The sequence below is a fragment of the Sphaeramia orbicularis genome, chromosome 24, assembly GCF_902148855.1.
Source record: "Sphaeramia orbicularis chromosome 24, fSphaOr1.1, whole genome shotgun sequence".
NCBI classification, from domain to species: Eukaryota; Metazoa; Chordata; class Actinopteri; order Kurtiformes; family Apogonidae; genus Sphaeramia; species Sphaeramia orbicularis.
In genome coordinates this window covers 43,920,148-43,992,236 of record NC_043979.1, presented here as the reverse complement: position 1 = coordinate 43,992,236, position 72,089 = coordinate 43,920,148, and the positions used below count along the sequence as shown (strand labels likewise).

At 36.4% G+C, this 72,089-nt stretch overlaps 2 protein-coding genes across 4 annotated transcripts; one reads left to right on the top strand and one right to left on the bottom strand.

Moving 5' to 3' along the window:
• Positions 1-13,117: 13,117 nt before the first annotated feature.
• On the bottom strand, positions 13,118-35,525 carry gnpat (glyceronephosphate O-acyltransferase). Of its 2 annotated transcripts, none has more exons than XM_030128359.1 (17): positions 35,353-35,525; positions 33,707-33,898; positions 32,372-32,548; positions 31,800-31,929; positions 30,790-30,917; positions 30,334-30,409; positions 29,420-29,571; positions 28,904-29,034; positions 25,730-25,992; positions 24,280-24,378; positions 24,001-24,174; positions 21,408-21,487; positions 21,174-21,314; positions 18,977-19,076; positions 18,797-18,890; positions 17,783-17,844; positions 13,118-13,780 (listed from the first exon to the last, which is right to left on the bottom strand). In XM_030128359.1, the coding sequence occupies exons 1-17, from the start codon at positions 35,374-35,376 to the stop codon at positions 13,737-13,739; spliced, it is 2,067 nt and encodes a 688-aa protein (XP_029984219.1). In that variant the 5' UTR covers positions 35,377-35,525; the 3' UTR covers positions 13,118-13,736. The 2 variants fall into 2 exon arrangements, with proteins under 2 accessions (XP_029984219.1, XP_029984220.1); XM_030128360.1 differs by having other exon boundaries at positions 24,001-24,171.
• Positions 35,526-35,591: 66 nt separating this feature from the next.
• Positions 35,592-50,019, top strand: fsaf1 (40S small subunit processome assembly factor 1). 2 transcript variants are annotated; one of them, XM_030128362.1, is made up of 9 exons: positions 35,592-35,794; positions 37,427-37,564; positions 37,656-37,756; positions 39,794-39,853; positions 40,330-40,425; positions 46,443-46,529; positions 46,670-46,704; positions 47,686-47,824; positions 49,726-50,019. In XM_030128362.1, the coding sequence occupies exons 1-8, from the start codon at positions 35,710-35,712 to the stop codon at positions 47,822-47,824; spliced, it is 741 nt and encodes a 246-aa protein (XP_029984222.1). In that variant the 5' UTR covers positions 35,592-35,709; the 3' UTR covers positions 49,726-50,019. The 2 variants fall into 2 exon arrangements, with proteins under 2 accessions (XP_029984222.1, XP_029984221.1); XM_030128361.1 differs by having other exon boundaries at positions 39,788-39,853.
• Positions 50,020-72,089: the final 22,070 nt, after the last annotated feature.

Below are 72,089 nucleotides of genomic sequence, written 5' to 3'. Positions count from 1 at the left end.
AAAAACACATTATTATTTATCTGCACTAAACCATGCTACAACATCAGATTCAGATTCAAGTTTATTTGTCATTTCAGCATATAAAAATATACACAGAAACAAAATATTGTACTCAGGTCCCCGACTGTCAGCAGCATTTAGTAAAAATAGTATAAGTTACTGATAAAATAATAAAAATAATAAAATACTGATATAAAAAAATAACAATAACAATAACACCCCCCCCTAAAAATTACTTAGAAATAACTAAGAAGAAAGTATTATTTATAAAGTGCACAGCAGTAAAGTGCTAATTTAAAAGTGCATTCTGGGCTCAAAGTTCAGCAGGAGCTCATCATTCTAACTGCCTCTGGATAAAAACTGTTTTGGAGTCTGGTGGTCCGGGCTTGGATGTGCTGTAGTCTCCTGCCTGATGGGAAAAGGGTAAAAAATCCATGTGTAGGGTGGGTGGTATCATCCATGATGCTTTGGGCTTTTGTCCTGCACCTGCTGGTGTACAGGTCTTGGATGCAGGGCAGACATCGGCGGTGGAGAAGAAGGCAGTGACGCCAAATCCAGAGATGGAACCTCAGCAGGTGAACACAGATCAACCTGGGGACGTCCACTCATGTCGTCACGGTTTGCTTTGAAAAAATACTTTTGCGTGGTGCCTGTCAGGAACCAAATTTTTGGTTCCTGAATGCTCTGGTTTTTGGTGTGAACGCGTCGGCCGGTTTGAGATGAGGTGCAGGAACCAGCTCCAGCACGGTTCTGTCGATCTGAAAACAGCTTAAAGTTACGTATGAGTTTCGTCACCAATTTTTCATCAAATCTATAAAACCCGAGTCATAGCCTAAGTATCATGAATCCGTTTGTCTTTCCGTGAGTACGCACCTGAATCACTTCCCTCACAGTGAACAACTTCAGAGTGTACTCCACCTGAGGACGTCTGTTTTTTTTAGGCCTGGGCAAGTTAACATGTTATTACCGCGTTAACACATTCATTAAATAACGCCGACAATTTTTTTTATCTCTCATTAATGCCGTTCTGCCTTTCAAGCAAGTCTTAGTTCATTTATACATACGGACTCTTATTTTGAAACTCATTTTTTTATTTTGGCGCTCCACACGCACTAGAACCAAATGCCTGAGAGGAGAAAAGTGAGCGAACTTTCCGAGTAATGCTGAATCAAACTGTGTTTAACTCCGGCAGTTCAACGCCTGTATGTACCAATCATTCTGTTGTTTGCTAAATAATTTCACATGCAAACGTGCCGTTAGAAACATGTTTATGACATTATTTTGGATGTGTTTATTACAATGTGTTATTAACATGTTTAAGCTAATTCGTTTATGCTAGCAGTCGCAGATGGGTTGCTAATTCTTTATGCAGGCTCATGTTAAGTTTATGTAAATTCATTGGTTGTGTTTAGGTCTAATATGCCAGCCTTTGAACTAACCTTTACTTATTTACAATGCGATTAGCTCGATGCTAACTTGAATGGGAAAATCCATAGACACGCTAACAATTAGCATTTATAGATTAATTTAAAATTTACATCTTTTTATCCAGCAACAAAGGTTCACATCAAAGATATTTGATACTATTCGTTCTGACAACTGAACATAAAATACTCACAGGCAAACGTTTTTGGGGCCATACAAACAGAGTGAAAGAAACGTGTCTGTTAGTTCCTTCTTATGTCCGAACTGACAACGGGAACACCGAAAGGACAAAACATACATTAGTGACACTTATTCTGACCACTTCAGGACCCCCTTTGCTGGCTTTTAACAACTGAACATCACATATTATTGGGCTTATTAGTATTAGTACTGATTAGTGGGTTTAAGACTCCTGTCAATCACTCACAAGCAGAAATAAACTGGTGGGGACATAAACATGGAGAAAAGTAGCGGTCTGTTCCATGGACATTTTCATTTGAAATGTCTTCAGATGGTGTGGCGGGTGGGGCACAGGAGTTTGGAAGCACTGACATGTGGAATTATTTTTATCACCGGAGTACTTCCAGTCTGAAATATCACTAAAAGGCAATACACGCTGTTGATGCCAGCAACCCCAATATAACTATGCGATTAATCACGATTAATCGCAGAAATCCACACGATTAATTGCGATTAAAAATTTTAATCGCTGCCCAGCACTAGTTTTTTTTTTTTACATTGTTTTCATTAACGATAACCTTGATATGTTATTTATTATTTTTTAACACTGTTTTGTTAAATAATAGTTATTTTCATGGGCCATGTGTTTGACATAGATGGCTACTGTCTGCAGGTTCAGTGGGGTATTAAAAAGTCTTAAAAGCCTTGAATTTACAAATCTGCATTTCATACCTTAAAAAAGTCTTCGGAAGGTTTGAAATTTGATATTGTAGGTCAGGGGTGTCACACTCAGATCCTTGAGGGTCAGTATCCTGCATGTTTTAGATGGTTCTGTCTTCCATCACACCTGGAAGCCATTACATCGTTATCAGGCTTCTGCAGAGCTGGATGATCTTTAATTGAACCAGGTGTGGCTGGAAGAGGGAAACATCTGAAACATGCAGGATAGCGGCCCTGGAGGACTGGAGTTTGACACCTGTGTTGTAGGTCTGAAGTTATGTCGCCACAACCTTCTGAGACCCAGAGAAGTGAAAGTTTTGGCTTTTTTCCATTAACCCTTTCATGCACAGTGGTCCCTCCAGTGGACAGTTCTTCTCCAGCTGTTCTCTTGTATATTCATGGATTTTATTGTTTTAGTTCCATATCAGCCAACACAGTGGACACTTCTGCACCATCCCATACACTGACATTCAGACCATTAGTGGAACTGTGCTGTTCTTGATAAACCTGATCTTCAATAACATGTTTGAGTGTTGAAGGGGTGGGATTAAATAAATTAGACTTCCTCCACTCCTTTTAGAATGTGCAAATGAGGTCAAGTATATGTATAAGTTTGGTTTTTGTTTTTTTGTTTTCTTCCATGACCTCTTACTACCTGTTTTTTTTCCTAAGGACTAAGTAAGATTACTTTGTCTTGTTGCATATTCAAAATAAACTAAAAATAAATAAATAAATAGCTTGTTATTGTTACTAAACTGCAATTAACTGTTTTTTTTGTGTTTTTTTTAACAAAAAAGTTTTTTTTTTTTTTTTTGCATATTATTTCCATGCAGTGAGTAATGACTAGTATTAGAGTATGTTAAAATGTGAGAAAACAGCAGATTAGCAGCATTAAAAAGGTTTTTATTTCATAGTTTTCACCTGATATATCAGTAAATCCATGTTTCTTTGCTTCCAGAATTTAACGCATGGTGTCCAGCTGACATTTGTTTTAACTCCATGAAAAATAGGTTCATAAGAACATTTTCAGTCACATTGTTTTTTTCAGGCCTGAAGAGGAATAAAAACACTCAGGAAATAAATGTTGATTAAGGTTCTCATAATTCATGCATGAAAGGGTTAATGTTCTGAGATGTGCAATGGAAACGGGCTCATTGCAGCCGCTGATGTTGTTAAAATGTTCGTCTTTGTTCCCAAAATGTGTTTGTTGTTCTAAAAACATCGTAGCTTTATTGTCATAGTTGTAAGATAATTGCACATTTCCTATTTTTATTTGGAAAAATATTATCTCAGGGAGCAGTCTTGTTGAGTATATTTGTATTATTCAAGTAAAAATCTTAAAAAAGTTATTTTTGATTTGTACAACAAATTATTCAAGAAAAAGCAAAACGTATTATTATAATATTGATGTTTCTTTCAATAAAAGTTATAATTGCACCACTGGTACAGGGGGGCCCGGAGATTTTTCATCCTCCAAAGGGGGGGGGGGGGGGGGGGGGGGGGGGGCACAGAAAAAAGACTGAGAACCACTGCCTTCTATAAACATGTCTGCTTATGTAAGTCTGAGCGGCGTTTAGGCATGAGGCGTGTTCTGCTGGAATTCCTTTTGACGTTTTTGTCTTGAGACGTCCACCTCGGCGGTGATCCACCCAGGGCGAGGACGTCCAACAACACATTCCACATCCCTGTGTCGTCACCTCAGCTGTTCAGGCCTGTGAAAACACGCAGCCACGTGCACACACAACACACAAACACACAAAACACACAAACACACAAACATGCATTTACTTACATCAGCCACACAAAATGAGTCCAGATTCCCTCCTTACCTTTAAATATCACCGTGAACAAAGTCAGTTTAGTGTGAGTTTGAAGCGGGACCTGTCTCTTAGTCACTTGTGGAAACTCGCTTTACAAGTTTGATTCAAGTATTTAACCCTTTCATGCACAGTGGTCCCTCCAGTGGACAGTTCTTCTCCAGCTGTTCTCTTGTATATTCATGGGTTTGGTTGTTCTTTTTGTTTTGTTTTTTTTTGTTTTTTTACACATCTTTAATAAAGTTTTGAGACACTACATATCTTTTCTGACATGAATTGGTAACATTATGTAGATCTCTCCTGAGCATAAAACCCCAGAATCACAAGCCCTCCCCATAGTTGTCACACAATTTATCAGTAAATAAATAAATAAAACTAATAAATGTTTCTGAGTGTCAGAAATTAAACGTGTGGTGTCCAGCTGAGTGGATATTTTTGCAACTTTGTGAAAAATAGGGTCATAAGAATTTCTTTTTAATTATTATTATTATTATTATTTTTTAATTATTATTATTATTTTATTTATTTTTTAAAATGTATTTTTTTTTTTATTTTATTTGTATGAGAAATTTTTCAATCACATTGCTTTTTTTTTTTTTTCATGCCTAAAGAGGAATAAAAACACTCAGGTAAAAATTTGATTAAGGTTCTCATAATTCGTGCATGAAAGGGTTAAAGGCTAGTTTGTCGATGGAAATGTTTTCTTGATGTAATTTTACTTTTTTTACTCTAAAACATAGTAAAAAGTTTGGAGTTGACTTTTTTTTTTTTTTAAATATATATCATGATGTTATTAATTTACTGGTTTTATTGTGTTAAATGTGGCCCCTGAACTAAAGGGAGTTTGACACTCCTGATAAAGAATTATGGATGTTTTTACCTGATGGAATATTGAGTTTTAGCTCATTTAATTTCTTCCATTTTATTTTATTTTATTTTATTTTATTATTTCTTTGCATGGATGTGTTATTTAGAGGTCACATTGGAGTAAAATTAGATATTTTTCAACAAAAAAAAAAAAGATTTTGAATTCAGTTTGGATCCAAATAGACGCCTGTATTTTTATGACCCTATCTGAGAATGAAAAGTTCAGAATTTTAGAGCAAATAATACATAAACCAACTATAATCTAGTGGTTTTGTTGGCTGTGATCCCCTACACACTGATTTAGCATTAATTTGGTTCAGGTGGTGTCCAATGTGTCATCAGTACAGCACCCCCCCACCCCTCACAATGGTACAGCCCAGAGTCCAATGACGATGGTAAACATAAATAGGTGCTTCTATGAAACTGGGTTTATTTTGGTACCTGATACTTTTCCAGCTTTTTAGACCCAATAATTAAAGAGACGTTTATCCTGCATGTTTTAGATGTTTCCCTCTTCCGTCACACCTGGTTCATTTAATGATCCGCTCATCGTCATGTTCTGCAGAAACCTGAGAACGATGTGATGGTTTCCAGGTGTGATGGAAGAGGGAAACATCTAGAACAGGGGCGTCAAACTCAGATCCTCGAGGGCCGGTATCCTGCATGTTTTAGATGTTTCCCTCTTCCAACACACCTGATTCAAATGATAAGCCTATCGTCAAGTTCTGCAGAAGCCTGATAACGACCGTCAGGTGTGCTGGAAGAGGGAAACAACTAAAACATGCAGGATACCGGCCCTCGAGGATCTGAGTTTGACACCCCTGATCTAGAACATGCAGGATACCAGCCCTTTGAATACCCCTGTTTTACAACGACAGGATATTTAATGTTCAAACTGATCAGCTTTATTGTTTGTTGCACATATTCGCTCATTTTGAACTGGAATGGGGGTTGTACAATCATTCTGGACCAGGTTTAGAACATGTTTACATCATATTTTAGATCAGTACCACAGCATTAACTAGAAAAGCACTCTGAGAGCGCAGACCTCCGCCAAGGCAGATCAGTGCCCCCCCCCCCCCCGATCACCACCAAAATTTAATCATTTGTTCCTTGTGCCAGTATCAATATTTCCTGAAATTTTCATCCAAATCTGTCCATAATTTTTGGAAAGATCCGGATCAGTCTTTGCCATTTGACAGAACACCCCATTGTAAATCCCTGAGTCAAATTGCACGAGATTTGCACAATTCCCCCATATTGTGATTTCCACCATAAATATTAGTCCCATATTTATTTTACCTATATTTTAACATTCCTTGACCATGAAAACATACCATCAGCAACTGGATTCATAATTATATCCTTATTAGTTCAGTAGTTATTCACGAAAATCACATTTCTCGTAATGGCGGTTTTCTTCTGGATCTAGCTCCTTAAGTATTAAAGCTACATGAAATCCGGTGGCATACTCCCGATGCGGAACTGACTGAGCTACACGATGGCGCTTGTCAGAAATTTCTACCTTTAATATTAAAGGCACAGTAGGCCAAAAAGTAAGGGCACCCCCATTTTTTATATAAATTGAGATAAAATCCGCCTTCTGGATCAGATCCGGATCAGCCTTTGAAATGTGATAGAGGACCCCATTGTCAATTCCTGAGTTAAATTTCATGAGTTTTGGTCAATAATTAAGCGAGATATTGGGAAACGAAAATTTTGGCCCCATTTACCACAATGTTAACGAAAATTTCAAAGTGATCCAGAATCCAGGATTTCTTCCGGATCACCCCCAAAAGTTAATCATTTCTTCCTTATCCCATTTCCAACAAACCCTGAAAATTTCATCCAAATCTGTCCCTAACTTTTTGAGTTATGTTGCACACTAACGGACAGACAAACAAACAAACCCTGGCAAAAACATAACCTCCTTGGCGGAGGTAATAAGTTAGCCAGGTGGTGCCTGTCGTGGTCTTTAACCCTTTCATGCACGATGGTCACTACAGTGGACAGCTGTTCTCTTGTATATTCATTATTCATGGATTTTGTTGTTTTAGTTCCATATCAGTGAACACAGTGGACGCTTATGTATCATCCCATGAACTGCAATTCATACCATTACTGTAACTTTGCTGTTCTAGATAAACCTGATCTGCAGTAACATGTTTGAGAGTAAAAACAACTGCTAATTGTTATTAGACTGTAATTAACAGTTTTTTTTTTTGTTTGTTTGTTTTTTTGCATATTATCTCCATGCAGGTATGTTAAAATGTGAGAAAACATCAGATTAGCAGCATTAAAAATGTTTTTATTTCATAGTTTTCACACAGTATATCAGTAAATACATGTTTCTTTGGTTCTAAAACTAAATACATGGTGTCCAGGTGAGAGGACATTTTTGTAACTCCATAAAAATGGGCTAACAAAAATCAACAGAATTATTATTTTTATGTCTAAAGAGGGATAAAAATACTCAGGAAAAAAATTAAGGTTCTCATAATTCACGCATGAAAGGGTAAAATCTGCAAAAAAAAAAAAAAAAAAAAAAGATTCTGGTCTATTATTATTATTATTATTATTATTATTATTATTATTATTATTATTATTATTATGAAGGATTCCCAATGTTTAGTTCTGGTCCATCAGTGCCCTCTGGTGGCAGAGTAGGAACACTACACCAGGGTCCAATAAGTCCACATTGAAGAGCATCAAATGTTTTTATACAAAGGTCTTGTTTTTCTGTATCTTTATTTTTTATTGTTATACAAATGTATTTTCTTATGTACATATTGTTTACATACAGATTTTTTTGGGCTAAATCTGGGACCTTGAAGAGCGAAATATCTAAAACATGCAGGATACCGGCCATCGAGGACCAGATTTGGACACCCCTGCACTACAATGACAGGATATTTAATGTTCAAACTGATCAACTTTATTTTTTGTTGTAAATATTTGCTTATTTTGAACTGGAATGGGGGTTGTACAATCATTCTGGACCAGGTTTAGAACACGTTTACATTATATTTTAGATCAGTACACCAGCATTAATAAGTGCTCCTTAGCTGCTTATTAAGTTTCTTAGTTGGTACCTGTAGTGGTCTTTAAATCTGCATAAAAATAACTCTGGTCTATTATAATTATTATTATTATTATGGATTCCCACTCTTTAGTTATGGTTGATCAGTGCCCTCTGGTGGCAGAGTAGGAACACTACACCAGGGTCCAATAAGTCCACAGTGAAGTGCATTAAGGGTTTTTATACATCTTTTTTTTTTTTTTTTTTTTTTTTTTTATTGTTATACAAAAGTCTTTTTTTTTATGTACATATTGTTTATATATAGATTTTATTAGGCTAAATCTGGGACCTCCACTACCAAATTTATGTATTTTATTTATTTTATTGGTTTCTTTAATAGGGACCATGCACTTCTATGAACCTTGCTGTATAAAAAACACACCTATGAAAATATACGAGAATTAGTAAAAATAACTACTTTTCATCTGCAGTCCTGAGGCAGGTGACAGAAACAAGACATAAAACAGCCAGCATTAGTACATCACTTACTCACTATAAACCAGGGCTGTCAAACTCATTTTAGTTCAGTTCCACATTCAGCTAAATTTGGTCTGAAGAGGGCCGAAGCAGTGAAATAATAACATAATAATATATAAATAATGTCAACACCAAACTTTTCTCTATGTTTAAGAGCGAAAAAAGTAAATTTACATCAGGAAAGGGTTTATATCTACAAACTATCCTTTCAAAAGATCACAATCATTGGGTTAAAATTTGAAATATTGAGAATGAATGAAAAAACAGTTTACACATAATAATTCATACATTTTACAGGTTCTTTATACTGGAATATTTATAAATCTATTCTGTAAACGGACATAAAACATTAATGTACTGCTCCAAAAAATTAAAGGAACACGTTTTAATCAGAGTAAAACATTGAATCAGTTAAAGTTCTGGGGTATTGAGCTGGTCAGTGAAGTAGCAGAAGGGGGGGGGGGGGGGGGGTGTATTTAAATTTAAATGATATAAATGCCTTGTTCTCAGTATATTTACTCTTTTTCTTTCCTGCACTTTATTTTTTTATTGCTCCATGGTGGGATAAATAAAGACAATCTTATCTTATTTAATCTCATTTTATCTAATTTAATCGTACTTTATTTAATCTTATCTTAATTATTTCCAAAGTGTTTTTATTACATATCAAGTCACAGAAAAAATGTAATACAGTCATTGTTCTTTTTCTTGTTTTTAAACCCAAACCCACGAACATTCCCACCCTGTTGCACCCAAAAAAAACCAAACAAAAAAAAAAGGGATAACTGACAATAAAATAATAAATAAATAAGAAATACAGATATTAGTCACAGACTTAATAAGACTATTGTGGAATAAGTGAGGGATCTACCTTTTTTATGTGATTCAGAACAGGTTGCCAGGTACTGAAAAACTTAGTGGCACATCCTCTTATAGAATATCTGATTTTTTCCATTGTTAAATGATGTAAAAGATCTAGAAACCAAGATTTGAATGTTGGAGGGTGTTTATTTTTCATCTTATTTAATCGTATTTTGGTTTATCTTATTTCATCTAATTTTATCTAATCAGATTTTATGTTATTTAATCTTATTTTATTTAATCTGATTTTATCTTATTTTATTTAATCTGATTTTATTTAATCTCATTCTTATTTTATCTTATTTTACCAGAAATACAAGGTGTGAATTTTATTGAACCCACTGTCATTTATTTATTACAGACCTAATCTGCACCAGTGTTATTCATAACACTTTACCACCACCGCTCTAATTGCATTCAATAGTAAATACACACATTAAGTCAAATGCATACACACACATACACATCAGTATCAAACACATCCAGACCCACCCCCCCGTAGATGTGACATCTGGATGAGGTGCAGGTCATTAATTAAAAAAAAAAAAAAACATCTACAACCTCTGTCATTTGATAGTTCACATAGGTTTTATTGGTGTTTTCACAAAATGACAGTGTTTCCATGTTCAGAACGTCCAAATAAGACAAATCTGATGCCGCTGAAAAGCTGAGAAACTGCATTTTACCGGAATTATTGAACTGTATTGATAGGATTAGTAGTTTAGAAGTTATCAAACATTTTAAATCAGTAAACGAAGAATATTTTTAGTGTAATTTTTGCATTTTCCAGATTCTTCCCATGGGCCGGATCGGACCCTTTTGGCGGCCCAGTTTTAGCCCACGGACCGTATGTTTGTCACCCCTGGTTTAAAGTATAAAACACATCATATTAGAGGATTATGGCACAAGATGAAATATGCATCTACATGTCGATCATTTGTTTTGCTGCTGCAGTGCATTGTGGGTACAGGATGGTCCGGTGTGTCCTCTGTTAAAGGACACACAGGCCATGGATGACACGAAATGACCCGAAAAAGCTGAAACTTTCACCAAACCTCAGTCTGTATCGACACTGGGATGGTAGTTCAAGGTAACAGGAATAAACTCTGTGGACAAAAGTATGTGGACACGTTGAGCTCAGGTGTTTCTTCTCTAACAGGGGTCTGGGATACAAAACAATAATGACTAATGACATAATATAGTTTTATATTACGGGATAAATATCATTTCATTGGTTAGTTTGGTTTAAATTGTTGTCTTTGTTTCCAAAATGCCTCAGAAATGGTTTTGACTTAATTTCTCTCAACACTGATTTTTCTTTTTACCCCTGACTGTGATTTTAAATGTTCTACTGCTAAATTTCTTAAATATTTTCTGTGCTCTGACTGTAAATAATAAGGAATATATTAATGTTTTTATCTCAAATCCTCATGAACAGGACATCTTACAGCTGTAGACATGATGTGTCCCAATATTTATGTCCATATAGTTTATAAACATCAGTATTTCCTTAAAGTTTAATGGGAGATGTGGAGAAAGTAGATGGTTAGTTGTGGTAGAAAATTATTTACAGTAAGAGCATGAGAAATATTTTAGAAATTTAGAGGCAGAACATTTAAAATCAGTCATGGATTTAAAAAAAAAAAAAAAAAAATCAATGTTGAGAGAAATTAAGTCAAAACCATCTCAGAGGCATTTTGGAAACAAATATAAGTAATTAAGTGAATTTTATTTATAGAGCACTTTTCACAGACAGAGCCACAAAGTGCTTTATCAATAACAATTTAAACCAAACTAACCAATGTAATGATATTGATCTCAGTATAAAACTATATTATGACATTATTGTTTTGTATCCCAGTAGACATCGACTGATATGGGTTTTTCTAAGGCCGCTGACGATTTTTAAAAAACTTGGTCAGCCAATATCTAAAGCTGATATTTAAGGCCGATTTTTTTTAATTTTTTACCCATGACTATAATTTTAAATGTTCTACTGCTAAATTTCTTAAATATTTTCTGTGCTCTGACTGTAAATAATAAGGAATATATTAATGTTTTTATCTCAAATCCTCAGGAACAGGACATCTTACAGCTGTAGACATGATGTGTCCCAATATTTATGTCCATATAGTTTATAAACATCAGTATTTCCTTAAAGTTTAATGCGAGATGTGGAGAAAGTAGATGGTTAGTTGTGGTAGAAAATTATTTACAGTAAGAGCATGAGAAATATTTTAGAAATTTAGAGGCAGAACATTTAAAATCATAATCACGGATTTAAAAAAACAAAAATCAATGTTGAGAGAAATTAAGTCAAAACCATATCTGAGGCATTTTGGAAACAAAGATAATTTAAACCAATGCAATGACATTTATCCCAGTATAAAATTATATTATGACATTGTTTTGGATCCCAGTAGTAGTCGACTGATATGGGTTATGTTTAAGGCTGATGTGGATTTTAACCCTTTCATGCACGAATTATGAGAACCTTAATCAAAATTTTTTCCTGAGTGTTTTTATTCTTCTTCAGGCATGAAAAATCAATGCGATTGAATTTTTTTTTCTGAAAAATAAACTTAAAAAAATAAAATAAAATAATTTAAAAAATTAAAAAAAAAAATACATTAAAAAAAATAATAATGAAAAAAAAAAAAAATTCTTATGGACCTATTTTTCATGAAGTTGCAAAAATGTCCACTCAGCTGGACACCACACGTTTAATTTTTGACGCACAGAAACATGTATTTACTGATAAAACTATGAAAACTGTGAAAACTATGGGGAGGGCTTTGTGATTCTGGGGGTTTATACTCAGAAGAGATATACAAAATGTTACCAATTCATGTCAGAAAAGATATGGAGTGTCTTAAAATGTTAATAAAGATATGTGTGAAAAAAAACAAAACAACAAAATCCATGAATATAGAAGAGAAAAGCTGTAGAATAGCTGTCCACTGTAGTGACCAGTATGCATGAAAGGGTTAAAAAAGTTTGGTCAGCTGATATTTAAGGCCGATTTTTATTTTATTTTTTTAAACCACATTGATCATAAAATACAACTGAAACACTCAGACGATTAAGATTTTTATGCCGCAAAATAAATGAAATTATTAATACATATACACATAGTACTCTTTTAACATTTATTGAACTTCAGGTGCTGCCCACAAATATCTTATAGCATTTTTACTACTAATTAAATATCGGCCAATATTGGGAAAAAAAAAAAAAAATCACTATATTGCCCCGATATATGGGTCTACATCTATATCCCAGACCCCTGTTAGAAAACAAACACCTGAACTCGACGTGTCCGCATACTTTTGTCCACATACTGCAGTTACAGTCAAATAAATAGTTTCAATATAGAAATTTAAAACTAATCTAGTTGCAGTTTGGAAACGCTGATAAAAATATTAATCCTGAGTCTTTAAATCACCTTCAGTTTATCAGCTTCGTTCCATGTTTTTTCCTTTTTCTTTGAATATAAATAAAGCATGAACACGTTTAACATCTTCTGACCTAAAATTACAAACAACCGCGAAGCAACATCAGTAACTAGACCTGAACATAAAAAAAAAAAAAAAAAAAAAAAAAGAGAACGTCCTCTTCCTTTGGTCGTGCTTCAGTTGAACTAATGGCGTTTTTCTGTGGGTTTTGGCGAAGCTCTGACATTGGATTTGTAGCTTTATCCCCACAGTGTAAACAAAGACGACTGTGCTGCTCGTCCGTGTGACTTCAGAGTTTTGGCAAAAGGCCTGAAAGTGGATGGAAGTTAATCCAAGCACCAGAAACAGAGCCACGATAATGTGTCCTTGAATTACACACAGGGACGCCTCCATCTATCAGACAGTGCAAATGCAAATGAGCTTTATCAGTATGAAAATATGCACGTATCCACTCAGTTACACAAAAAAACCCATAAAGAAAAAAAAAAAAAACCCAGTAAGATATAGGTCCACACCGAAGAAAAGGTTAAAGTGCTCCAAGAAAGAGGAGTGATGATAGTTAATAAAAAAAAAAAAAAAACAGGAAATGAGGATTATTACAGGACACACAGCGAATGTATTAATGCAGAACGGCCCCCGTCCTGACTGGATCTGGTCTTCTAAAGGCCCCCCAAAGACCCCCAGAGCTTCACTCAGGTTTTATGTAGGAACACAAAAGGTTCAGTAGAAGAATCGTACTGGGGTGAATCCACATGGCAGCTGGAGTTTCATCCCTCACAGGAAGAGGATGGAGCGTCGTCACGGTGGATCGGTTCAGTACCATGAGTCCACCGTCAGTCCACCTGGGTGGGGGTCTCACAGGCGAGCGACGGCTGCTTTCTGAGTGGGGAGTTTCCCTCCTACGCAGACGCAACACAGATACGTTTAAAAAGGTGAAGAACTGGACTCAAACCATGTATGTTTTAAAACAGGGGTGTCAAACATGCAGCCCGTGGGCCAAAAGCGGCCCACCAAAGCGTCCAATCTGGCCCAAAGTGCAAAAATTACACTGAAGATATTAACAGTCAAGGGTGTCGAGCTAGTTTTAGCTCAGGTTCCACATACAGATCCAGTAAAATAACAGCGTAATAACCTATAAACAACGACTATAAATTTTCTTCTTGGTTTAATGCGAAAAAAAAAGTAATAATAGTACATTATAAAAAATAACTAAAATTTTTTTGTCTTTGTTTAACTGGAAAAAATAGCATTAAATTACCAAAATATTCACTATCCATACAACAAATGTGAATAACCTGAAAAATGGAAATTTCTTAAGAAAGTTAAGTCAAATTTGTACAATATTGTGCCTCAAATTATCATTTATACATGTGTTATTATAGATCAGATCTATAAAAAAGGCACAAAACATTTAGTAACAGGCAGAATATTGTTTAAATTACACTGAAGATATTAACAGTCAAGGGTGTCGAGCTAATCTTAGTTCAGGTTCCACATATAGGTCCAGTAAAATAACAGCGTAATAACCTATAAACTATGACTATAAATTTTCTTCTTGGTTTAATGTGGGAAAAAAGAGTAATAATAGTACATTATAAAAAATAACTAAAATTTTTTTGTCTTTGTTTAACTGGAAAAAATAGCATTAAATTTCCAAAATATTCACTATCCATACAACAAATGTGAATAACCTGAAAAATGGAAATTTCTTAAGAAAGTTAAGTCAAATTTGTACAATATTGTGCCTCAAATTATCATTTATACATGTGTTATTATAGATCAGATCTATAAAAAAGGCACAAAACATTTAGTAACAGGCAGAATATTGTTTAAATTACACTGAAGGGTGTCGAGCTAATTTTATTTCAGGTTCCACATACAGATCCAGTAAAATAACAGCATAATAACCTATAAACTATGACTATAAATTTTCTTCTTGGTTTAATGTGGAAAAAAAAAAAAATAATAGTACATTATGCCTATAAATAATGACAACTAAAAATTTTTTGTCTTTGTTTAATTGCAAAAAATAGCATTGAATTATCAAAATATTAACTATCCAAACAAAAAATGTGAATAACTTGAAAAATGGAAATTTCTTAAGAAAGTTAAGTCAAATTTGTGCAATATTGTGCCTCAAATTATCATTTATACATGTGTTATTATAGATCAGATCTATAAAAAAGGCAAAAAACATTTAGTAACAGGCAGAATATTGTTTAAATTACACTGAAGATATTAACAGTCAAGGGTGTCGAGCTAATCTTAGTTCAGGTTCCACATATAGATCCAGTAAAATAACAGCGTAATAACCTATAAACAACGACTATAAATTTTCTTCTTGGTTTAATGCGAAAAAAAAGTAATAATAGTACATTATAAAAAATAACTAAAATTTTTTTTGTCTTTGTTTAACTGGAAAAAATAGCATTAAATTTCCAAAATATTCACTATCCATACAACAAATGTGAATAACCTGAAAAATGGAAATTTCTTAAGAAAGTTAAGTCAAATTTGTACAATATTGTGCCTCAAATTATCATTTATACATGTGTTATTATAGATCAGATCTATAAAAAAGGCACAAAACATTTAGTAACAGGCAGAATATTGTTTAAATTACACTGAAGGGTGTCGAGCTAATTTTATTTCAGGTTCCACATACAGATCCAGTAAAATAACAGCATAATAACCTATAAACTATGACTATAAATTTTCTTCTTGGTTTAATGTGGAAAAAAAAAAAATAATAGTACATTATGCCTATAAATAATGACAACTAAAAATTTTTTGTCTTTGTTTAATTGCAAAAAATAGCATTGAATTATCAAAATATTAACTATCCAAACAAAAAATGTGAATAACTTGAAAAATGGAAATTTCTTAAGAAAGTTAAGTCAAATTTGTACAATATTGTGCCTCAAATTATCATTTATACATGTGTTATTATAGATCAGATCTATAAAAAAGGCAAAAAACATTTAGTAACAGGCAGAATATTGTTTAAATTACATTGAAGATATTAACAGTCAAGGGTGTCGAGCTAATCTTAGTTCAGGTTCCACATATAGGTCCAGTAAAATAACAGCGTAATAACCTATAAACAACGACTATAAATTTTCTTCTTGGTTTAATGCGAAAAAAAAAGTAATAATAGTACATTATAAAAAATAACTAAAATTTTTTTTGTCTTTGTTTAACTGGAAAAAATAGCATTAAATTTCCAAAATATTCACTATCCATACAACAAATGTGAATAACCTGAAAAATGGAAATTTCTTAAGAAAGTTAAGTCAAATTTGTACAATATTGTGCCTCAAATTACACTGGTCTACAATTTTTTTTAGAAATGATCTGCTTCAGACATTAAATGTGCTAAATGTTACGTATTTTAATAAGATTAATTGGAAAATAAATGACAAAAGTGCCGGTTTGCTGATGTTTTCAAGGTATATGATTAAGTGTTATTACACATATATATTGGTTTATGTACATTTATATAATAGTTTTATAAATCTTCCACTAAATAGAACCTGTAAAGTGAATGTATTCTAATGTGCAGACAGTGTTTTGAAGTAGATCTTGTAGCTCTGAGACAAATATTCCTTTTGAGTCAAACCCATTCTCTCCTTAATTCTTGAATTTCACATTTTGACCCACGGCTATATCTTGGAAAGTTCAGCCAACCAGCATTTTTGACTGGATTTTTCTTTATCAGTGACTCTCATGTGGTAAAATTTCATTACTTTTATTCTGGAAGCATTTTCCTTGTAGACCGGTGTTGTCATTTATACATATGTTATTATAGATCAGATCTATTAAAAAAAGAGGCACAAAACATTTTGTAACAGACAGAATATTGTTTAAATTACACTGAAGGGTGTCGAGCTAATCTTAGTTCAGGTTCCACATACAGATCCAGTAAAATAACAGCATAATAACCTATAAACTATGACTATAAATTTTCTTCTTGGTTTAATGTGGAAAAAAAAGTAATAATAGTACATTATGCCTATAAAATAATGACAACTAAAAATTTTTGTCTTTGTTTAATTGCAAAAAATAGCATTAAATTATCAAAATATTAACTATCCAAACAAAAAATGTGAATAACTTGAAAAATGGAAATTTCTTAAGAAAGTCAAGTCAAATTTGTACAATACTGTGCCTCAAATTATCATATATATATATGTTATTATAGATCAGATCTATAAAAAAAGGCACAAAACATTTAGTAACAGGCAGAATATTGTTAAAATTACGCTGAAGATATTAACACTCATGGTACATGACACAGTTCTCTTTGTTTCAGTGGGAAAAATAACATAAAATTATGAAAATATTTACATCAACAAACTATCCTTTAACAATACAATGAGAATAACCTGAACAAATATGAACAACCTGAAATGTCTAAAGAAAATTTAGTTTGTGTGAAAAATTGCATAAGTAAAATCACATCATTATTATTATTATTATTATTATCATTGAAATTATTTACATTTGGAAATGATCCTTTCACAAAAAATGCAAATAACCTTTAAATCTGAAATTTCCCAAGAAAGAGAAGTGCAATTTTACAAGATTCTGCCTTTTACTAAATGTTTTGTGCCTTTGATGCACATGTATAAATGACAAGTTGAGGCATAATAATGTTAGAACTGCACTTATTTTTCTTAAGATATTTCAGGTTATTTTATGGTTATTCACATTTTTTTTTTGTTTGGATAGTTTGTAAATGCACATATTTTTGTAATTCAATGTTATTTTTCTTGCACTAAAATAAAGAGAATGTGGAATGTGTTTGTGAATGTGGAACCTGAACTAAAATGAGTTTGACAGCCCTGTTTAAAAGGGTTAAGAACTAAACTCAAACCACAGATGTTGAAGTGGTTTCTTACCCAGAGTGTCCTCCAGAGAATTCACCATCACCCTGTTGACCTTTAAAGTGGTCTGATCCGCTCTGAAGGACCGACAGAAACACAAATACACAGTCAGGACCAGGTTTTTAGGCACTCTGATGACAAATGTTTAGGATTCTGTACCAACATTTACATGGATTGATTATATTATTATTAATAACCTATATTTAACCAGGAAAAAAAACAGGCCACATTGAGGTTAAAAATCTCTTTTTTAAAATAAAATATTTGTATTGATTTTCTGGCGTGAAAGAAAAGATATAATAGGACATGTTCAACTCGAGAAAACATTTTTCAATATAGAAAACAAACATCAAACTCCCAACAAACAACAAAAAACAATCCACGGATCATCGCTTTACTGCCTTTAGAACACCACATAATACAATAAATAATGAGCTGGGTGTTAGAGTTCGCAGAAGAAGTCAGAGGGTTTTTAAGCTGTGGAAGAAAGTCACAAAGGGGCCCCAATAAAATCCAACTTTGTTTGTAAAGCACTTCAAAACAACTGCAGTGGACCAAAGTGCTGTACAGAAGAATAATTAAAACCAAAACAGAAGAATAAAATACAGAATAGATTTAAAGACACAGAAACTGTACAAAAAAGAAAAAAGTGCTATACAGAAGAATAAATAAAAACCAAATAAAAGAATAAAATACAAGAATAGATTAAAAAGCCATACAATTAAAAAGAACAAAATAAATAAATAAATAAATAAAACAGATAAATAAGAACAATAAACCACTACCAATTAAAAACAATAGAATAAAGATAGTACCTTCAAACATCTCACATGGTTTCAAAAGTCAAGAAGAAAAGATGGGCTTTAAGAAGGGATTTAAAAACAGACAGAGGAGGCCTGCCTGATGTGGATTCATGGTTAAAATCATAGTCATGGATGAAAAAAATACTAAAATCCATGTGGAGAGAACTCAGAAAACAAACAGAATATAATATTGTCCAACACACCAGAGTCCTAATAATCCACGTACCCTTTGGTTTTCAACACGGCGCCCAGTCTGAGCAGAGCAGCCAGAGCGTTCTTCTGGAGGTCGGACGACAACACCTCGGTGTATCTCAGTCGACCTGTGGAAAACATGACCGGTACGAGGTCAGGACGGGTCATCGAGGTCAACGGGCGTAAATGACACAACGACAGAGCGGACGGACACCTGAGAGGAGCTGTTTGACCATGAAGCCCCGGACAGCGGGAATGAACGTCTTCTCTGTCAGAGCCTCACTGGCCTCTTCACACAGGAACATACAGATCACCTGGAGACACAGAACCAGACATTTACCTCAGGTTGGTCTTCAGTGGAGTGGACTATGAGCTCCAAAAGGGGTCATTCAGAACCAGGTTGAACCCACAGATACTGGTGACCAAAACCATCTACTGATCTAAACTGTTTAATACCTGCTGATCCACTAATTCTATCAATACATGTCAATAATTGGTGTAAAATACAGTTTGTCATCTTTTCATTTGGACGTTCAGAGGCTCCGGAGTCACCGTGGAAACACCGTCATCTTCTACAGCAGGGGTGTCAAACTCAGATCCTCAAGGGCCGGTATCCTGCATGTTTTAGATGTTTCCCTCTTCCAACACACCTGATTCAAATGATAAGCCTATCATGCAACTCTGCAGAAGCCTGATAACGACCGTCAGGTGTGCTGGAAGAGGGAAACATCTAAAACATGCAGGATACCAGCCCTCGAGGACCGGAGTTTGACACCTGTGTTCTACAGCATTGATTCACCGGTAAAACCCATGGAGTTGGATCAATGACAGTGGATGGACACACTTATTTATATGTTCAGTTAATTATATATTTTGCTGAGAAGTCCATTTTTCTTGTGACTTACATGTAGTTGAGCTTGAAGTAAAGTCATATTCTGAATAAATCTAATTTAGATCAGTAGTTTAGTGGCTTTTGCAGATTCTATCAACGCAAAATCACATCTTCCAGCCATATAAACGACAGATTTTCTGCAGTTTTTGTTTGTTTTAGGGGAAAAAAAAAAAAAGTTTGCACAAAAGCAGCTGTAACAAAATGTAAATTTAATAGCGTGGTTTGTTTAATCTTCAAAGATCTGAACAGCTGCTGGAAACCAAAACAATCTACTGATCTAAACTGTTTAATACCTGTTGATCCACTAATTCTATCAATCCATGTAAATAATTGATGTAAAATACAGTTCTTCATCTTTTTATAGTCATCAGATATGACCCATCTGGACGTTCAGAGGCTCTGGAGTTACCGTGGAAACACCGTCATCTTCTACAACATTGATTCCCCAGTAAAACCCATGGAGTTGGATCAATGACAGTGGATGAACACACTAGGTTTATGTTCAGTTAATGATGTCTTTGCTGAAAAAGTCTGTTTCTAGGTTAATGTAAACATACACACCTTAGTGTGTTTTATCTTGTTGATGAAGTAGCGGAATAAGCCCTCTCTTCCCGCCCTTTTCTTTCTTTCTTTTTTTATTTGTTCTATATTCAATGAAAAATCTTGGATTAACATCTTCGTTCAAATTTGATGTGTGGATATTGAATTGCACCCGAAAAGGAAGTTTTGTATGACATGCTTTTCCAAATAAAGAATCGAAAATAAATAAATAAATAAATAACAGCCAGTTTCTCATCAGTTTTCTCTGTTTCTGATATAATACAGGGTGGGGAAGCAAAATTTACAATATTTTGAGGCAGGGATTGAAAGACAGTGTATGACCAATTAATTTATTGAAAGTCATGAGAATTTATTTGCCACAAGAAAATTTACATAATAGAAAATGTTTTTATTCTGTGTCCTCCTTCTTTCTCAATAACTGCCTTCACACGCTTCCTGAAACTTGCGCAAGTGTTCCTCAAATATTCAGGTGACAACTTCTCCCATTCTTCTTTAATAGTATCTTCCAGACTTTCTGGTAATAGTTTTGCTCATAGTCATTCTCTTCTTTCCATTATAAACAGTCTTTATGGACACTCCACCTATTTTTGAAATCTCCTTTGGTGTGACGAGTGCATTCAGCAAATCACACACTCTTTGACGTTTGCTTTCCTGATTACTCATATGGGCAAAAGTTTCTGAAAAGGTATGGATAATAGTGTTAGGTATGATTATGACATCAATATATGTTTGGTTTCAAAACAATTGACGTAGTGCCTGCTGAGAAAAAACAACTAAATGTTCATTGTAAATTTTGCTTCCCCACCCTGTATGTTATTATTTTACTGGTCTGACCCCTTTTAGATTAAATTAACCTGGGCTGAATGTGGAACCTGAACTAAAATGAGTTTGACACCTCTGCGATAAAGGAAATCTAATCTGTATAGAAGCTTTTCCTTTAAGTCTGAGTGTTTTCTACCTGGTATCCTTGTAGGAACGGGTCCATCATTCGTGTGAGGAAGGCCAGCGTCCTGTGTCCTCTGTGGGTGGACAGAACCTCCTGCTCGGTGATCTGCAGAACTCCGGTCTTCACCAGCAGGAAACACGCCTCCTCAAAGTCCTACGACAACCACGAGTCAAATGTAGAAACTGAACTGAGCGTGTGGACGGATGGAAGTTCAATTATGACCGTTTATTGAAGCTTTGACCTCACCTGCATCGTAGCACCAGGACAGAGGATGAACTCATTGGAGAACATGTTCCTCAGGAAGCTGAAGCTGTTAAACACTTCCTCTGGAAAATATACAGAAAGACCATACATGAGAATCAAAGACAGCGGGTTTTAAAACCATCTAAACATGTTTGAATCTGAGGAGAGAACACATTTAAATTCTAACATCTATCTATCATTTTAGTTCAGGTTCCACATTCAGTCTTTTGATCTGATGTGGGTTGAACCAGTTAAATACTAACATAATAACCTACAAATATTACAACTCCAAATTCTTGTCTTTATTTAAGTGCAAAAAATAACATTTAATTATGAAAATACTCACATTTACAAACTATCCAAACAAAAAAAGATGTGAATCACCTGAAAAAAATAAAATTTCTTAAGAAAAATAACTGCAGTTTTACCAATATTCTGCCTGTTACTACATGTTTTGTGCCTTTTGTAGATCCACTGTGATCTGTGCGTTGTATAAATGATCAACTGAGACAGAATATTGTTAAGAAATTTCAGGTTATTCACATTTTTTGTGAAAGGACAGCTTGTAATTTCTTTTAAGCTTAAAGTTTTTATCTGTTTTTTTTTCTTTTTTTTCCTCATGCCTTTACTTTTTATTACTTCCCTGCTGTAATGCTTTTAATGTTTTACGTAAACCACTTTGAATTGTCTTGTACATGAAATGAGCTATAGAAATAAACCTGCTTTGCCAAACCTGCCTAATTACAAACATATTCATTATGGAATTTGACTTTTTTGTAGTAAAACAGTATATTATTAATCATTTTAATAAATTATTGATAAAATTGCACTTATTTTTAAGTTATTTCAGGTGATTGGTCTTATTCACATTTTTAAAGGATTTTTTGTAGATAAAAACATTTTCATCAAATAATTTTACTTTTTCACTCTTATTATTTTGTTGGTCCGACTCACTTGAGATCACACTGGGCTGAATGTGGAACTGAACTACACACACTCAAAGTCTGCGAAAATCAGACACAAACACATTCGTCCAATTACATTTTCCTTGAAACATCATTAATAATGCTGACTTTTTATAGTGGGAAATGACATATACATGGTTAACCCTTTCATGTATACTGGTTACTACAGAGGACATCTATTCTACAGATGTTCTCTTGTATATTCATGGGTTTTGTTGTTTTGATTCCAGATCAGCCAACACAGTGGACACTTATGCATCATCCCATACACTGTAATTCATACCATTACTGTAACTTTCCTGTTCTTGATAAACCTGACCTGCAGTGACATATCTGAGTGTAAATCAATTGTTAATTGTTATTAGACTGTAATTAATTTTTTTTTTTTTTTTTTACAAAAAGTTTGGGTGTTTTTTTTTACATATCAATAATAATTAGTTTTATAGTGTGTTAAAATGTGAGAAAAGATCAGATTAGCAGCATTTTTTTTTTTATTTCATAATTTTCATGCAGTACAGGGTGGGGAAGCAAAATTTACAATATTTTGAGGCAGGGATTGAAAGACAGTGTATGACCAATTAGTTTATTGAAAGTCATGAGAATTTAAATCTTCAAATCATATTTTACTGCATTTCTAACGCTCTTGTTGTCTACCTCAAGTTCAATTGCCATTTTTCTCATGGATTTGGTTGGATCCTTTAGGATTTTGGATTTGACAGCTTTAATAAAAGCTTTGGTACGTTTTTTGTTGCTTCCTCCACTTCCAGACTTTCTGGTAATAGTTTTGCTCATAGTCATTCTCTTCTTTCCATTATAAACAGTCTTTATGGACACTCCAACTATTTTTGAAATCTCCTTTGGTGTGACGAGTGCATTCAGCAAATCACACACTCTTTGACGTTTGCTTTCCTGATTACTCATATGGGCAAAAGTTTCTGAAAAGGTATGGATAATAGTGTTAGGTATGATTATGACATCAATATATGTTTGGTTTCAAAACAATTGATGTAGTGCCTGCTGAGAAAAAACAACTAAATGTTCATTGTAAATTTTGCTTCCCCACCATGTATGTCAATAAATGCATAATTATTTGCTTCAAAAATTAAACACATGGTGTCCAGCTGTACATTTTTGGGTTAGGTTAAAAAAAAAAATCAATCACATTGTTTTTTTTTATGCCTAAATAGGAATAAAATCACTGAGGAAAAAAAAAAAAATCTTGCTTACGGTTCTCATAATTCATGCATGAAAGGGTAAAGGTACTTTTACTGGCTTGCAAAAAAGCTATTATAAGGAACTGGAAAAAGACAGAACCACCAGCAAAGGACCAATGGATCATAATTATTGAAGGAAAATATAAAATGGAAAAAAAATAACTCACAAACTGTGATTACAGGAAGCACAAATGGACAAAAAATAGAATAAATGGACTGATTACAGAACCTGGAATGGTGGAAGGAATGAATAATGTGAATGTAGTATCATGTAGTGTACCAAAGAAAGGTTTGTTTGTTCGTTTTTTGTTGTTTTTGGTGACTGTGTTTATAAAATTTCAATAAAACCTTAAATAAAAAAAAAAAAAAAATCCTGACTTTTTCGTCCTTGTCCTGCAGTTGTAATGTCAGTCTTACGTTTATTGCTGGACGTTGCGATGTGCATGGCCGAGGCCAGCAGCGCCGGGCGGAGGAAGACGTGCAGAGCCTGGTTCCTGTAGGAGGCGCAGGAGAGCACGACCACCGCCTGGTTCAGGAGCTGCTCCTCTGGACCGGCACCGGGATGCACCCCTGGACCGGATGGACCTGCTGCTGTCGGACCAGAACAGTGTGGAATCATGTTCTGAACTACATTTAAAGTTTTACAGTTAGAACAGATTATCTTCACTGTCATTATTTATAGTTCTACACACAGACCATGTTCGACCGCCAGACGAACTCTTCCCTCTGAGATCCTGACCAGACCTCGATGCAGATCCAGACTGGAGGAAACCACCTCAGATGGAGGTACGTGATCTGAAATACAGAGGATAAAATTATAATAAATGGTGATGAATCACTTTGGAGAGGGTATATATATATATATATATATATATATATATATATATATATAGAAGGAAAAATGACACTTGGAAGAACCACAGCAAGATGAATACGATATAAAGGTAAAATATATGACATAAACGAAACAACAGAGTATAAAAAATACAAGTGACTAGATGAAAATAATGTCAAAGACGGAACAAAATACTATCCTGATCATCTATCTGTTTATATCTGTAAATTATATTCATTTTCATCTATATATGTGTATTTGTTTTTATTAGTGGTTTTCGAATTTTGAGATCCAGGTTGGGTGGGTATGGGGGTTGCCATCAATTCTGGGGGGGAGCAGGGGGTTATACTTTGTGTGTCACAAAATCTTGTATCATAAAACGTGAATTTCTTTTTTTTGTATTGTACTTTTGGAGATGCACAATGAAAATAAATTTTAAAAATTGATTAAAAAAAAAAAAGAAGGAACAAAACCCCTTCAGACCAAGGTTTTAAAAGTTTTGGATTTTTCATTATAGTTTAGTTTTATTTAGTTTTGACTTTTTTTTCTCTAATTCAGTTAGTTTTAATTTGTTTTTAGAGCAGGTTTGCTAGTTTTTAGTAGTTTTAATTTTTTTCTATATGCTTCGTTTTAGTTTAGTTTTAGTATTAATTTTAGTTTTGTCGTATCTTTTCTCTTCTTCTCTGTCGTCGTATTCAAATAAATCCCAGACAGGACTCTGCTGCTTTCTCCCAACTTTAGTCTCCATGTTTCCAGGTAGAGTGGGGACCAGAAGACGACTGGAAACCACAAGTGACGAGAAGTGATGGACTGTGAAGTGTCGTACGGTGCCGCTAGCTAAAATTGCTAGAGCGAAATAAATCGATTTCGTATCAATCCGACATTGACAAAGACGAAAACGAAGGGAATTTTATCCATAATTTTTATACGTTTTAGTTTTATAAGCACACAATACAGTTTTAGCTAGTTATCGTTTTTTCTTTTAATTATAGTTTTTATTTATTTCAGTTAACGAAAATATTTTTACAATTCCAGTTTTCCTCATTTCGTTCACGATAATAACCTTGCTTCAGACCATGTTGTGACGATGTAAGAGTCTGTAAAAATGTAGATATTATGACAAATCATGACGAACTATTGTAAGTTTGGACTCGAGGAGCCATGAATGGGTCATTTGGGTCTTGAACGGAGTCATTTCAGAGCCACTGATTTATCATAATAAACTGTTTTCATATTAGTGACGTTCAGGGTCCACATTCAGACCCGTCAGCACCACCAGAACGTGCTCTAGTGTTGGACGGCGTACGGTACCGGGCCAGTGGAGGAAGGCTCCGTACTGTCGACACACATCTCTGAGCCACAACGCCTCCTCCGTCAGCTCGTCCAGGCCCATCCCCCGCTCCGGTCCCGCCGCCCGGTCCTGGTCCAGGTCCTGGTGGTGGTTCTGCAGCAGCAGGGAGGCCAGGAGGACCCACGGCTTCAGGACCATGTTCTCCTCCTGGGCCCGAACCAGGCGGTAGGCGGCGGCGTTCACAAAGCTGTGGACGTCGTCGCTGGGACGCTTCGGTATGTGTCTGCGAGGAAAAACAAACAGAACACTGAGGTCAAAGGTCAGCTCCTGCAACACTATTAACAGTTATTTATGTAGATACTGTAGAATATTTAAGCATTATTTATTTAAGCTGATCAGTCCAGTCCAGGTTGTCCAAATCCTTTTGGTTCAGGTTCCACATACAGACCAATGTGATCGCCAGTAAAGATAACACAATAACCCATAAATAATGACAACGACAAATTTTCTTTGTGAAAAATTATATGGAAAAAATTTAAGTGAAAAAAATAACATTACACTGTGAAAATATTAACATTTACAAAACTATTCTTTCACAATAAAATACAAGTAAATACATAAATATAAACAAAGATGAACAACTCGAAATGGGCAATTTTAACACTATTCCGCCTGTTACTAAATGTTTTGTGCATTTATGGATCCACTGTGATCTGTGGTTGTGTTAATAATAAGAGATGGAATATTGTAGAAATTGTTCAAATTTTTGTTCCAAACTCCAAAATTTTAACAATATTCTGCCTGTTACCAAATGTTTATGGAACACTGTGTGTAAATGCACATGTATAAATAATAAGTCGAGGCATAATATTGTTAAAATTGCACCAATTTTTCAAATGAGCTTTCTGTTTTTTCAGATTGTTCACATCTTTTTTGTAAAATGTAAATATTTTCATAATTTAATTGGGGTTTTTTGTACTAAAACAAAAAGAAAAACTTGGATTTGTCATTATTTATAGGTAATTAAGTCATTATTTTACTGGTCTGGCCCACTTGAGATCAAATTGGGCTAAATATGGAACTGAACCAAAATGAGTTTGACAGCCCTGCTGTAGAGGGTCCCTGGACATGTCAGCGCGTCCTGATGACATGTGCGGTTTAAGATGACGTGGCAGCAGATGGAGCCTTGCTGAAACTCCGTTTAAATTAGTGTGGAAAGTGCAGATATCAAACTCATACTGTTAAGTCAATGGTGTTGAAAGCTCACGGAAAACCAAAGTTATGACACAATAAAACATAATTTTTCAGTGATAGTGTCATTATGTTTGGTGAGTGTTCAGTACAGGTAGACACGGTTAAAATGGGCTTCTGGGTAAATTGATATACGATATGTTTTCTTTCTTGCAAGCAGGAAGTGCTTGCTAGAAAGAAAACATGCTAACAAACGTGTTTCTATTGGTGGAAAAGTGCATCACATGGACCAATCAGATACATCCATACTGTGCCATACATAATCTATCTAATATAACCTGAATATTACACACCCTGTTTTTCTTTTTTTTTTTTTACCTCCGCCAAGTGAAACAGCGGAGGTTCTATTTTCATCGGGGTTTGTCTGCCTGTTCGTTTGTCTGTTAGCAAGATAACTGTAAAAGTTATGGATGGGTTTGGATGAAATTTTCAGGAAATGTTGATACTGGCACAAGGAACAAATGATTAAATTTTGGTGATGATTGGGGGGGGGGGGGGGGCTGATCTGCCTTGGTGGAGTTCTGTGCTCTCCGACGGCTTCTCTAGTTTTTCCATTTTACACACACTGTTGCTCCATTTCTGCCGAATACACTGGTGTCAAACATATGGCCCGTGCACCAAAACTGGTCCGCCAAAGGGTCCAATTCAGTCCATGGGATGAATTTGTGAAATGCAAAAACTACACTGACGATATTAACAATCAAGGATGTTTAAAATCATTTTAGTTCAGCCACATACAGAAAAATATGATCTAAAGTGGATCAGAACAGTAAAATATTATCATAACAACAGATAAATAGTTTGGCTTATAATTTGTTTTCCTATAATTAAGTTTAATTACATGACAATGTTTATATTTAGAACCGATCCTTTCACAGAAATAGGACCAACAGCATATTTAAAGACATTAATTGATATTTGTTTGACCTTTCAAGGTTACTCAAGGTCAAAGGTCATGATACCAAATGAAAGCCCATATGTGACTTCCATCTTTTGCTAATAGTAAGTATATCAATATCTTCAACTGTTTGAACCTGAATTTAGAGTTGCAACCGATTAATCGACTCAAAGTGATCCAAAAAAAAAATCATTCATCCACAGTTCTCCTGAATCAAAGCTGTGTTTCCTTTATTTCTCTGCTGTTAAACATTGGTTCCACTGTTGTGTTTCACACGGACGTTTATTGTGACGCACAAAAAAGCTTCAATTCAGGAAAACTGCAGTAGAATATCTCCCTTCAGTCAATTCGAGTTGATTAATCGAATCGTGAATTTTTGCATTCGCTTCAAGCACCTAATCGATTAATCGTTTGCAGCTCTACCCGAATTAAGTGGGTTTAACCCTTTCATGCACGAATTATGAAAACCTTAATCAAATTTTTTTCCTGAGTGTTTTTATTCCTCTTTAGGCATGAAAAAAACAATGCGATTGAAAAATTTCTTCTGAAAAATAAATAAAATAAAATAATTTAAAAAATTTTAAAAAATACATTAAAAAAAAAAATTCTAATGAACCTATTTTACTATGAAGTTGCAAAACTATCCACTCAGCTGGACACCACACGTTTAATTTTTGACGCACAGAAACATGTATTTACTGATAAATTGTGTGAAAACTTCAGTGAGGGCTTGTGATTCTGGGGGTTTATGCTCAGGAGAGATCTACATAATGTAACCAATTCATGTCAGAAAAGATATGTAGCGTCTTGAAACTTTAATAAAGATATGTGTTAAAAAAAACAAAAAAAAACAACAACGAAAAGAACAACAAAATCCATGAATATACAAGAGAACAGCTGCAGAATAGCTGTCCACTGGAGTGACCACTGTGCATGAAAGGGTTAACGTCCCTGATGTAAAGTGTCACAGTAAATGTCTGTGTATGTTCCTCCAGCTGACGTTCATTCAGGTTCTGTTCCAGATCTAATGTGGACGTTCCGGTACCTGGGCGTCAGGTTGAACTGGCAGCGGTTGACTCTGCCTTCAGCTAAACTTCTGACGGACACAGGTTGACCAAAGTACACATGGATGCTGCCGTAGTCTTCGCTGAGGACCCTCCTGGCTTTGAACAGACCCTGCACACAAACCCACAGCGGTACGGGCTCAGTTCAGGTGCTACAGGTGCATCATGGCCAAGACAAACAGACTAAAAAACAGCTTCTAACCCAAAGCCATCACAACACTGAAAGCAAATATGAACTGATTATACTCATTACATACAGAGTTCTACTTAGTTACAATTTCTTCACCATCATGCACATGCACTGTCACTTTAATCAAATTATTTATTGCTACTGTATTGTCTCTTGTTACTGTCTATTGTTTTATGAGGTCGCACTTTAAGGTTTAGCTTTTAATCTCATTGTACTGCTGTGCCATGACAAATAAATTCTGATTCTGATTCTTAAGGCTCATTTCCTGCTTTGTGAACGGGGCCGTGGGCTGAAACGTGCGACTCACCGACGTCGACTCCTTAGGTTTGGGAACTCCCAGCAGCTCTCGGGCGTAAAGCGTCTCCTCCAGGATCCGCTCGTAGCTGATGCTGACGGGGACCACGTTGATGTCGAACACCTCCCCTTTAAGGAACGGGTCCATCACGATGTTCAGCAAACCTGGACCGACACCAGAGGAGGAGGAAGAGGAGGAAGAGGAGGAGGAGGAAGAGGAGGAAGAGGAGGAGGAGGAGGACAGAGGACATGAGAGGCAATGTACAAATGGGAAAAGGAGAGTTTTACAGACTTTCATCCTCATCTGTTTTACATTTCATTATTATTATTATTATTATTATTACATCATCATCCATCCTCATCCATCCATCCATCCATCATCACAATTCAACCATTCATCCATAGCGCTCTCTCTCTCCTCATTAAGCTTTTTTTGACAATAAAAACAAGAAAACAAAGATTTACTGCATCTAAAACTTTTCCTTTTTTCTATTATATCATTATTTTATTCTTTTATTTTCATATTTAATGTCTCTCTCTGCTATGTCACAAAATGTTCCAGTGTTCAAACTGAAATTCTGTTTTACAGACATTACCGTTTAAGATCCAGTTCAAATGTTCATATTCTATTCGTTCAGAACTAACATCAGAACATTATTTTTGTGCAATCCCAACAAAGGAACGAACATTATTTAATAAAACAGTGTTAAATAATAATAAATAAAATAGAAACAAAAAAGAAAAACAAAAATGAACTTCCACAATATCTGCATTTGAATAAATACCTAAAAATATCGATCCAGTACTTTTTAATATCGATACAGTATTGTGAAATGACATATAGTAATACATAATATATAATATATAATATTGCAGAACCGCTATTTTCTTACAGCCCTAATGCTGAGTGACATTTCTGTTTCATACCTAACTTTGGAGTCAGAGATTTGGCCGTTCTGCTTCTGGTTCCCTCGAGGAAAAATTCTACAGGTGCAAGTCCGTTCTGAAACGAAGACAGAAAAACTTACATACGCACTGTTCTACAGTACATTTTATACAAGGTCTCACATCTACAAAGACATAGATGTAACTTTTTTAACAGACAGGGTTAATTTGTTTTTTAATTCTGATTAAATTAGTGAAATATTCAAGCTTTTAGTTGTTGTGATGGAAACAAATGGAACAAACTGGCACCAGAAATGAGGTTTTCCACAAATATGGATCCTGTAAAATCTATCCATGTATGAACTCCATTACTCCTTAACTGTAAATCTAAACTGAAGGTTATATAATAGTTATGAAAGGTTCTGGTCCCACACACTGGAAAGAAAAACATCCAAATCAACAATGACAACATCCCATAAGACGAAGCAGTGTCCTCACCTTCAGGATGGTCTTGACGTACTCGGAGAAAACAGCCCAGTACAGTTTATCTCCACCGAACGAGCGGCGGATGAAGAAAGCTCCAGACATGCGCAGCATCTCCCCAACAATCTTCATGCCCATGAAATCTGCAGGAAGAGACTCCACATCAGTGCACTGAAGAGAATTCTCACACTTCTACAACTTCAATGCAGAGCTGCATCACACTGGGTTCCTACAGGTTTGTACAAGTTAAATTTAAGACTTTTTAAAACTACTGAAAACAGAATTTAACGCCCATTTCACAGCCATACTGGCAAAAATTTGTGACCCCTAAAATTTAGGAGAATTTATTTATTTATTCATTCATTCATTCATCTATTATTATTATTATTATTATTATTATTATTATTATTATATTAACGCCTTAATTCCTACCATTCCAAGTCCTTTCTCACCAGGGGCTGCAAAGTTAACAATAACTGGTTCCTAATTTTAATACAAATTATTGGGTTGGAACAGCTGGAACTGAGTCGACTAATGTTACTTTCTTTGCAGTTCGGACATTTAACAAACACATTTAAACACAATACAGCCACAGGTTTATGGCAACATAACTTAAGATCTGTATGATATGATAAGACCTAATTCGTGAGCAAAAGTTTTTTGAAGTTGCAAGCAAACAGGAGTGATTTTCAAGCAAAGCTTTGGAAGTCTCAAGCAAAAGTTTTTAACTCACAAACAAAGAGGACTGATTTATAAGCAAAATATTCTTTTTTTTGATTGCCACTTATTGTCTTTTACTCTCAAATCTCTTTTTTGGTTGCAAATCTATTCTTTTTAATTGCAAATACATTCCTTTTGATTGATGAATAATGAAAGAAATGTCTCTCCATTGACCTACCACATCAAATTTAAAACTTAAGATATTAAACGCAGATTTGTAGATTCAAGACTTTTTTTTTTTACAACTTTTTAAGACCCCGTGGGAACCCTGATCACAGGACTGGCTCTGTTCTGTCTCGTCTTACCCATGCCGGCGGCGATGACGGGGAGCGCCAGGTCATACGTGAACAGGATGTAGGACATGAGCAGGAAGTCCATGTAACTACGGTGACTGGGCAGCAGAACCACCGGATGCTCCTGAATGGCCTGCTGGAGCTACAACACCAACAACAACGAGCACGTGAGGACCTTCAGTCATCATCCGTGTTCATAAAGCATCCTTTAACCTCCTAAGGCCCGGCTATGGATTTTCTGTCCATGTTTGTAGACAAAAGTTTCACAGCTTTATGCAAAAAATAAAAACAAACCAAAACTGCCCACTGCAAAGGACATTCCATAAAGATTTTAAAAAATGCATCTGAAAATACTGTTGCATCATGATGTTTCCAATATAGGCAATTATTTTATTAAAAAAAGCCAAAACTTGTACTTTTCTGGGTCTCAGGAGGTTAAGCCATTGCTGTCAAACAGACCATATTGGTCTGTATGTGGAACCTGAACTAAAACGAGTTCGACTGAAACTGAGTGGATAACACAGCTGGAACTAAATGAGTATTTTTATATTTTTAGAGAGGCTGGAGCTGGTGTCTGGACTCACCCTCTGGATTCCCTCCTCGTTCACACAGATGCTCCTGAACAAGGTCTTGAAGACTTTACAGAGTGTGAAGGCAAAGAAGCGAACGGTGCTGAGCTGCATTCGATGGGCCATCTCCTCCAATATGGCCGACGCCTCCTCCTGAACATCTTCAGGAGCTTTACCCGTCTCTTTGGAAACCTGACGTTTAAGAAGAAAGCGTTACTCAGAAGGGAAACCTCTGGTAGATGAATCATTCATCAATGCTTCTAGGACTCGATAAAAGTTTGTTTGAGGTGTTCTTTGGAAAAGGGATTCATAAAGTAGATAAACAGGAAGAAAACTCCAAGGCGCTCTCTTTAAGCATTAAAATGCCTTTATTTTCACAGCAAGGTCAAGTTTTTGTTTGACTTCCTGATGAAGGCTTGAAGTCGAAACGCATTTAAGTGTTTTTTAAGGTCTACACACGACCATGCCATGAAAATAAAGGCGTTTTAATGCTTAAAGAAAGCGTCTTGGAGTTTTCTTCCTGTTTGTTATCCTCATTATCAGGGTTTCTGCAGGTATCAGCAAATCTACTTTAATGCTTTTTAATAGAATAGAATGGCTCTTTATTGTCACTGTCACAGGAACAATGAAAATTAGGGATGTCCGATAATATCGGCCCACCAATATTATCGGCCTGATATTGGCATAAAAATGTAATATCGGTGAATATCGTTATCGTTTTTTTTTTGCCTATCATTAAAACCGATAAAATAATGCCTTGATTTCACCAGCATTTACTGATGTGTAAATGAAGCATTGTTTGTAGCTGAAAGAAATGTGCAGTTTTCAAAATTGTACAGTAGAGTTGCCACACTGTAATAGACTCATGGAGGGAGAGAAAATAAATAAATATGGCATTTTTTCCACAATTTAAGTTTAAGTATGTATTCTTTGCACAGACAGTGTTTACATTTTGAAAGCCTTGTTGCATTTGAGAATGCATTCAATGGGGCATCACGATAAAATTAGGCATGACGTGTTAATTCCATGACAGGAGATATGTGATGTTACCTAAAATTAGTTTAATATCCCACATATATCGGCAGCGGTATCGGTAGATATCGGACTCGGAAATTCAGCGTTGGACAATATTGGCATATCGGTTTTTGGCAAAAAAGCCAATATCGGACATCCCCAATGAAAATCAGTTTAGCAGCAAAACACTTAGTGCGAAGGGGACTGTATAAGAAAAAAAAAAATATCACAGAGTATTAAAGAAACAGTAGCACTGTGCAAAGGCTTCAGAATCAAATATTCATAACATGTGCAGTGTGGATGTAAACGGGCTCATTCAGATGGTTTGTGGTTTACCTGGTTGATGACATAGTGCAGCTGATCCGACTGCAGCACCATGTTCTTCAACACACCGGCTTTACATGGAGTCAGTCCTTTATAAACGACAGGTGTGTAACATTTGAGAGCGTATCTCAGGTCGCTGCAGTTCCTCCTCTCCTCCAAAATGTCCTCAAAGTCATCTCTTTTCTTCAGCATGGGGTCTCGGTGCTATAAACAGAATGTGACATGGTAAGAGGAAAACAACTGACATTACGGTCAATAAATGGTTCATTTGTTTCTAGTGGTTTGTGGAACATACAGAGAACAGACACCAGCTTGAGTTTTATCTACATCAGATCTGTATTCAAGGAAGGTTTTTTTCATAATGGTTGTCGTCTGGTTATAGAAAGTTATACAATACAACATACAGAAACACAGGACTGGGTGAAAGTAGTGTGACATTATTTTGGACTGAATTATGACATATTTACTGCAATTTTTGATTTCCTTATGGATTGTTTTACATAATGATTTTAATTTTAAATGACTGGATGATGCAAAAACAGTTTATTATAATTGTTTTTTAATGTTCTGCACCTAGAAATGTTCTGCTGTTTGGTATTTGTTGTAATTTTCTAACCATAAAGACAAATTAAGAAAACACAAATACTTTTCACTCAAATCATCCTTTAAAGAGGTAATAATTTGACATTTATGGTGATAATTAAGACTATTTTTCTTTGTGATTTACTGTGACATTTTTGACCATATTACATAATTTTGTACTTAACCCTTAAAGACCCAGTGCTAGTTTTGTGGTAGTTCCCAATTCAATTTTCTCTCTAACCTTTCTTCAGTAATTTATTGCCATTTATCATAATACTGTCCTCTCCAATTTGCCTTTTATCAATGAAAATCATGTATTTTCCTATATTTATTTTAGTGATCATGTACTTTAATCATCATGCTGAGATTATATTTGAGAGTTACCATACCAAAAACAGAGGAAACCTGAGGAAAAAGATTGAGAACCACTGCTATAAGGGATGATGCTCCAGCTTTATCAACTGTGCAAAACTGGGAAGAGGAATTCAAGAGGGGTAGGGAGAACGAGGGAGGGGTGAAAAGCAAGCATTTTCATGAAATGTCTGTAGTACTACTTTTCAAAGTCCTAAATCATTTATCCAGTGTGGGTTTATCTGGAAGGAAACCATGCAGTTAGTATCAGGACAGGTTGAATTTAATGTATGCACAGTTTCATTGCTGTGGAATAACTCCTTAGCCAGGCTATGAACTTTTCAGCCCCCCCTCGTATGTGACTCCATCAGCTCCTATGTTAGTTGTGTGGAAACAAAGACCTGCATGTTTCCATAACCCCAGTAGGTGTCCTTAAGGCCACAGAGGTTAAACACTAGGCTGTTCAGTTCCTCAAAACTGAGGATGAACCGTCTTCAAGAGCCAAAAACACAGTTACCTTCTACTAAACCAGTTATTAATCGCTGGTCGAACCATTAACTACCTTAGTGACTGATTCTATTACATTGACAGTAGAAAGGAGGTGCGTACTGTGCATGTGTTGCCCTGAAACATACCTGCTCCTTCACCTGTTTGAATGAAATGTCAGAAGTCAAAGCTAAAGAAAAGCTAACTTAGCTTAGCTCACCGGCTAACGGCACACTTACCGAATAAACGGCTTCGGATGCCATGCTTTTTTCCACTTTACAAACTCAGAGACACTGCGTCCAGTTTAATTAAATGTGCATGAGGAGTTTTCCGGCCCTGCCCCTTGAAATCACATTCCTAGGCGACAACTACACCTGTAAACTTCACATGGGCGTGTTACCAAGCACTTCCGTATTCTCATGTCAAACTACGGAAGCCGGAAAGGTCTATCGAAAAGCTACTGCGCATGCGTCGACTAGATAACCACACGTGCATGTTGTTATTCATATATTACCTGTCTGTTGCAGCTGTTTTACAACAATTTAGTGAATTTATATGATCATTTTCTCCTTGAAATATTTCTTCTGTGTCTGAAAATGAACACTGAAATGAATGAACACGGAAAAGAAGACGAAGATTGTCTGTTTCTTGAAAAAGTGCTGGATAAACTGTACGACTTTGGTGAGTGTTGTTAGCCGGTATGCTAGCTTAAAAAGATAACGGGGTTTCCACGAATGAATATTGTATCTGGAAGTTAAATTTATTTTCTCTCACGTTTATAACATTGCTATTGGTGTGTAATAACGTTTGAAAGAAGTCACTTGTATTAAGTAATATCCTAGTCAATGCTAACCTTAGCTAGCTGCTCAAATAAATCAGTAACGGTCTTGTTTATGTAATTAAATCAGTATAAAGTTACAGTAATACAACATCAGTTTGTACTTTTTTACAAAGAAAATTCGTTGGACTCGTAGCTAAATGTGTAGTTTTCGGTTAAATTATGAGAAGGCACGTTAAGACACAATTTTATAATACTATGAGACTCAGACACTATCTAAAACATTACCAGTATTCACCATTTTATGCACTTTATCAGGTGAAAATGTATTCATGTGAAGGAAAAGAACACCCAGGTTATGACAATACGACTGAAAAACTGTAATAAAACTAAACAGAATCAGACGCACAATGAGGAAATTTGCAGTGTTGCAGCAGCATCGTTATAATTCTATTAACCCTTTCATGCATGAATTATGAGAACGTTAATCGAGATTTTTTTCCTTTATTCCTCTTTAGGCATTTAAAAAACAAGGAGATGAAATTTTTTTATGAAGCTATTTTTCATGGAGTTGTAAAAATGTGCGTTTAATTTTTAAAGCAACGAAACGTGTAGTTACTGGTGTACTGTGTGAAAACTATAAAATAAAAACATAAAATGCTGCTAACTTGGTGTTTTGTCACATTTTAACATACACTACAAACAAAAAGTTCTGGATATTTAAAATTTTTGGAGCTTTTTTTTCAGTTGGGATTTTTGCACAACGCTTTTTACTTTTTTTGTGTGTGAATTGAATTGAAACACATTTTTTTAAATGACCAGACATAGTTTTATTTACAAATGGCAAAAATGACAAAAAAAGGGGACAAAAAACAAAAAGAAATATCCTTAACTTTTTGTGTGTAGTGAACTCCAATACTAGTCACTTCATGGAGATATTATGCAAAAAACAAAACAAAACAAAACAAAACAAAAAACAAAAAAAACTGTTGTTAATTACAGTCTAATAACGATAACAAGTAATTGATTTACACTCAAACATGTTAGATTTGGTTTTATCAAGAACAGCCAAGTTACAGTAATGCCATCAATTGCAGTGTTTTGTGTATTGTGTTGGCTGATATGAAACTAAAATAACAAAATCCATGAATATACAAGAGAACAGCTGTAGAATAACTGTCCACTGTAGTGACCACTGTGCATGAAAGGGTTAAAAAGACTAAAATGAGAGCTTTTTTTTTTTTTTAAACTATGCTCTCTCTGTACAACAAAGTAAACAAACAGTAAAAAAACCCCACAACTAAAACAGTTTAAATAAGTAAAAAACTTTTGTACAAAAAAAGTGTAAAAATATTTAACTTAAAATAGAAAGAAATGACAGATAATGATTATTTTTTTTTTATGGTAAATGGCAGATAAATTCTTTTAAGTAAGAGGTTATTATTGTATTGTTATTGGTAAAAGTTATCAAGATTCTGTGACTTGACAAACAACACATTTTAGTAACTGACTGCATTCTGTTTTTGATGTTACAGGTAACAAACCAACAACAAAAAAGAAGTCTAAGAAGAAAAAACGAAAGAGGTGTGAGGAAGAAGATGATCCTGAAAACGCCTGCAGTGACGACAACGCAGCAGATCACCAGCATCAGCAATCAAGACCTGAGCAAACAGGTTGGAAATAACAGACCTGACAGGATTTTACGTCATAGCACAGTCCAGGCTCTCATCCTAAACTACATTTTTGCTGTTGTTTTTTTCTCAGATGAGCTCATTCAACAGAAGAACCAGGTGGAGGTTGTGATTTTTCAGGACCCCAGAAAGAAACTTAAGACCAAACAGACTCCAGTACCTGAAAACACACCTGTAAGTTCAGTTTCACAAACATGTCATGTCAGATCAACTTAAAGCTTCACTATTGGATTTATTCTATTGTCATATTGAGGAAAAAACCCAGTAATTACTCGAGTTTATTGTGATTAATATACTGAGAAATAAGAAATCTGTCTACCCAAGTTTTGATTTCAGGTGTTTTCTGACAGATACTGTGTAAAAGTCTTATTCCACTGTTAACTTTGTAATTTTTTCAGGGTTGAAAATCAGCATATGCGTTCATTTGTCACTGTGTTCTTCAGATACAACAAGAAAATACAGGAAATATGTGCACAGCCTTAAAAGACACAAAAAATTAGACTAAAGGTGTTGTAAAGGTTCCCTATTTAGTGTGACCTCTGACCCCATGAAGAAGCAGCACAAACAATTAGAAACATCTGACATGTGTTAAATGAAACCTGGTGTAAAACATCAGAAAATTAATGTAACGAATCTCATATTGTCTGAACAAAAGAGTTAAAGATGTTAAGTGCAAATGGAGGTTACATTAAATACCTGAAACATTTGTTTTTCATGCTGTACATACTTCTATATATCAGACTGGATCTAATACAGAGACAAATGCATGTGTGTGGACATTAGAACTTTACTAAACCAAGGACTGTTACACAGTTACTGTACATGAATATCAGCTGTTTAGATTCATTCATATATGACACAAGTTCAGAAAAGTGTCACCTCTTTTCAAATAGTGATATAAAGCAGCATCAGGTTCATCTTTTGATATTTAGTTTTTTAGTCTAGAGAGGAAAGGAGGACATCTTCAAATTCTGGTGGTTTTTTCATCTCTGATTTCAGCGCCTGAACTTATTAGTTTAGGTGAAAAAAAAAACAACTATATTTATTCATTAGATTTTTGCAACTACTGTGCATGTGAATAAATGCTGAGTACCCAGATCTGAACCATCTGAGACCCAGGAAAGTCAAAGTTTGGGCTTTTTTATTTATTTATTTATTTTTCTTTACATGGAACAGCATAAGGTGACAGATTATTATTATTATTTTTTTTAAATTGGAATGTTATTTGCAGCGGGCAGTTATACCCCACCCCCACCCCTACCCCAAGTAAAGCTGACAGATGACAGACATGCATTACTGGGTCTCAGGTTATGAATAGATTTCAATAAACAGCTGCTGAGGTTTATCATGCAGAGCTCCAAGGAACAAACTTTAACTTGACGTATGTTCACACCAGCCCTGTTTAATCAAACTCTAGTTCATTTCCTCAGAAAGTCTGGTTTATTTTGGGAGGTGTGAATTTGCAAATTAACTGTGACGTGGACCAAAAAAGCGAACTCTGGTTTATAAACGTTGGTCTGGGTCTGATTCTCGTGAACCAAATGCAGGAAGCACACTACAATGGAGGGCACTGTGGGTAAACACAACCTCTGTGTTCATTTTCATGTGGTGGAAATGGAAGTTGTCCTGCATTAACCAATAGATGAGAGCGGTTTCTTGGTCATAGTTTGTCTTGTTTTCATTTTTGATAATATTTATCCCAATATAAACTATATTCTGACATTTGTCATTATTGTTTTGTATCCCAATTCAACGTGTCCACATACTTTTGTCCATATAGTGTAGTTAATGAAGGATCTCTAAGTGTTTTCAAATACATGTTTCTTTCTGAATGTATGTTTTTCTTACTAATAGAAGGTTAGACAGGATCTGACTGAGCCACTGGGTCTGTTGGTGTTTTTTCCAGTACACTGTTTCGCAGACAGAACTACAGGGTGTCCCATAAGTCTCCATACATAGGAAAAATAAATGTTTCTTGACATAAACCATTTTTATTTATATAATATGCTCTATATGACTGCCATTTTGTCGGGAACATATTTCAATGCGTGTCCTCCACTGCTGAAGAACTATAAAGAAGAAATATAAAGAAATACATGTTAGAACCATATGTATTATGTCTCCTATGTATGGAGACTTATGGGACACCCTGTATAAACATGCATAATTTTGACTATAGTCATGTGTCTCTGTTCTTTTTGTCACTTTCAGCCCCTTCAGACCAAAGAGAAGAAGCATAAAGAGCAGCCGGAAGAGCTCAGTTTGGAGAAGGTGACACTTTTACCACCGTCCACCAGCTTTCCTGTTCCAGAATACAGTTGCGGAAAAAATTATTAGACCATCCCTTGTTTTCTTCAGTTTCTTGTTCATTTTAATGCCTGGTCCAACTAAAGGTACATTTGTTTGGACAAATATAATGAGAACAACAAAAATAGCTCATAGTAGTTGAATTTCAGAGCTGATATCTATCCATTTTCCATGTTTTCTTGATAATAACCAAAATCACTTCAGTTCTTCCATCAATATCTATGGCACTGTACTGACAAAAACAGTGCTTTTAGGCATTCCATGTTTTCTTTTATGTCTGTTTAAGTCGCATGATACACACAGGAGTTAGTATTTTATTGCATAACCATTGTTTTTGATGACTTTTGATGGTCTAAGAATTTTTCTCTGACTTTTTTTTAACTCTGGATCTGTGCCTGGTGGTTTTATTCCCTTTCTGTTTTGTTAAATGTTTGCTCCAGGCTCGACTGGAGGTTCATCGCTTTGGAATCACAGGATATAAGAAGGAGGAGCAGCGAGTGTTTGAACAGGACCGAGCAGTGATGCTGGGAGCTCGGGTAAGGAAACCATTTCATACCTTTTATTCATTTGTTCAAGGGCGGGGGTGTATGTGACTATACCAGGAAATCCAACCATCCTACTGACGGTTTTGTCCATCCCAATTCTTGGACACAATTTACCCAAGTCTTTTCAAATTTCACATAAATGTTCTTTACATGTGCCTTTCTCTCAACTTAAGCTTTTTTTTTCAGTTTTTGAAAAGATTGAAAGTTTGTGTAGGCAGGGTATCAATGAGCAGGAGGGGGTAAGTGTTGTGTAAATGGGTATGGGTATTATTAAGCTCCCCCTATTTTTTCACTTGTTTTATTACATTTTGTCAGATTTGCAGAAAAACTTTTCCTGAATTAAATTGTTCCTTTTTTCAGACAAGCATAAAGTATCAGTTTTGTTTAACCTTGACAAAAAAAAGACTAAATGAACCTTATAGAACTAATTTTGCTGCTGTCATTTAATGTCATGTCATGGGCACAAAGCTAATTTTCTGATTTTCAGTGTTCATACAGGTCCTTGAAATCCTTGAAAACGCTTTAATTTCAGTGTTGCATTTTCAAGGTCTGAAATGTGCTTGAATTTTAGGCTACGTTTAGATGGTAATGATCTGAACCGAAAATGCAAGTGGTGTTGCAGGGGTGGGGGGGCATTTAACTGCTTGTGGTTTAAAAATAATCTCAAAGTTAGTGTGTATATGTGACGACACCTGTCTCTTTATTCAGTTATTCCTTTCACCGTCAGTTGAAGTTTTGCTTCTTTGTGCTGTTTTTTATGTTCTATATAAGACACTAAACATCTGAGTTTCGACTACTATTGGTACTACTGATTTGCGCATGCGTGGCGTCTGTCAAACCGCCGGCGGATCTACTCCTAGAAATCCAGCCTTTTAACTACTTATTTCTTGCCTTTCAACGCTTACTCACTTGAACCTAACCTCTTAACCGTGTCTTTTTAACTTGACGCCATCAATCCAAACCTCCATCAGGACAGGTCAGTATTGTCAGTGGATCCTTACCTCTGGTTGTCACCCATCGCTTCCCGCGCTCTGCCCGGTATCTCGCTGTTTCCACCATGGCGTCATCCTCATCAGCCGGAGATAGTCCTCTTGTCGAAGCCAACAAAACCCTGGTAAAGGCTTACCAAACTATCTACAAACTATTACCTCAAAGAGGAAATACTGCGCCTCTCCGCAGAACTCGAGGAGAAAAATGCCCAGCTCTGTGGTTTCTCCAGCCGCCTTCCCACACTGTCCAGTCTGTTCCTGAAAAGCGCAGAGAAGCCCAAAGCCTCCTGTGATGATACGGTGTTATGGGATCCTTCCTCTGCCTGTTCTCGCCCCCCCCGTGTTCTACACCCTGGTCTGAAGTGGTGATTCGTGGCCGCAAAAAGAACACGAGCAAAGACTCACCACCGCCAACCATCAGCACATCAAACCGCTTCGGCGTCCTGTCCGTGGAGGACGCTCCGGCTCCTCCCCCCGCGGCTGGTGTGCCCCCCATCCCACCTGGCTCTGTCCCGGAACCGGCTCCTGCTGACTCCGTGGCTGCCACCGAACTGATTACCGGCGACGGTCCTAAAGCCGGTCCTCCTGTAAAGCCGTCGAACAAGGGTCCCCGCTCCTCGGTCCGCTCCTCTGCCCAGCGCCGCCTCCTCTGAGAGGCCGTCCGCCGTCACTCTGACGGTCCACCCGTGGAATGTCCACCTAGAGAGACCAGGAACCCTTCACCTTCAACACTGTCTCCTCGACCACTTTTCCCTCCGACCACCGCTATCCTCGGGGACTCCATCATCCGTCACGTCCGTTTCTTTAACGCCATAACCAGGTGTTTTCCTGGTTCCACCGTCACCTCCATCCTCCATGAACTCCCTCAGCTGCTGCTCTCACTGCCGTCCACCGTTACCCGGATCATAGTTCACGTGGGCTTCAATGACACTTCTCTTCAACAGTCCGAAGTGACGAAGGTTCATTTTAAAAACCTCTTTGATAAACTGAAAAGATCCGGGAAGGCTGTTTTCATTTCCGGGCCCCTCCCCTCCTTTGCCCGTGGTGTGGGCCGTTTCAGCCGACTCCTCAGCCTGAACACCTGGCTCCAGTCCGCCTCTGCTCTGAACGGCTTCAGTTTATTGATAACTTTAATCTGTTCTGGAACCGCTCCTCCTTCTACAAGTCCGATGGCGTCCACCCCTCTACACTAGGCAGCAGCGTCCTGGCTCAAAACATTCAACACGCTGTCCAGACTAAAACCACTCCCACACCTATGTGACTACGCTCCCCGTCTTCTGCTGCAGTCACCTGCTCCCCCTGCTGGTCACATCAAACATCACCACGTTCAGAGTCTCCTGTACAGTCTGTAGTCAGACTGAATACCACCCCAGCTGATCTCTCCTCCTCTCCCAGCCCCTCACTAATGACAGTTACACCCCTCACTCACACCAGCTCACCTTTGAGGAACAATCTCTCTACTGGTCACCATCCTATTCCTGTTATTTTCGGTTCACGTATGGGGTTTCACACTGCTAAAAGGCATCGTACTATCACCAATCTCCGCCCATTAATATACACCGCAGTCATTGGTGCGTCCTTCTCTATAGGGTTATGGAATTGCCAATCTGCAGTGAACAAAGCAGATTTTATTGCTGCCTATGCCAACCATCACACACTGGACATCCTGGCTCTCACTGAAACCTGGATTACGCCTGAAAACAATGCAACCCCAGCCACACTTTCTATCAGCCACACATTCTCTCATACCTCTCGTCCATCTGGACGAGGAGGTGGTGTGGGTCTGTTAATTTCCAACAAATGGAAACACAATCAACTCCTACCTTCAGTCAAATACAACTCCTTTGAATACCATGCCATCCTAGTGACAGCACCAGTCAAACTTTACATAATTGTCATTTATCGTCCACCAGGGCAACTGGGTGATTTTCCTGATGAGCTTGACACTCTGCTTTCCTCCATCCCAGAGCATGACTGCCCCATGCTAGTCCTCGGTGACATGAACATCCACTTAGACAATCCCAGCTTCTCAGATTTCATGTCACTAATACTCTCTTTTGAGCTACAGCGGGTTTGCAGTCCTCCAACCCACAAAGCTGGTAAAGAGCTCGATCTCATTTTCACCCGAAACTGCATCACAGATGCCCTCACAGTCACACCTTTACACCTGTCTGACCACTATTTCATTCAGTTCAGTGTGTCTCTCCCTGAAAAACACTCTGCTCCCTCCCCCATGGTCTCTTTCCGCCGCAACCTCCGCAATTTGTCCCCCACCCACTTCTCCACTGTCGTAGCCTCCGCTCTCCCTCCCCCCAGCACTTTTTCCTCCTTAGAGGTTAACGATGCCACTGAGTCTCTGTGCTTTACACTTAGCTCCTGTCTGGATAATCTGTGCCCTCTATCTACTAGACCCGCTCGATCCTCCCAGTCCCACCCATGGCTCAATGATAACCTCCGGTCGCTGCGTACCAACCTCAGAGCCGCAGAGAGAAAATGGCACAAAACAAAAAGCTCTTCTGACCTGATCACATTCCAGTCACTATTGGTATCCTTCTCATCCAGTGTCACTGCTGCGAAGAAGGCTTACTATAATAACAAAATTCATTCTGCCACCGACACCAAGAAACTATTCTCAACCTTTAAAACACTACTCAACCCTCCACCTCCACCGCCCACTACTAATCTGACAGCAGACAATTTTGCTTCATTTTTCACAAATAAAGTGTCTACTATCAGCAGTCAGTTCACTGATCCACCCATAGACTGCACGCCTCCTTCTTCAACATCATCATCATCACACACTGCTTCTTCTCCCCTGACTATGGCTACTACTAACTCAACTGATAAAAGCCCAACTGCGTCATTCCCCTCATTTACTCCCCTCACAGAGAACGAGGTGTCTAAACTCCTTTCCTCTAGCCGTCCTACAACATGCCTGTTGGACCCTATTCCATCCAACCTTTTACAGTCTGTTGCCCCTACTATCACAGCACCAATCACACATGTGATTAATGCTTCACTGACTTCAGGAACATTTCCTACAGTATTTAAACAAGCGCAGGTAACACCACTACTCAAAAAACCTTCCCTCACCCCCACTCAAGTGGAGAATTATCGACCAGTCTCACTCCTCCCATACCTTTCTAAGATCATCGAAAGGGCTGTTTTCAAACAGGTCACAGAATTTCTCTCCCAAAATAACCTCCTTGACATCAACCAATCTGGCTTCAAAATCGGCCACTCCACTGAAACGGCTCTGTTGTCTGTGACAGAAGCCTTGAAAGAGGCTAGAGCAGCAGCCAAGTCTTCAGTACTCATTCTACTGGACTTATCAGCAGCATTTGACACTGTCAATCATGATATCCTGTTATCCATACTCTGGAACATGGGCATCACAGGCCACGCACACTCCTGGTTTCAATCTTACCTTACTGGTCGGTCCTTCAGTGTGTCCTGGCTAGGGCACACATCAACAGTTCACCGCCTCACCACGGGGGTCCCCCAAGGCTCTGTGTTGGGCCCCCTCCTTTTTGCCATATACACCACCTCACTCGGTCAGATCATCCACTCACACGGCTTCTCATATCATTGCTATGCTGATGATACCCAGCTCTATCTGTCATTCCCACCTGATGACTCCACAGTCTCAGTGCGGATCTCAGATTGTCTCTCTGACATATCTGCATGGATGAAAGCCCATCACCTTCAGCTGAACCTGTCCAAAACTGAACTGCTGGTCTTCCCAGCTAAGCCAACCATACAGCAGGACATCTCCATCACTATTGACTCCATACCTCTGGCTCCTACCAGTGTAGTACGTAACTTGGGAGTCATGATTGATAATCAGTTGACCTTCACGGATCACGTTGCCTCTGTCACCCGATCATGCCGTTTCACTCTGTTCAACCTAAGAAAGATCAGGCCATACCTAACCGAACAGGCCACCCAGCTCCTGGTGCAGACTATGGTTATCTCCCGTCTTGACTACTGCAATGCTCTTCTAACGGGCCTCCCAGCTTGTGTTGTCAAACCACTACAGATGGTCCAGAATGCAGCAGCGCGTCTGGTCTTCAATCAGCCTAAAAGGGCACATGTCACCCCCTTACTCATTGAGTTACACTGGCTACCCATAGCTGCCCGCATCAAATTCAAATCTTTAATCCTAGCCTACAAAATTCTCCGTGGGTCTGCTCCTGTCTACTTAGGTGCACTAATAAAAGCTTATGTCGCCCCACGACCACTCCGCTCGTCTGGGGAACGTAGTCTGGTGGTCCCCAGACCTTGTACAAGACAATCCAGGCTCTTTTCATGGGTCGTTCCACGTTGGTGGAACGCTCTACCAAGTGCTACAAGAACAGAGTCATCCCTGCCTATCTTCAAGAAGCTCCTGAAGACCCAGCTCTTCCGAGAGCACCTCCTGTCCTAGCACTTTCAAACATTCCATTTTAAATATTCTAATAAGGTTTTTCCCAGGACAACCACAGATTCTTTCACGATTATCTCTGGAGCTGCTGCGGTGGTCCGGCCTCTTCCCTGCCCTCATCATCACCACTCACTTATCCTCAACCGCCTCCATGTGTCTCCCCCTACTCCCCCCTTCTCCCCCTCTCCCCCAGTCCCTATCTCTATCGCTCTCTCTTTTTCCCCTTCTCTACTCTCTCTCTTTAACCCCAACTGGTCAAGGCAGACGGCCATCCTCCAGGAGTCTGGGTCTGCTCGAGGTTTCTGCCTGTTAAAGGGAAGTTTTTCCTCGCCACTGTCACCAGTCACAAGTGTTTGCTCCTGGAGGATTCTGTTGGGTTTCTGTAGAATTGACTTAGAGTCTGGTTTTGACCAACTCTATATATAAAATGTCAAGAGATAACTTTTTTGTGATCTGGCGCTATATAAATAAAATTTGATTGATTGAGTGATTTAATTGGTTTTCCCCTGTAAGTCGCTTTGGAAAAAAGCGTCTGCCAAATGCGGAAACATAAACATAAACATAAACATACTAATACATGTTTTTGTGTTCATCAGCCTCCAAAGAAGGAGTACGTCAACTACAAAGTTCTACAGCAGCAACTTAAAGAGAAGAAGCAGAAGGAGAAGGAGGAGGTTCACCCGGTGAGAGGCGGATTTCAGACAGTTTTCACTTTTAATTCAAGGCCAGACAGATGGTTTTACATTCAGACCAAGCAGACATAGCATTAGACTCTTATTCCGATTCATTTTTAATTAATACTGAATGTGTCTCTGCTTTGAAGGACCTGAAGAAGAAGAAGAAGCAGAATAATCCTAGGTAGGTGAACATCAAACATTTTCACTAATTTTGCTGCTTATTTTTTGTCTTTACTCATTTTGATGCTTACGTTTGCCCATTTTTTCCTGATTTTGTTAACTTTTTAAAATCTATCTATCTATCTATCTATCTATCTATCTATCTATCTATCTATCTATCTATCTATCTATCTATCTATCTATCTATCTATCTATCTATCTATCTATCTATCTATCCTTTTTGTTCATTGTGGTTGTCATTTGGGCTTATTTGTGCCCATTTTCTTGCCTACTTTGTTCATTTTTTTTATTAATTTTGTCTTTTTTTTTCACAAATTTTGCTGCTTAATATTTGTCTTTACTCATTTTGATGGTTATATTTGTCCATTTTTGGTAATTTTTTTTAGTCAAACTAGTATTTTTTTTCCCATTATCTATTTATCTATAGCAACACAATGTTAATATTATTAGTTTGTTCATTGTGCTACTTTTTTGTTCAATTCTGACCATTGTCTTGCCAGTTTTGTACAGTTTTTGTCATTTTGTTCATTTTTCACAAATTTCTATCCATAATTCCATTGACATGAAGAACCTCTTCTAAAAGGGAATTTTGGCTAACATAAGCAGCAGCAAATGTAACACAGCTACAAGATTACATCAAAAACACAAAAAACAGACACATTTAACAATAAATACTTAGTAAAAAAAAACATTTATGAGCAGATTAAGAAAAACAAGTGCAAGTTATGGAGTCGACCTCAAGAACTCTGGATTTAAAAGAAATGAACAAACTCAAAGACGTTTCCAGACTTTCTGCAGCTGATTCCACACATAAGGTGTAGAGTAAACAAAATTTGACCTTTGACCCAGTTGACTATTCCCCTATATATAAACATATAAACATGTATATACAAGGTTTACTCTGGACTTTGGAGGTAAAACCATAAATGAGCGTGTTTGTGTCTCAGTACTTGAAATCTGTTTCCTGTGTCGTCGTCTTCAGGGATAAAAAGAAGGCCACCCCATCTGGTCCTGGTTCTGGTTCTGCTCCGTCGGGGCAGGTGGGCCGCTTCAAGAACGGCATGTTGATCCTCAGCACCAAAGAGATCCAGAAAATCAAAGGGTCAAAGAGAGGCAGATAGGTGAGTACACTGATGGGAACTACTACTGGTACCAAATGCACCGAACCTGAAGGAAGGGCGTTTAAAGGAGATTTTTTAAGTTTATTTCTATAGAACATTTAAAACAACACAAAGTGGCCAAAGTGCTGGACAAAGTTATAGATAAAAAATACAAGATATGTTAAAACTAGTAAAAACAATCAGAGATACTAAAACCGATAAACAGATGCACAGTAATAGGATGAATAGCACCGAAAACACAAGATAAAACAAATAAAAGTCACACACTTGCATTAAAAGCCTTTGTATCAAGTTAGTCATAACACTGGTCAACAACAAATTTATTGTTTAAGTTTTTTGAGCTGATTTAGGATCATTTTGGTGTGCTGAATCCAAAAATCACATTAATTTTGCTCAATCAGGTCAACTTTCTGAACTATGCTACATATTGGCTTTTTAACATTTTTGCTTACATTTATGGGCATTTTCACATCATATGATACAAAATTCTTTCATATTTCTTGCAATAAACGAGTTCTGAAGATTTGACTTTCGCCAATTTATGATTAATGGTTTTTTTAATATTACAGGTGAATGAAATGGCTTCGACTAGAAGATCTCGCAAAAATAAGCCTGACGTATTCTGCTCCATCTGCGCTGAATACACTATTGTACCTAACAGGAATCCTGTTAGAAAATGATTTTTTTTCTCTTAAAACCTATTTTGGGTGAGAACTATATAAAAAATCAACTGATAAAGTCACAAAAATGTAATCAATTTTGTGAGAAGATCAAATTTTTCAAAATCAAATTAGCAAAAAAACCTGACCTGATTGAGAAAAACAGATGTCATTTTTGGATTGAGCGGTGCAAAATGGTCCTAATTCAGTTGAAAAAACCTAGACAGCTTGCAAAAAACATTTTTTTGTAACCCAGTGTAATCTGTATCATAACACTGGAAAGGCTCAGAATGTCTGTGTGTGTCGGCACAATTCTGACAGACATTTTTAACAGGACAATTTGGTACCTAGGAGGGAAAGTCCCATTTCTACATTAAAGACAGGGGAGGAGATGTTTTCCTGGAGCATTTTTTACTACATTGCTTAAAATGCCCTTCACACCACAACTGTAACCAATTAATTAAATGCTCTAATACAAAAAAAAAAATAAAAAATTAGTCACCTGTGGAACGGACAGGACTGAAAAACCCCCATCCAATCATTTTATCCGGCCCATGGAAATGATTGAATGGTGATTATGTCTGTCAAACTCAACAGCCATTTGTCCTTCCCTCCTGCCCCCTCAAAACAAAGTCTGCAGAGTTTCAGGAGGTAGGGAAAAGGTGATGAGCTTCACCACAGCGGGAGACGTAGAGGAATTAGGAACGCCTGTTATGTTTCACATTAACATCTGTGCATATTCATTGTGAGGTACATGCGGCACCCCCCCTCCCCCTTTCATGGTCATCAGATATGACCATTTGGACGTTCAGAGGCTCCGTAGTTACCGTGGAAACACTGTCATCTTCTACATTGATTGACCAGTAAAACCCATGGAGTTGGATCAATGACAGTGGCACTTTTCAGTTCAGATTTTGCACAAAATGTACGTACAAAGATTTGTTATTTTTCATGTATTAAAGTTAAATATATGTTGTTTTAAAAAAAATTTGAAAATAAAAACAAACACCTTTGGCGCGGGAACAAATTCTGCCTTATTTTTTCAATCAAAAATGCTGAAGCGATAGTTGGGGGTACTTCAGGGGGTACTCCACTGTAAAAAGTTTGAGAACCATTCTATTCTATTCTGTTCTTTTCTATTCTATTCTATTCTATTCTATTCTACTCTACTCTACTCTATTCTATTCTATTTTGTTCTGTTCTGTTGTCAGACTGTCTTATCCTACCTTATTTTGTTCCCAGTCTCCAAAGGTGGTCTGATGAATGCACTGAAGTCTGGTCAACATGGGGTTCTGAAACCGATGACCCAGGAGCCTCTACAACCGGGTTCTTCTCGGTTCTTGGTCCAATCAGAGGGTTTGGAGCAGGAGGTCGCATCAGCATCAGCACTGGGGAAAAGTGACCACAGAAGAAGACAGATGTTATTTAATGATGAGCTGGAACCGTTCCAGACACCTCCTAGTGTGTGTTCAGACCAGACATGACAGCTGGTACCAGGTCTGAACACGACCATCATCTGTTCAGGAACTTCTACCAACCTACAGTTAACTTTTTTGGTTCATCAATTTTCAGTTTTTGGGGTTTTTTTTTGTTTTTTTTAAATCTACCATGACGTCGTAGCCACTAAATCCTCATCAGTTCACCCGTGATTCCAAGTATCAGTTTGAGGAAATTCTCTCCAGATGTTCCTGAGATGTAGCATTCAATAAACCGGACTGCCACGAGGTCACAGCCACCCTGACCTTTGACCTTTGGTGACCAAACTCTTGTCGTTTCATCCTTCAGCTGATTTTGCAGCATTCTCACAGACTGGTGATGTGTTTTATAAAGCTGTACGGACACTTTAAGAACTATAATAATGAACTAAAACTGCCTCTGAAATGAAAATGTGCATGTTACATTAAAACCACCCAATGAAACAGTTTCTATATTAAACTGTCTTACCAGATATAGTTCTATATTAACCCTTTAGGAGCTTTTTAATTTTGACACCAAGATTTCAAAAAGCTGTATCTTGGAACTGTTTAGAGATAAAGTCATACTGTAAATGAGAAAAATATTGGGTCTGACCGAAAATTTATGATGGGAGTAAACATACTCATTTAATTTGCATATTGTGATATCACAGGGTGGCGGCCATATTGGAAACTTTTAAACATATTTACATGAAAGTTTTCTTTGTTTTTTTTTTTTTTTTTTTTGTCATTTTATCCTTGAAATAAATTATCTTAAGCAATAGTAGAAAATAAAATACAGTAAGTTTTAGTATCTTTATATCCAAACAGCAGAGTAGACAAATCTATCCTTATCTAGCCAAACTAAAACTAAATAAACTTATTTACTTACTATGGTTACTGATTATAATGGAAGTCAATGTGACATTTTTGTCCATGAGGGTAACCAGAGGGAGTATCTGACCCTACAGAAAAATACTAATCACATCAAGTTTGTTCCTGATCTGTGCCATATCCAAGACTCTAATCACCACTAATGTTTCATTCCCCTACGATTTATTATATGGGAAATATCCCATTTTTTTGTTGTTGTAATTAATCACTCAGAATTCAGATAATTAAACTGGCATTTAAAGGGTTAAAATCCTGAAAATTGTTGAATGTTTGGTCGTTTTAACCAGGGCTGAAGTTAAGAGATTTATGAAAAAAAGCAAAAAAATAAAATATTGCTATATGGTGATTTTATAGCAGTTTTTTTTGTGTGTACATTTTTGCCATGGAGGTAACCAGAGGGTGCAAAATGCATCATGGGAGTACTGGATTTCAAAAATACAACTGCACTTGTTTTTTTAGAGAAAAAAAAAATTAAAATCTTTTTGAAAGAAAGTTAAAAATGTACAAAAATGTCCAATGAGGAGCTAAGGGTTAAAGGTGACTCAGTGCAGAGGTTTTTTTTGTTTTGTTTTGTTTTTTGACTCAGTGCAGCGGTAACTGTATCTGTGCTTCTGTTTGAGGCGGAGAAAGGTTGACCTTAGTTCAATCCATGTTTGCAGGTCAGGTTGGGTCGCCCCCTGGTGTCCAGGTCGAGGTGTTGCAGCATTGACAGGATCATCGTCTCTTGATATGAAGCTGCATCTTGGTGGATTTTAATCCTAAACACAACAGATGAGAACAAATCCATCATTCCTTAGATCCACAGACTGGAAATTTAAATTACTGTGGGTAGAATTTACATCAAAGCACTGAATTATTTTATCTTTATAATATGAGATACTACTAAACTAAGGAGGAACATTATTTGTTGTACTCATATAGCTTTTATTTTTGAGTTTTAATATTTTTGTTTTTGCACAATTCAATATTGTGAAATATTTACATTCACAAACTATCCTTTAACAATAAAATGTGAATAACCTTAAAACATATGAACAACCTGAACTGTCCAAAGAAAAATAAGTACAATTTGAGCAACATTCTGTCTGTTCCTAAATGTTTGGTGTAATGTACATGTATAAATGATAAACTGATGCATAATATTGTTAACATTACACTTATGTTAATTAAGAAAGTTCAGTTTTTTTGCAGTAAAACAGAGAGAAACATCTGTAGTTTTCATTATTTATAGGTTATTATGTTATTGTTGTATTGGTCCGACCCATTTCAGATCCAGTTGGTCTGAAAACCTGGTCTGGTCCAGTTTGTGTTTAGAGGAGTTCAGTACCTGAAAACAGCCTCTAGGTGTCAGACTTACCTCATAAGAGTGTGAGTCTTCAGTCAGCGCACACAATGACTGAAAAGACACAGACACACAACAGCAGCAGCAAGTTTCACCCTGTTTAGTGACGGTGCTGCTGAGTTGGAGACCGCTGCCACTGAAACCACCACCTTCTAGTAAAACCACCACCTTCCAGTGAAACTACCACCACCTTCTACTAAAACCACCACCACCTTCCACTAAAACCACCATCTTCCCCCAAAACCACCACCTTCCACTAAATCCACCTTCTCCTAAAACCACCACCTTCCACTGAAACCACCACCACCTTCCACTGAAACCACCACCACCTTCCACTAAAACCACCACCACCTTCCACTAAATCCACCTTCTACTAAAACCACCACCTTCCACTGAAACTACCACCACCTTCCACTAAAACCACCTCCACCTTCTACTAAAACCACCACCTTCTGTCTACATCAGGTTTTGACTCACACTCAGAATCTGACACAGTAGAGCTTCAGCTGAAGTTGACGAACAGAACTGATTATATACACACATATCCAGTCAGTCCATAGATCCATCTGTCTGATCATCCATCCATCCATCCATCCGTCTGATCATCCATCCATCCATCCATCCATCCATCCATCCATCCATCCATCCATCCATCAATGGATCCATCCGTCCATTGATTGATTGATTGATTGATTGATGTATTCATTTCGAATATGAATGTCAAAACAGAAGAAAATAAACAAAACACTTAAACATCAGACATATAATACATATTCAAAAAGGAGTGACAAGAAGCATAACTTATGAACTCCCACCCCTTCTCCTTAAATAATTAATACCAATAATAACCATCCTACTCTAAGCACATCTATACTCTATACTATATGGCTGATACTTATTATTAAGTCTCTCTGTCTGTCCCTGGATCCGTCTGTCCATCCATCTGTTTGTCAATGGATCCATCCATCCATCCATCCATCCCCTTCCTCTCTCTCCCTCTCCCTCCATATCTTTCTCCTTTGTGCTGGTGCATAATAGAACCACTGCCATATCAGCACTTTATCGGCTACATTATGGCAATCTGTACTGAAGGGGGCACGCACAAACACACAAATACACAAATGCACAAACACACAAATGCACAAACACACAAAGAGGCCAGCACCCCAATAAACCAGTCCCTGACCTGTATCGGCCTTTGGGAAACCAAGCGCAGACAGCTCCAGCCTCATGCACTGTGTTGTGTCCCTTTAAGTGTGGCTTGTGTTACTCCTTCAGATCACCTTTGTGTGTCTGTGTGGGTGGAACACAGTTGTGGTGTTGTGCCTGAAGGGCCCGTGGAGGTCTATATGTGAGGGAATTGATTGGGAGAAAAGGGAAGGCGGTGTATAATGTTTCAGCGGCTAACCTTAGGTAATGGTGGCTTGATGGATTCGGCTCATTTGCTGCAGCGGATCCTGTTTATCAGCTGGAGGCCAACACATTTACATACAGTAGGGGGAGCAGCACTCCAGCCCCCCAGGAGAGTCCAGGAGACCCCAATTAGAACCCATTTAAAGGTTTCCTCAATCAAACCAGATATATAGGAAGGCCGGCGGCTGAACTGCTTAAAGATTCTCATCAGGAAATAGTCACAGCCGAGGGTTTGTTCTCCCATTCATTCGGTGACAAGTTAGAGAAGAAAAGGACTATGGGTAAAACTTTTCACACTTCAAGAACTGAGATGTTTAAGCAGATGAGGTGAGCATATTTAAAGTCAGCCCCGGGTGGAGAGGTCCGTTTTTTCCCTCCTTCTGCGACAGGCTTATATGAAGGTGGAGTCAGGTCCAAACGGGGACCGCGAGGGACAAAAACAAGACACTATTTGTCTATTTCATGGGTCGGAAACCTTGTCTGTTTAAAGAGCCATTTTTGGTCAGAAATGAAAAAAAAAAAAGATCTAGGTGTGGAGATGACAGATGACCAGTGGGAGGCAACTCTTAATTTAATTAATACCTCTTCCCTTTGTGCCAGGCACAGCTTGATACAACTTAAAATTGTCTTAAGGGTACACTTGACTAAGGCAAGGCTGGCAAAAATTTTCTCAAATGTAGACCCATCTTGCCTTGGAGATCTGGAACTGCTGTTAAAGGTTTGAGGATTGATTCTAATGAAGCCTGCACACTGTTGATACTGTACAGGCCAACCAGCTGATTATTTACATGTGTTCTGGTCCTGTCCTAAACTCAGTACTTTTTGGGCCAACATTTTTGGTGCTTATTCAACAATGTTTAAAAAAAAAACATGTTGCTCCCATGACTGCTTTATTCGGACTCAGACCTGAAACCTGCCCTCTTGAGAGTAAAGCTGCTGTGATCATAGCATTTTCCTCCTTAATTGCCAAACGTCTAATTCTCCTCTCCTGGAAGAAACAAGCACCTCCAAACTTTACTAGATGGATTAGAGACACCATGTACTTCCTTAAACTTGAGAAAATAAGATATACTCTTAAAGGTTCCTTGCAAAAATTTAGAAAGACCTGGACTCCCTTCTTAGAATATTACGAGACTTTGCAAGAACCACTGAATAAGGATGAATAACTGTTTTTTTTTTGTTTTGTTTTTTTGTTTAATCTCATATTTTTTAAACCTTTATGTCTTCCCTTTTGTTTCCTCCTTTCTTATTATGGTTGCCCTTCTATTTTCTTATCTGTGATTATTATGTCATATTTTGGGCACCTCTTTTGTAATTTTTCCATAATTAAAAGAATTAAGTCCTCCTTGTAGATTCGAACTTGGTAGTAATAGGGGGATAATTGGGAGGGTAAGAAGGGCTGGTTGGGTGGGTGGGGCATATTCTCCTTATAGTTGTCCTCACTTAAACAATGTATGTATCTTATTTTCTACAGAAACATTGTTTGTGACTGTATGTGTGCATTGAAAATTTTAATAAAAACTGTTAAAAGAGAGGAAAAAAAAATCCTTAATATATTTTATGTGAAAGAGCAGTGACTCTGAGGAGTGTTTGTCATTATCGTTGTGCAACAAAATATGACTGGAATGTGAAGGGTTTCTTTAAAATGGAGAATACACATGAATGCCCTCAGTGTCAGACATTAAAAATTAGTCTACTTTAGCTACTAGTAGGGTAAGGTAAGGTAAAGTAAGGTAAGGTAAAGTAAGAGTCTCTCTCTTTCTTTTTCTCTTCCTTTACCCTCTCTCTTTAACTCCACTGGTCAAAGCAGATGTCCATCCTTCAGGAGTCAGGGGCTGCTCCAGGTTTGTGCCTGATAAAAGGAGGTTTTTCCTTCCACTGTCACCAGTCACAGGTGTTTACTCCTGGGGGATTCTGTGGGGTTTCTGGAAATTGGCTTGGGAGCCTGATTTTGACCGACTCTATATGTAAAGTGCCATGAGATAAACTTATGTTATGATTTGGTGCTATATAAAAAAAATCTGATTGATTAATTGATTGATAGACAAGACAAGACAAGACAAGACAAGACAAGACAAGACAAGATAAGATAAGATAAGATAAGATAAGATAAGATAAGATAAGATAAGATAAGATAAGATAAGATGAGATGAGATGAGATGAGATGAGATGAGATGAGATGAGATGAGATGAGATGAGATGAGATGAGATGAGATGAGATGAGATTGATCCCACCATGGGGAAATGTCTCAGTACTACTCAGAATGACTCTGGTTGTGACAATAATAGTTACAAATGTCAAAAAAAGGTATTCATTCCATTTGGTTTCTTTAGACAAAGCCACAGGGAGTCTCTGGAAAATGGCTCCTGGGCCACATTTGGCTCTTTATCCACAGGTGTCCCACCCATGCTCTATTTCTTCTATTTTTTTCCTCTTTCCTCTATCAACAAAAAGACATGAGGCTGAGGTAAAGCAAAGATCTAATGTTCCACCAGTGGGACCGAGCTGTCTAAGTTCCACTATATAGTTTACTGTATCCAGTGTGTAATGTTTTGTTTGGTGTCATTGTAAATTTATTTTTCTTCATATCTATTAGGGACCGTGGAATACCTGCACCATTGCACCCCTAACATCTATTATTACTTACTTATATATACTTATTTATTGTTATTATGACTTTTACTGTTATCACTTTAACTTTTATAACTTTAATTATTGAACTATATATACATATTATGCTTATTATATTATAATATAATTAGTTATTTATTATTATTATTATTACTATTAATACTCTCGAGGCACTTTGCAATAAAATTTCCGAAAAGGCCCGAGTGATGTTTCAGTTTGTTATGTAAACAAGCAGACTGTGTTTATGATGGAGTCATCAGAGGGAGTGATTCAGGTGTGAAAGACTAATGGATTAGTAATAATTAGACTATCACTGGGGTTTTACAAATTTTAAAAAAAATTGTGATAAAGTCACACACTGCTTTAATTCTTTAGTTCAGATAATATGACATTTACTGCATTAATTTTGGATGTTTCTGTGATGGTATGTGATTGTGTGAAACTGATAGTGAAAGAGGCGGAGCTTGTTTTAGATAAAATGACCTAAATCTACTCCTGATGACTATTCTACAGTTTATAGAGCAGAATGATGACTGTAGATATTTCATTCATTTTATGGATATTTTAATGGACAGTTAAAAAAAAAAAAACAGATGAAACCTCTTAAATATGTTCTAATCGTTTTGGCCTCCACTGTATTAGGTTATTAGCCACAATTCATCTCATTTCTCATTTTTTCCTCATTTGCTGGTTCATTATTTTGGTTCTGGGTAGATCTGGGGAATATGGACAGAAAATTAAGACAATTTACAGTTTTATCTGGCCACATGAAAACAAAACTTGATTCAACAGCATTCATCAGCACCTTAGATAAATAAAGTCATATCTTATGGAAATTGAGATAATATATAAATAAATAAATAAAAATCTGCTATTTTTCTGTCTGTGTCACACAATAATTGTTCATTGTTCACAGAAGAATACAAACTCCAAAGTTAAAAGTGGATAAAAACAGTAGAACTCACTTCATCTGATATTTATTGAACTCAGACCAAACAACTGCTTGTTTCATGAACATTATGACCTGTAATGATCTGTCTACTCATGCCTGGCACATGTACGTTTACATTAGTATATTTGCACATTTTTCTTTTTTTCTTTTTTTTAACTATTATATTTAAAATTTTCTAACCTTGTTATACAGTATAGCAGTTTTTTTCTGCTTTTAATATATCTCTGTATTTTATTGTGTTGTATATCGTTGTATAGTGCACTGTCACACAGACCACCTGTAATTTTGTTGCAGAACCTGTCTATTCTATTGTATTCTATTCTATTCTATTCTATTTGATTTGATTCGATTTTTGGTCACAACTGTACACATGACCCAGCTCTAGTTCATAGTATCTGACACAAAGTCCTATTTAAACAATGTATTTTTTTTATTTATTATTATTTTATTTTATTATATTTATACTTCACACCACACGTGTGTCTCTTAATGTTTTCAATTTTATTTATTTATTTATTTATTTTTACCACCGCTGTACGTCAAATATCTCTACTGACTACCTCTGCTGTATATCTGTGGGTTATGTGTACATTTAATACCTAAACAGATCAATTCGACGAACACACATCAGCCCATATGTGATCTGATTTTCTTCTTCTGTGCTTTTGTTGTTTCATTTACAACAGGTCTCCCAAGATCAGTGATAAGTGCAGAATGAAAGCATTTGCATTTTAACCATATTTACATAATGAAAACATGTGTGAATCTAATACTCTGTGCTGATGTGTTCAATTAGTGAGTTTGTATTTACACCACACGCACAGTGTAAATACATCTGCACACAGCAGTGGCCCTTCACACACACACACACACACACACACACACACACACACACACACACACACACACACACACACACACACACTATTCGTCTCAGACTCTGTGGAATTCAACAAGCTGCCAGTTCTTGACAGCAAGATAAATAATAATCCTCTGATGGATGCTGCCGTCAAGTGAAAGCTCAAGGAAGATTTAATAAAATCCAATAGAATCTAATTGAAGTGGCATGAGGGTGTGTGTGTGTGTGAGGGAAGTCACTGCAGTGTGTGTTTGTGTGGGGTTTTTCACAGATCAGTGGTTTGTTATTACGAATAAAGAGTCTGAAACATAAGATTTCCATGTGGTTCAGGTAAACAGCTGACAGGTGGGTCCTGTTCTGTGGATCGTCTGCGTTTGTACTAGATTCAACTAATTCACTGGGCTTTGTGTTCTGAGGATGTTCCTCAGGTGTTCCGCTCACTCATCTCTATAGGAACAGTGGACGCTGCATGAACACACTGTGCTTTGTAAAAGTATCCCCCCCCCGCCCCCCTTGGATCTTTGACAGTCTCTGACAGTCTTACACATTTAATATCTCACTTATCTCCGTCAGTTCTGCACACGTTGTACATCACTCACCTCTGACAGTTTGTACGATTACCCAGATATTGCACATTTTTGTAAATTTATATTTTTCTCTTACAGCACAGGTGTCAAACATGCAGCCCGGGGGCCAAAACCAAAGTCAAAGGGTCCAATTTGGCCCCTGTGATGAATTTGTGAAATGCAGAAATTACACTGACGATATTAACAATCAAGGATGTTAGAATCATTTTAGCTCAATTCAATCTCAAGTGGGTCAGACCAGTAAAATACTATCATAATAACCTAGAAATAATGAAAACTACAAATTTATCTCTTTGTTGTAGTGTAAAAAGAAAAGTAAAATTACACAAAAATGTTTACATTTACAGACTAGCCTTTTGCAAAAAATGTGAATAACCTGAAGTTTTTTACGAGAAGTATGTGGAATTGTACCAATATTCTGCCTCTTACTAAATGTTTTGTGTATTTGTAGATCCACTGTGATCTCTAAGCTGTGATTCACATGTATAAATGATAAACTGAGGTGTAATATTATTAAAATTGCACTTATTTTTCTTAAGAATTTTCAGGTTCATATTTGTTCATGTTATGTTCAAGTACGGTTCGTAGATGTAAACATTTTCATGACAGAATATGACTTTTTCACTCAAAAACAGAGAAAAAAACTTAGGAGTTGACATTATTTCTAAGTTCTTATCCTATTATTTATATTATTTTACCAGTCCGGCCCACTTTAGATCATATTAGGCTGAATGTGGCCCCTGAACTAAAATGAGTTTGACACCCCTGTCTTACAGGGTTCCTACACATTTGAAATGTCAAAATTCCATACTTCTTCCAGACCCTAATTTCCAGATGTCTTGATAAAAAAAATTCCGACCAGCCAACCAGTCTTCATATTTGGGATTTATGAGCCAGTCGTCAGAGATTTAGATCTACCCATTATGAGTTCTGCCAACGATCATACAAGGCGTGTTGAATAGCTCACTCACGAACAGTGTGTGGACATCACCTGTCCGTCAAAGCAGCAGTGAAACTTGACGGCACATGGGCGGGCCTTAAAATAGGATGGAGGAGAATAAGAGCAGAAGGCGGGGCATTCAACGTGTCAATCTGCCCAAATGTTTTCTGGGACACGTAGCCTACTGAATGTGCTCTCACACAAACATTTTAGCTGCATTAGCAAGCACCTAAAAAAACAGATCGATCTGTTTCTTCTTTTTTTTTTTTTTTTTTTTTTTTTTAGATATTTATAATTCTTTGTTTTAGAAAATAGAACAGTGGGAACAGTCTTGGAAACATGAATATTTTTCCATTATTTGTTTCCATTTTCCATACTTTTCCAGACCTGGAAATTTATAAAATCTAATTCTTTCAAATACTTTCCATACTTGTGTAGGAACCTTGCTCTTAGTAATAGAAGTTTAGATTTTTTTCTATTTTTTATGCTCTTTTTCTTTTACATGTCATTTTTTTTTATTTTTTTTTTTTATGCCACTTTGTTTTGGCTGTTGTAATTTCAGTTAAATTATTTCAATGTTTATAGTTATACTTTCATACTTATCTTAAATTCTGTTGGCATTCAGTGTGGACAGCAAAGTAAGATTTTCATTGTACAGGGAAAGCTGTTTCTTTACTGTACAAATAAATAAATCGCTTTGAATGCTTTTTCACATTTTGCCCCATTACAACATGGATGTAAAACTCATTTTCTTTCAGGTTCCACATTTGATCTTATCTGGGTCAGGCCAGTAAAACAACAGCATAATAGCCTATAACAAACATTAAATTATTAAAATATTTACATTTACAAACTATCTAAACAATAAAGATGTGAATAACCTGAAAAAACTGAAATTTCATAAGAAAAATAAATACAATTTTAACAACACTATGCCTCAACTTATTATGTCAACATGTGCATTATATGTAGATAACAAGGCACAAAACATGTAGTAACAGGTAGAAAACTGTTGGAGTTTGGAACTAAAAATGAGTTAATATCTTCAGTTCAATTTTTTTTTTTACCACAAATTCATCCTGCGGGCCAGACTGGACCCTTTGGCGGGCCGGTTTTGGCCCATGGGCCATATGTTTGACATCCCTGCCGTAGTCAATGCTAATGATTTTCCAACAAATGTTAACACATAAGACTTGTTTTTGTTCAGACTGTGTATATTTAATTAGAATGAAAGTATAAATACATCTCTAGGCTGTACTTGTAATGACCATAATGCATTGTGGGATGCAGTACATCATGAAAGTAATTTGAATCACATAATAGCAGATGCTGAGAATGGTAATAAATGACGCCAGATCTGTTTAATTTATTATTTGCAGGTAAATTACTGAAACTCCAATGCTTTTGCTTCATCTGTAACAGACTGGACTCAGGTTCTACAGCTGATGACTGGTCAAATTAAATACGTCCTTTCACTCAGCAGGGGTTTTATATTAAAGCAGGACTCATTTGCTATTTTTGGACATATTTATAAACCATTATAAGTATTTCCCACTAATGCATAAGGAAAAAAGAACAGGGTGCTGGGTGTTTTGAAGTGGAAATGACTCTTTAGAGTGATCTTTCTCAGTTTTAAGACCATTTTATTTATTTCAGAATTATGAGTTATTGAGGGGACATTGCCTCTGTGGATCAGGGAGGTGTTCAGCCGACAGCTTCAATAAGTTGGCATTACTCAGTGTTTTTTAGAGTAGTTTTATTCCCCGTCTGCCTTTAAATGTTACGTTCTATTATCCTGTTGGAGGCTTTATTTCTAAGGACATGATGGATCTAAACTGGTGAAAGGTGAAGGATAGAATGACAATAACGACCCCTTTGAATAGTGTCATTATCTGTAATTATATTAATAAGAGCATAATTCTCATTTAGAGAAAACGTCTGGGATGAAAGGCAGCAAAATACACGAAGAAATAGGACAAACAGGCTCAAGCGTTACATCATCTGGAAGAATCAGGGAGTTTAGATAAAAGCAGGGACACGACGGGCAGCGAGAAACCTTCAGTTAAGGCTCCGAGACCAAAGCCAAAGCCAAATGAACTTCTGCCGTCCTCACTGGGGCCAAAGAGGTAAACCTGGATCTAATTAAAATGACAGAATAGTAAACCGAGAACGTTCTAAAGGCCAAAAGTACTTCTATAACCGTAACTAAACTGATCACTGACTCCATCAGGAGAGGCAAAGGGAAGCAGTTATTGAACAAAACACAGTGTTGGGTGTGTTTTTAATATGCACAGTGTCACAATTTAGTCACATTTAAACCTCAAATTTCCCCTGAGATAGCCTTTGTCAATGAGAAATCCATCTGGAATCGCGGGGCTTGAATCCAAATATGAAGGCGGGACTAACAGGCGCCGAGTAAACCAATCACAGATAAGACAGATATTAAAGATATTATATTCAGCTAAATTTGATCTGAAGTAGGCCGGACCAGAAAAATAACATAATAACTCATAAATAAAGACAACTCCAAATTTTTGTCTTTGTTTAAGTGTAAAAAAAAAAGCTCCATTAAATTATGAAAATACTTACTTTTATAAACTATCCAAAAAAAGAAAAAAAAAAAACAAAAACAAAAACTGAAATTTAAATTAAAAAAACGTTAGAAAATTTCGTGCAATTTTAACAATATTATTCCTTAACTTATCATTTCTCCATGTGCATTATGGATCAGATCTACAAAGACACTAAAGACTGAGGAACAGGCAGAAAAATTATTAAAATTGTGCTTAATTTTCTTTAGACATTTCAGGTTGTTCATATTTGTTCAGGTTATTCACATTTTAGTGTTACAGGATAGTTTGTAAATGTAAATATTTTCATAATTTAATGTTATTTTTTGCACTAAAACAAAGAAAAAAAAACTTAAGTTGTTAATTCTAATTTTTTTTGGGGCTTAATTCAAGATTTTTTTACTTAATTGAAGATTTTTTTTGGCTTAATTCAAGATTTTTTTTTACCTTAACTGAAGATTTTTTTTGGCTTAATTTAAGATTTTTTTTGCTAAATTTGAAATTTTTTTTTTACTTAATTGAAGATTTTTTTTGGCTTAATTGAAGATTTTTTTTTTACTTAATTGAAGAATTTTTTTTTTTTGGCTTAATTCAAGATTTTTTCCTTAATTCAAGCTAAATTTTTTTTGCTTAATTCAATTCAAGACTGGAATTTTGCACTTGGCAAAAACATCCCAGGGGCCAAACTGGACCCTTTGGCGGAGCGCATTTGGCCCCTGGGCCGCATGTTTGACACCCCTGTATTAGACAGAGGTTCACCAGCCTACTTTCATTCGTTCTAAGTGCTAAAGTTTCAGGAGTAAGACCTAGAATAGAGATCTCCGGGCACATTCGGATTTCTTTGTCTATAATATTGGAAATTGTGTGAATTATCCTTCTCCAAACTTCTTGCATATGTTCACATTTCCAAATACAGTGATACAAGTTACCTCTCTTGGTTCCACATTTATACAGATGTCTGGGATACTGGGGTTGAATTTGTTAAGTTTTCAGAAGTTATAACACGCTGGTTAAGCTTAAATTTAATTTAAATGTCGCTGAACAGGTGGAAAGTCATTTACACAAAAATGAAAGTGCTGGACCTGCAGAAATGTGTTATTATTTGAGATAAGACTCTCTAATTAGCACATTTCTCAGAAATTTGTACCTCAAAATCTTGCAGACGACAAAAACAGGATGACAAACACCTCAGCCAGCGCTACACAACTTTCAACATACACTGTCAACGTATGCCAGCACCACAGATTTTCTGAAAAACGTCATTTCTTCCACTTCCTGTTACCAGGCTGATTCACAACAGGAGGTTCACAGACTGTCACGACTGCAGCTCAAACTAGATGGAAGGTTTAGCCAATCAGCACTGGACACGGACTCTATATTTGGACCAATTAGCTCTGCATATTTGTTCAATCAGCACTTTGTGCCAATTATCATGAAGGACAACAGTAATAAGCTCTTCATCCAGTCCGTTCTGTTGTATACTGGCCTCTCTTATGTCTGATAGACCCACAGTTTGATGCCTCGTCTCATGTGAGCAGCCACATGCTCTACCAGCCGAACCAGGGTTGGTCCATATGACAACACAAACGCATCCACTGTTGGAGATTTCAACAGGATCTTATGTGATTCTGTGTTATTTCGCAAACTTGCAGGACTAGGGGTGTGTATCGGCAAGAATCTGGCAATACGATACAAATCACAATACTAGGATCACGATACGATATATCACAGTATATCATGATACTGTTAAAAAGGCAATTTTTTGTTTGTTTCTTTTTTTAAATGATTATTTCCTGGAAGAATTGAATTACACCAGAAATATGCACAAATACTAAACACATTTTTATTTGATCACAACAGGATCTAATGCTATATCACAAAATGTTCCTGTGTTCAAACTTAAATTAGGTTTCATAGACATTACATTTTAAGATCCTGTTCAAATGTTCATATTCTATTAGTTCACAACTAACATCAGAACATTATTTTTGTGCAATCCCAAAAAAGGAACTAATATTATGGAGATAAGTTATTTAGTTTAAACACAGACTACTGAACTGGAAATGTGTCCCCCAACAAATATCAATGTTGAGAGAAATGAAGTAAAACCCATCTCTGAGGCATTTTGGAAACAAAGATAATTTAAACCAAACTAACCAATGTAATGATATTTATCAGAACATAAAACTATATTATAACATTAGTCATTATTGTTTTGTATCCCAGACCCCTGTTAGAAAAGAAACACCTGAATCCAACGTGTCCACATACTTTTGTCCACGAAGTGTATGTAGGTGTATTTTCCAGTTTTGGTTGGTTCTGTATCAGAGAACACCACCACCAGGGGAGTAAAGTGATGGAGCGGCGTCTCATCAATAGCTCCACATGATCCCTCTGAGGGCACGGTGCCTCTCAGTCACGCCAGCTTTCATCTGGATGCTGTCAGGCTCCTGCAGAGATGCTATAGCCAGGACTAGACATGACGAGTTTGTTTTTTCCTCAGAGTTTAATCAGGTGTTTTTCCATCAAAATCAGACGACTTCTTGGTGTCAAACATTACTGTCACCAGTCACAAGTGTTTGCTCCTGGAGGATTCTGTTGGGTTTCTGTAAATTGGCTCAGAGTCTGGTTCTGACCAACTCTGTATGTAAAGTGTCATGAGATAACTTTTGTTATGATTTGGCGCTATATAAATAAAATTTGATTTGATTTTGATTTGAAACATGCGACTTGTGGGCCAAAATCCGATCCGACCCACAGGATGAATGTGCAAAGTGCAAAATTTACACTGAGGATACGAACAGTAAAGGGTGTGGAACTCAGTTTAGTTCAGGTTCCACATCAAGTAAAATAAAATATAACCTAATAACCTATAAAAAGAGTCCACATTTTCTTCTGGGTTTAACCCTTTCATGCATGAATTATGAGAACATTAATCAAGATTTTTTTCTTCATTCCTCTTCAGGCATTAAGAAAACAATGCGATTATTATTATTATTATTTTTTTTATGAAGCTATTTTTCATGGAGTTGCAAAAATGTCCACTAAGCTGGACACCATGGATTTAACTTCTGAAGCAAAGAAACGTGTATTTACTGATATACTGTGTGAAAACTATGAAATAAAAACAATAAATGCTGCTAATTTGATGTTTTCTCACATTTTAACATACACTACAAACAAAAAGTTAATGATATTTTTAATTTTTTTCGGGTTATTTTTTTCAGTTGGGATTTTTGCACAATGCTTTTTACTGTTTTGTGTGTGAACTGAATTGAAACACATTTTTTTAAATGACCAGACAGTTTTATTTACAAATGGCAAAAATGACAAAAAAAAAGACAAAAAAAAAAGAAAAATTCCTTAACTTTTTGTTTGTAGGGTACTTTAATACTAGTCATTACTCACTTCATGGAGATAATATACCACAAAAAAAAAACAAAAAACAAAACTTTTGTTGTTAATTACAGTGTAATAACAATAACAAGGAATTGATTTACACTCAAACATGTTAGATCAGGTTTATCAAGAACAGCAAAGTTACAGTAATTTAATCAATTGCAGTGTATGAGATGATGCATAAGCGTCCAATGTGTTGGCTGATATGAAACTAAAACAACAAAATCCATGAATATACAAAAGAACAGCTGTAGAATAGCTGTCCACTGTAGTGACCACTATGCATGAAAGGGTTAATGTGAAAAAAAAGGTTACATTATGCCATTTAATAATGACAACTCCACATTTTTCCATTTGTTTCAGTGCAAAAAAATGACAAAGTATGAAAATATTTACATTCACAAACTATCCTTTAAAAATAATACATGAAGAACCTGAACAAATATAAACAACCTGAAATTCCTAAAGAAAATTAAGTGTGATTTTTACAATATTCTGCCGGTTTTGTGCCTTTATCGATCCAATCTTTAATGTACATGTATAAATAATAAGGTGAGGCATAATATTGATAAAATTGCACTTATTTTTCCCACAAAATTTCCATTTTTTCTGATAATTCATATGTTTTTTTGTGTAAGTAGTTTGTAAATGTCAATATTTTCATAATTTAATGTGATTTTTTTGAACAAAAGCAAAGACAAAAATTTGTAGTTGTCATTATTTATAGGTTATCATGTTATTACTAGCGCATAGACCCTCTAGATGTGGTTCTAGATGTGGTAGTTTTTATGCTGAGAACTTCATTTCCCATCATGCAGTGTGGTCCTGTACTTCCTATCAACTGTCATGGTCATAGCCACATGATTGTAAGGCTATTGCATTCCAAAATTACTAATATCTCCCAAAATATTGGTCCTATCAAGTTGCTGAGATATTTAATGTGGAGATGGGACTATACTTCAACTGTAGGTCCCAAATTAGCCAAATGGGAGAAAACGTCTGTGTAAAGATATGCCTTTATGTCAAATATTTGAGTATAGTTTTAATTTTCATTTTATATACCTAATATTTGGAACCAATATTCACTTCAAGTCTTTGAAAGGGTTCATTAAGCATCTTTGTGTTATTTATGCAAAATTTTTCAAATCGGATTTTATCTTTTTTGTGAGTTTTTTGGGCTTTTGTGTTGAAATAGTAGGTTAAAGTGAAAAAATAATAGGCAGATGATACAGATGAAGTTGTGCCAAAAAAAAAAAGATACCAAACATGGGTATAGTAAACATTTCTTTATATAGTATATAAAGGCAAAATCAAAAGTACTCAAAAACGGCCAAAATAGGCTCTGACCCTTAAGGGTTAACACCGATATCTAGGGACTGATGTTAGTTAATGCGTCACTTCTGATTTTAACTTCATTTCTCACCATACAGTGTGGTACTGCACTTCCCGTCAACTGTCATGGTCATAGCAACGTGACTGTAAGGCTAATGCATTCCAAAATTACTAATATCTCCCAAAATATTGGTCCTATCAACTTGCGGAGATATTTAATGTGGAGATTGGACTATTCCTCAACTGTAGGTACCAAATGGGCCAGTTAAAAACATCTCAATTTGTCAGAACTCTGCAGATACACACACATGCAGATGCCCTGAGACCTTCCAGTATTTTGATATAGACTAGCGCACTGACCCATGAGGCGCCACAGGTCATATTAACACTGATATCTAGGAACTGTGGTTAGTAAATATGTTGTTCCTGTTTTTAACTTAATTTCCAATCGTACAGTGTGGTACTGCACTTCCCGCCAACTGTCATGGTCATAGCAACGTGATTGTACGGCTAATGTATTCCAAAATGACTAATATCTCCTAAAATATTGGTCCTGTCAACTTGTGGAGATATTTAATGTGGAGATGGGACTATACTTCAACTGTAGGTCCCAAATTGGCCAGTTAAACACATCTCAATTTGTCAGAACTTTGCAGATACACACACACACACACACACACACACACACACACACACACACACGCTCTAAGACCTAGTATTATGATAGTACTAGCATGTTGACCGGTGGAGAACCACAGGTCATATTAACACCGATATCTGGGGACTGACATTAGTAAATGCATCATTCCTGACTTTAACTTTGTTTCCCATCATGCAGCGTGGTACTGCACTTCCCGTCAACTGTCATGGTCATAGCAACGTGATTGTAAGGCTAATGCATTCCAAAATTACTAATATCTCCCAAAATATTGGTCCTATCAACTTGCGGAGATATTTAATGTGGAGATGGGACTATACTTCAATTGTAGGTACCAAATGGGCCAGTTAAAAACATCTCAATTTGTCAGAACTCTGCAGATACACACACATGTAGACGCTCTGAGACCTTCCAGTATTTTGATATAGACTAGCACATTGACCCATGAGGCGCCACAGGTCATATTAACACTGATATCTAGGAACTGAGGTTAGTAAATATGTTGTTCCTGTTTTTAACTTAACTTCCAATCATGCAGCGTGGTACTGCACTTCCCGCCAACTGTCATGGTCATAGCAACGTGATTGTAAGGCTAATGTATTCAAAAATGACTAATATCTCCTAAAACATTGGTCCTATCAACTTGCGGAGATATTTAATGTGGAGATGGGACTATACTTCAACTGTCGGTACCAAATTGGCCAGTTAAAAACATCTCAATTTGTTAGAACTGTGCAGATACACACACACATATGCACACACCTTCCAGTATTATGATATAGATTGTACTGGTCTGACCCACTCAGATTGGGCTGAACGTGGAACCTGAACTAAAATGAGTTTGACATCCCCGCCTTACATAAACTCCATGTGAGGTCAGAATGTCTGTTTCTCCGCTGTCTCTCTCTTCTAAAAGGCTGATGGTGAAGTGCAGCGTTGGGATGATGGGTTATTTGCCGGTCAGGTTTGGAGGGAATCTCTTCAGAGTTCTAATGGAGCTTTCAGACTGGCTGTTGGGTTCAGTACACTGTTGGGAGAGTCACGGACGTGTGGCCTTTTCAACACTTCAGCTCTTCTATATGAAGTCTGCACCTCTTTACCTCAATTAAGGTACTCTGACAGGTCTGGAGAGCTATTGTGGTGAGAATAAAACCCAGTTCAGACAAGAGGAGAGAGTTCTCATCAGCGCAGAGACAACACAGCCTCTTTATTTCTTCTCTAACTGCCAGCTTTTCAGGCTTTTGTGTAGCTGGATATAATTTGTAGCTTTTTAATAAAAGAAAGTGCTACTGAGTTATTTACTATAGTTGCATTTCTGGTATTGATGAAACAGCAGAAACATGAGGTTTACAAATGATCCAGTCCATTCCTGGAACAGCTGGTCACTCAGAGGAGGTGGTGCATGAAGAAAACTCCAGCTACAGCCAGTTATTTATTCATTTTTTCTTTATGTCTGGTGGGATGAACGTTGTTTTGTTGACGTTATGATTAACTATGAACTTGTAGAAGTATTTCTTTTGCATGATAGTATAAATTAACTTTATTTGGTTGTCTTATGCTGATAATTTGCATCAAGCATTTGATTTTGTCTGTGGTTGTATTGTGTTTTTTTTATATGTTCGAAATAAAACTTTTTTCATTTAAATGGGATTTTGAAAAACCTTGGCACGTTTCCACTGAAATTTCCCAGGAAAAACTCAACCAAACGCTTTCCCTGTAAATATATAATGGAGGGTGGGACTGACTTTTGTTTGTACTTGTAGAAAACACCAACTACTGCCATTTATTTCATTTATTTAACTGTCATTATCATAATTTTTTCTGTTTCTTCTTTTTGTCTGGTGGGATGATAATCGTTGTTTGTGGAGGTAATGATTAACAATGAACTTGCAGCTTAAAATAATGTCAGCAAGTTGAAATATTGTAAATTATGATTAACAGGATGGAAATATATTGGAAAGGGATGGGTTTAACTAGGTGTTTGATTCAACCCACTCCTTTTTGGAGTATTTTTTTGCATAATAGTATAAATTAATTTTATTCGGGTGTCTTATGTTGATCATTTGCGTCATGCATTAGCTTTTGTTGGTGGCTGTACTGCGTTTTTTTCATATGTCTGAAATAAAACATTCATTCAGAGCCCCTTTTATCATTTATATGGGATTTTTAAAAACCTTGGTGCATTTCCACTGAAATTTCCCAGGAAAAATTCAACCCAACGCTTTCCCTGTAAATATATAATAGGGGATGGGACTTAATTTTTTTTTTTTATTTGTAGAAAACACCAACTATGGCCATTTATTTTCTTTATTTAACTATCATCATCATTATTTTTTCTGCTTCTTCTTTTTGTCTGGTGGGATGATAATCTTTGTTTTGTTGAGGTTATGATTAACTATGAACTTGCAGCTTAAAATAACATCAGCAGGTTGAAATATTGTAATTTATGATGGAATAGGATGGAATATATTGGAAACGGATGAGTGTAACTAAATGTTTGATTCTACCCACGCCTTTTTGGAGTATTTCTTATGCATAATAGTATAAATTAACTTTATTTGGTTGTCTTATGTTGATAATTTGCATCAGGTATTAGATTTTGTTTGTGGTTGTATTGTGTTTTTTTTAGATGTTCGAAATAAAACTTTCATTTCCATCACAGGAACTTTTATCATTTACTTGGGATCTGGAAAAACCTTGGCGTGTTTCCACTGAAATTTCCCTGGAAAAACTCAACCCAACACTTCCCTGTAAATATATAATGGAGGGTAGAACTTACAATTTTTTTACTTGCAGAAACCACCAACTATAGCCATTTATTTAACTATCATTATCATTATTTTTTTCTTGCTTTTTTCTCTTCATCTGGTGGGATGATAATTGTTGTTTTGTTGGGGTTATGATTAACTATGAACTTGCAGATTAAAATAATGTCAGCAGGTTGAAATGTTGTAATGTCTGATTTAATATGATGGAATATATGGGAAGGGGTGGGTTCATTTATTTTTCATTTCATTTATTTATTTGTTTCGAGCAGAAGAAAAAACTAAACTTTCATGTGTACAAGGAACTAATAGCAGAAAAATAAATTAATAAATAGAGGTGATCAAAATATAGCAATTGCCATGTACACTTCTAATAAGAAAATAAATTCAATATGTAGTGCTCGAAAAGGAGTGGGGGGAGGTTTAACTAAGTGTTTGATTCTACCCACTCCTTTTTGGAGGTTTTTTTTTGCACAATAGTGTAAGTTATATATATTTAGTTGTCTTATGTTGATATTTTGTGTTAGGCATTAGCTTTTGTTGGTGGTTGTATTGTTTTTTTTTGTTTTTTTTTAACTTTCATTTACATCACAGGAACTTTTATCATTTATATGGGATTTTGAAAAACCTTTGCGCGTTTCCACTGAAATTTCCCAGAAAAAACTCGAACCTAATCTTTCCCTGTAAATATATAATGGAGGGTAGGCTTTTTATGATAGTATTTTACCGGTCTAACCCACTTGAGACCAAACTAAGGCTTTATATGGACCCTAAACTAAAATGACTGATTGATAATATCTTCAATGTATTTTTTGCATTTCACAAATTCATCCCATGGGTCGGATTGGACCCTTTGATGGGCCGGTTTTGGCCCTCAGGCTGTATGTTTGACACCCCTGCCATACATCACCAGCCTAATTTAAATAATTTTCCATAACTTTGAGGTGCACATGCAAACCACACAGATTAGCAGGGTTTCTTTTACCCAGATTAAATAAAATTCCTTGAAATAAGACTCAGTATACAGGGTGGGGAAGCAAAATTTACAATGAACATTTAGTTGTTTTTTCTCAACAGGCACTACGTCAATTGTTTTGAAACCAAACATATATTGATGTCATAATCATACCTAACACTATTATCCATACCTTTTCAGAAACTTTTGCCCGTATGAGTAATGAGGAAAGCAAACGTCAAAGAGTGTGTGATTTGCTGAATGCACTCGTCACACCAAAGGAGATTTCAAAAATAGTTGGAGTGTCCATAAAGACTGTTTATAATGGAAAGAAGAGAATGACTATGAGCAAAACTATTACAAGAAAGTCTGGAAGATACTATTAAAGAAGAATGGGAGAAGTTGTCACCCCAATATTTGAGGAACACTTGCGCAAGTTTCAGGAAGCGTGTGAAGGCAGTTATTGAGAAAGAAGGAGGACACATAGAATAAAAACATTTTCTACTATGTACATTTTCTTGTGGCAAATAAATTCTCATGACTTTCAATAAACTAATTGGTCATACACTGTCTTTCAATCCCTGCCTCAAAATATTGTAAATTTTGCTTCCCCACCCTGTAAAAGGGGTTTAAGAGACAATTCGACTTCAACATTTATCTGTTACAGTAACAAAAGGTGTTATCTCTGAGATGAACTGGGTCTCACAAACCTAAGCTCTGTTTCCACGTATTTAGATTCCTGACATCACACATGCCTAGTTAAATAGAGTTGCTCCCACTGGACTCGATACAAACAGTAACTTTTGTCGTATAAATGAGGGAACACGGATCCACTGTGCTCTGCATCCATTTAG

Bases quoted from the DNA above. Each gene is read 5' to 3' on its own strand.
- gnpat (XM_030128359.1), bottom strand. From the start codon at position 35,376: ATGGCATCCGAAGCCGTTTATTCG. The intron at 19,077-21,173 runs GTAGAAAACACT...CTGTGTCTCCAG, and splicing joins CGTTCCTACAAGGATACCAG to GTGATCTGTATGTTCCTGTG. The intron at 13,781-17,782 runs GTAAGAAACCAC...GCGTCTGCGTAG, and splicing joins TTCTCTGGAGGACACTCTGG to GAGGGAAACTCCCCACTCAG.
- fsaf1 (XM_030128361.1), top strand. From the start codon at position 35,710: ATGAACACTGAAATGAATGAACACGGAAAAGAAGACGAAGATTGTCTG. The intron at 37,757-39,787 runs GTAAGTTCAGTT...TCTTTTTGTCAC, and splicing joins CAGTACCTGAAAACACACCT to TTTCAGCCCCTTCAGACCAA. The intron at 39,854-40,329 runs GTGACACTTTTA...TGTTTGCTCCAG, and splicing joins AAGAGCTCAGTTTGGAGAAG to GCTCGACTGGAGGTTCATCG.